This window comes from Panthera onca, chromosome D2, assembly GCF_046562875.1.
Source record: "Panthera onca isolate mPanOnc1 chromosome D2, mPanOnc1 haplotype 2, whole genome shotgun sequence".
Lineage (NCBI taxonomy): Eukaryota > Metazoa > Chordata > Mammalia > Carnivora > Felidae > Panthera > Panthera onca.
Genome location: NC_138349.1, coordinates 37,818,549 through 37,889,705, shown reverse-complemented (window position 1 = coordinate 37,889,705; position 71,157 = coordinate 37,818,549). Strand labels below are relative to the sequence as shown.

General features: G+C 50.6%; 1 long non-coding RNA gene across 3 annotated transcripts; it reads right to left on the bottom strand.

Annotated features, from left to right (window-relative positions):
* Window positions 1–11,246: 11,246 nt before the first annotated feature.
* On the bottom strand, window positions 11,247–33,836 carry LOC132684581 (uncharacterized). Of its 3 annotated transcripts, none has more exons than XR_013550632.2 (4): window positions 33,634–33,836; window positions 26,196–26,341; window positions 24,529–24,670; window positions 11,247–12,201 (listed from the first exon to the last, which is right to left on the bottom strand). It is a non-coding gene; the product is annotated as an uncharacterized LOC132684581 (long non-coding RNA). The 3 variants fall into 3 exon arrangements; XR_013550633.2 differs by lacking the exon at window positions 24,529–24,670 and adding an exon at window positions 17,910–18,021 and having other exon boundaries at window positions 33,634–33,835; XR_013550631.2 differs by lacking the exon at window positions 24,529–24,670 and having other exon boundaries at window positions 11,249–12,201; window positions 33,634–33,823.
* Between the last annotated feature and the right edge of the window lie 37,321 nt (window positions 33,837–71,157).

Sequence of the window (71,157 nt, the reverse complement as noted above, 5' to 3'; positions counted from 1 at the left end):
ACTCCCTGAGCACTCCCGTCCTGTTTGCCCTACCTGTCCTCTTCACCTAGCCTGCTTGTCACAGTCGGGTAGCATCTTCTTCATTGACTTGGTCGCTGCTGCCTCTCCCCCAAGAAAGGCGGAGACTCACCCGTCTGGCACATGCACTGAGTGGTCCTGGCTTAGTCGACTCTGTCCTCCCCCTCAGCAGGCTGTCAGCTCCTCGAGGGTGGAGATCATGTTTCCTGTTGTCCTGAACACTGTTCCCTGTGCCTCCGTGCTGGGCGCACGCCCGGGCTCAGTTCGCTAAGGGTCACGGTGACCCCGTGGAGCAGGCAGGAAACTCTGCCTCAAAGTGTGAAGCCTTGTGCAGCAGGCCGGAGCCCGGGGAGTGGAGAAGCTTGAAGGCCTGTGTTCCGACTGCTCTGCAGAGCCCCGGCCGCGGGCCTGCCCTGGACGAGCTGCACGTGGCCTGGGGCCTGGCTGCCCTCCAGCTGCGTCGGACATCTGCTGCAGCTGGGCCTGGCCAAGGGCTCTGCCACATGTGTTCTGTCTCGAACCATCCGCTGGGGACATCTCCGATGATGTGAGGCTCACACTGAGATTTCCTGTGATGTAATTAGCTCCCGGGGCCTGGGGAGGCCACGGCTGTGGGCGGGCTCGGGGCGGGGCTCCCCTGCAGGTGCGCGTGTGCCTGTGTGTGTGTGTGTGTGTGTGTGTGTGTGTGTGCACGTGCGCGCGTGCGTGTATGCAGCTGTTCCTCGGGGACTGAGGGGTCTGGTGCAGAGAAGCGGCACAGTTTACTCTGTTTTAAAGAGACAGCATCATGGACAGCCTAAGCACTGTGGAAGCTCAAAGGTGCCACTTCTGGTGCCCAACTCTACCGATGATGGCTCAACCTCTCTAGGGTCTTAGTATACTCACCCGGCAAATGGGGAGAACAACTCTACCTCGTTCTCAGGCTCACTGTGAGGATTGAAATGCTTGTCAAGTGCTGAGGGCCGTGTCTGCCCAGAGAAAGTGCTAGAAAGTGTTGCTGCTGAGCAGCCAGTAGCTGGAGCTGAGTGGATTTGGGTGGTGGTTGGGGGAGGGGGGGGCTCAAAGGGGGGCCCTTGGAATCCAGCCATTCAGTGGAGGGACCTCAGGCAAGCTGGTGAGCTAGGAGGTGACCTTGTCTTCCCCAGCTACCTCAGGAAGCAGCTGTGAGCATCCCGTGATATGACGTGGGCCTGAGAAGCCCAACCCGGTGCCAGGAGTTAGAGAAATAGGTACTATCATGGCTGAAATCTGAGCTCTGTTCTGGCCTCGACTGTTGGCTCTGAGCAGATCCAAGGGATCTGCTTTTTTCCTGGAGTCTCCTGAGATTTTCCAGCCTGGGAAGATGGAGCGCACCAGCCCTCAGGAATCCTGTGGGTTTTCCGCGGGCTGAAGAGGAGCAGGAAGCTCGGAAAGCTGCCCACCTGCAGGGAGAGGGTGCACCGAGCCCTGCATCCAGCCTGGGGTGGGCGTGGGGGTCTCTAGGGATGCCCGTGGGGGCAGCTACTATCACACGCCAACCCCTTGGTACCCTCTGGGTAGGCCCCACATCCCCTGCCGCCACCCAAGGGAGCTCAGGACCCACGCGCTCTCCAGGTGTTCCCACTGTGCCCTCAGCAGCCGGCCTGGCATGCAAGAAGGATTAAAAACAAGGGCGGCTGGAAGGAAAGGCTCTCTAGCACCTGGAGCGGGCCCCCTTGGGTCAGGGCAGCCCCCTGCACCCCCCAGGCCTCAGATATCTCCCGGGAGCATCGTCTGCCCCGGGACGTCTGCCTGCTCCTGGGGCCACCCGAGGTCCAAGCTGCAGTGTTATGGGAAAGGATCAAAGTGATAAAAATGATAAAAAAAACAAGCCAGTTCATGTTATTATTTTGCCCTCCATGTCCTTGTTCTAACTCTGCTGGCTCTGGGCTGAGCTGAACACCTTCCGTGTAATAAGATGTTGGCACAGTTTATTCCCTACGTGCAGCTGACCAGAAACCCAGCCTGGGGCTCCACAGTCCTCACCTGGCAGGCGGTCCCCCAAGCCCTCTCTGTGCAACTGTGGACAAGCCTTGCACTCTTTTCCTTGGTTTTCCCTTCTATGAAATCAAGTGCTGGCATGGGGCTGCCTAAGAGCTCTCTTCTGTTCTGAATTGGGTGGTGCTTTTTCCTACATCCCTTGGTGTCTTTCCCAGCTGCCTTTCCCGGAGGCATGGCATGGATTGTTCTAGCTTTCTAGGTACACATGTTGTCTCAGGGGATGGGAGCTGGAAAATGCTGTAACCTGAACCCCGTGTTTCCTATGACCTGGCCACATCCCCCAGAGCATGAGACAACCCAGCTACCAACCTGAGTGTTACCCGGATATGCCCTCTGCTTCGTGGGATTCCTTCAGGACAGGCCTGGACTGCAGACAGGGCACGAGTCTCTGACACCCACCTCGCCCAACACGGCTGCATGCTGGGCAGGTACTGGTGTTCCCACCCCAGCTCAGAGCTCCAGAGCTCCTGCACAGAGAGGCTGAGCCAGCACAGGCAGAACACAGATACTGGAGAGGGATGAGTGTGGAAAAGGTGTCTGGGCCAGTCCAGACCATCCTCCAGCGTGCCCCATGGAAAGCAGAGGCCTGTGCCTCAAGAGGTCTAGGAATGTCATTGCCTGTCCCGCTCTTGGAGACTCATAAGAGAAGTTCTGAGAAGCCCCACACACAAGAGTAAAAGCCTGTGTAGCTCGATAGAACCCAGCGTGTCCCAAACGCCTGGGGCCCCCGAGACTTTTTGGTGGGTGTGATGGTTGATTTTATGTGTCAAACTAACTAGGCTAGGAGGTGTCTAGATGAAACACCATCTCCGAGTGTGTCTGTGAGGGTGTTCCCGGATGAGGTTAGTGTCTGAACTGGTGGGCTTTAGGAGATTGCCCTCCCCAGCGTGAGTATGTGTGTGGGGGGCAATCTGTCAGGGCCCGAATGGAACAAAACATGGAGGAAGCAGGAATTAGCCCCTCTGCCTGCCTGCCATACTGCTTGAGCTGAGATCTCACGTCTTGTCTTGCTCTTGGGGCTCCTGGCTCTCAGGCCTTTGGAGGAGACGGGATCATACCAGCAGCCCCGGGGTCTCCAGCCGGCAGAGGGCGGGTGGTGGGATTTCTCAGCCTCTAAATTTGCATGAGCCAATTCCTTATAATAAACATTTTCCTTTGTATATAATATATATCCTTTTTAGATCCTTTTGGTTTTGTTGCTCTAGAAAACCCTGACTAATCGATACCCCATAAAGCCAACGGTCCTGGAGATCCCCTCGGGCAGCACTGGGCAGAGGTGTTAAGGGTGTTATGAGTGGAGGGGAATCTATGCCCTGCCAGAAGAGAGCCCAGGTGACCAGTGAGGCCCATCGTGGCTCTCCTGATGCCCGGCTGTAGCCTCGGGGACCACTGAGAAACCCTCACTTGAACCTCGTTCCTTTGCTGCTTTCTGTTATCCCTAACACAGCTTCCAAGATTAATAATCAACTCATATTTGGAAACCAGTTATTACAGAGCCAGTCCATCATGAATACTTTAACTTGATGGGCAGCAAGAAATGAAGAACCCCAGACCACCGAGCACTCTCCTTTCAGAAGACAGATACAAAAACCTCAACGAAATCATTAAGAAATAGAAGCCATGGTGCATGAAGGGGATAATTACCCCATGACCGGGAGGACGTCCCTCTGGTGAGTAAGGGTTTACAGTGCTAGGAAAGGTATTAGCAGAATCCACTCATTAATGGATCAGATGGTGGACAGTGATTGGATGGGCGTGAGGGGGCTTCAGGGCCCAGCAAGACTCTGACCTAGGGGGTGCCATGGACTTTGAAAAACTCGTGTTGGTGTACTGTTGGGAGCTATGCAGTCGCTGTGGTGTTCAAAAACAGTTTGAGAAGAAAAGCAACCAACAGGGAGAAGCTGTTTGCCATACATACACCACACGCAGGATCAGCCACGCAAAGACCAATAAGGAAAAATACAAACAACCTATAGGAAATGTGGGCAAAACCAAAAAATGAACAATCCACTGAAGAGGGACCTTGAATGGCCAATGAAAATATGGAATCAGAGACTCGACTCATTATCGAGAAAATACAAATTAATAAAAATGAAATATCACTGTATATCCATCAGCTTAAGCCAAAATCGTGTCTGATAATCCCAAGGGTAGATAAAATGATGAGCAGTGGGAAATTTCACGCCCACGGGCAGGGGTGTAAATGAATCCAACCACTTGGAGGAGTGGAGAGCAAAAACGTGTGAATTTGAAACAATGCATTTCGGAAAGATGCTGAAATCCCACCCTGGGCACATACCCTTGGGTACCACTGGGAGGCTGAAAAAGAATGCTCATTATGGTATCGCTTGTGATGGCACACAATCGGATATAACTTAAATCATGGGGGAAGTGGGTAAACAAAGTGTGAGATATTTGTGAGCTACAATCCTCATGGAGAAGTTCAAATGAACGAATCGGATCTGTATGCATCAATGTGGATAAGCTCAAAAATAGCGGTTTCCACATGCGTGCACGTGTACATGTTTCTGCATGTTCCTGCACGTGCGTGCATGTGTGAGTCTAGATGCCTCACAAATACGAACACGCGGACTGCAGAGAGGCCCCTGAGGCCATGCCAGCATTGGCCAGGAGGGGAGGGAGAGTACCCTGAGTCAGAAGGGAGGGTCATCTGCAATGTTTTTCTGTTCTACGAATTGAAAACTTCGGAACAAAACACGAGCAGGTCTCAACATTTATAAATTCTGACACTGGTGTCTGTTAGTTTCTGTACTTTTCTATGGTAAACTTTAAGCAGGAAAAAAAAAAAAAACCCAAAAAAGAAAACCAAAGGAATTAACTGGGGGAAAAAACCCCATAGGCCTCAAAAAGACCTGCGGAGGGGTGTCTGGGAGGCTCAAGTCAGTTGAGCATCCGACTTTGGCTCAGGTCACGATCTCACTGTTTGTGAGTTCAAGCCCCACAGTGAGTGGATCCCCGCTTTGGATCCTCTGTCCCCCTCTCTCTCTGCCCCTCCCCTCCCCTGTTCTCTCTCCCTCTCTTTCTCTCTGTGTGTCAAAAATAAATAAATCTTTTTTTAAAAAGTCGTGCTGGAGAAGTAGCAGCTGATGCCACTCCCAGAACAGGGCAAGCCTCTGGCAGGACCCAATCTCAGAGGTTCACAGTCACCAACCTGCTCAGCCCATGACTGGCCCTGAGCCCACAAAGCCTCCTCACCGCCCTTGGAGGGCGGCTCCCACGGGCACCTTGGGTCACAGTCCTGGTCCCTGCGTGCTCAGGCCATGCCGGCCCTCACTTCGGGTCCAGCTCTGGCCTCTGGGCGGCCCCTGGGGTCTCCAGCTCCGCCCTCAACCAGGAAGCCGCTCAGGGATCTGGTGGCTCCAGCCCCACCCAGAGGTCACCCCTGTCTGCGCCCACCCGCGTCTGACTCTAGAACCCAGGCCAGCTTGGAGCTGCGTGCAACTCTCCACGCACCCTTCCTGTTTTGGCTGGATGAGGAGGTAGGTTTACACCAGAGCTATGCTTAGACTTTGCCGGCAGGCACCGGCTGCTTTCTGTAATCATCTGCTTTACCCCTCACAACCAACCACCCTCTGTGGGAACAAACACCAGGAGACCTCACAAGGGAAATCCGTGTTCCTTTCAGCCCAGTCAAGACCCAGGAGCAAAGAAAGGGCCCAGTACAGACAGGAAGAGGGGAAAAATCTGGGGGTGCTATTATTTCGACATTTTTTTGGTTTTGTCTCTGTCACACAGACAATAAGATGACCTCATATCTGAGTGGTTTTAAGAATGAGTGAGAGCTGTCAGTTGCGTCCCCAGTGGGCCCCCCTCCCAGGGTTGAGAGCCTCCCTTCTTCCTCTCTGCTGCTTTGGGGGAGGGAGTTGGGGGAGGGAAAGAGTTGCCCTAGGGTCAGGAGGGGCAGGGTCCAGGCCAGGGCTGTGAGGGGCGCCCCTGGATGAGAAATACGAGCCCTGTGCGTGTTCTAGGACGTCGCCTGCTGGTCCCCTTGCCCGCCAGCTCCGGTCTCTCTTCACAGCCCATGGCATGGGCACCCAGAGGCTCCACTTGACCTTGGCCCCCACTTGGCCCGCTCAGGTCTCAGGGGCCAGGGGTAGAGGTGTGTGTGTGCTGCGACAACGGCAGGCAGCAGCTTCACTCTTGGCCTCTAACGTGCATACTGTGTATGAAGAGAAATCCGTTCCAGGCACCCAGCACCATGCCGCGCTCTCTGTGGTCGGGTCTGATTTTTCCTGCTGGAGCCTGTCCATGTTTGCATGTCAGAGTGCAGTGGTAATTGAGATGGGGTTGTCGTTCTGGGGCCTGCATCCCCCACCCCCACCCCAAGAAGCTGGTCATGGTGTCTGCTCACAGTGGACCCCAGGGAGGGAGGCTCCGAACCACTGCGTCTGCCGGGGAAGGGCCTGAAAGGACAGTAATACAATCACCACCGAACAACGGTGTGCAGAGAGCTTTTGCCACAGTATCATGTTCACGCCTTGTGACCCCAGCACGGGGCTGGGCGGGGAGGCCCCGTAGTGGCTGAGGCCCGGCTGGGACTGACTCCATCCATCTGTCCAGCATTGGCTCCCGCTGGGCCCCCGCAACCATTTCTCGGATCACCTGTGCTCATTCCCACCTTCACCCCGGTGCTTGTACAGGTCACCCTTCCCAGTATGCCTGTCCCTGAGCCAGAGGGTCCGCTCAAAGTCCACGTTCCCCAGGATGTCTGCTTGCCTGGTTGCCCCTGCAAGAAGCAGGCTCTCTGATCTCAGACGGCATCTCATCCACATGCCTGCTCTCTCAAAACGAAGTCGTGAGAAGTAAATCTGGTCAATACAAATATGTTAGCAATAGTCTTCATCACCTTTGGGAAAACAAGGTTGCACTACAAAGAAAAAGTAGGCAGGCAGGAAAAACAGGGCAACCGAACGTTGGCAGGTCCTCTGTCAGTAAATGCCGATTGTTTGCAAAATCTGAGCGAGGAGCCACAATTCTAGTCTTGTGTAGGCTTGGAAGTAACCTGGTAACTGTCTGCGTTGTGACCAAGAAAGGCCTGGGAAAAGCGAAGCACAATGGCCCTAGAGTCCCCCAGTGTCAGTGATGTGCCTGACCCTGGGTGGGGCACAGGCTTGTCACACAGAGAAGGCGGCACAGAAGGGCCGCCCCAGAGGTCAGAGTGATGGGGTCTGGGCTTGGTGTCGGGGCCAAGTGTGCACGTCTGAGATCTCTGGAGGCACAGAGGCCTGGCTTCGCCAGTTGACCCAACAGGTCACCTTGAGCACATCACTATGAGTGGACTGGTGCACCTTACTATCGCCGCAGGGGCTGCGTGCAGCCCGTAGGGCTTGAGACTTGCACTGGACAGTGTCACTGGGTTGGACCATGCCCCTAACAGGCACCTTCCCTGTCCTTTCCACTGCCAAGGAAGGTGGCATCCACAGGAAGCCTCTCCTGGTTGCCAAGAGTAGGGGACCTGGGCTTCATGCTGCTGTTTGCCGGGCTGGGCTCTGTGCCCTGGGGCTACTGAGCACGTGGGTCTGGGGCTCCGGCCCTCTTCTGGTCCTTTCACGTGTGGGTGCTCATGGACAGTAGGGGGATCTGCAGAGGAAGGTGTAGTGCTCGCAGGGCCTGGGAACCTCACAAGAAACCCTTCTGCTGGTACAGGAGTTGACTCCTGGACTCGTCTGGCACAAAGGAGAAAGCAGGGCAGATGGCAAAATGCCTGAGTGTCCTGTAGACAGCATGCCCAGTCCGGGTTCTGTGCTCTCAGAAGGGAAGGAAGGGGTGATGGTAATGGTGGTTGCCAAGTTTTACTGAGCACCTAATACATTTCCAGAATGATAGGAAAGGTTTTTTTGAGCATGGGTTAATCTTCCTATAAGATCCTATAAAGAAAGATATTATTCTTTCCATTTTCTAGAGGGGCACAGTTGAGGCTTCCAGAGGCCGGGGAACCTGCCCAAGGTCTTGTGGAGCTGAGACTCACAGAATCATTGGGTTCAAATGCCTCACCCAGGGGTGGAACCTACTGCTCTGTGCCAGCAGCTCCCCACGCCTCCTGCTAAGTCAGGGTTACAGCTACACGCCCCAGACTCACTCCTTCAGTTCTGCCGATGTCTCTGGAGGCAGGGTCGACTCCTGTACCACAGGCTAGCTGGCCCTGAACAAGGCTGGCCTGGAGGAGAATACCCATGGCAGGGATGACTGGGCCCTGACCCAGAGGGAGGCCCCTCAGAGGATCCCTTGACTCAGACTCAGTAGGCCTTATGATGTCAAGGAAGGCAGGGATAGCCCTCCTTCTCTGGAAAAATCTATAAACAAAGCACAGCACATCTACCATAAGGACTGTAATGCAGACATGAGAGGGGAATTAGCTGCCTGAAGGGGTAACATGTGTGAGAAGGTGGCCGACACAGGGCCTGTGTGCAGACCTCAAGACCCCACCCTGGACCAGTGTGTGTGTGTGTGTGTGTGTGTGTGTGTGTGTCAGTGTGTGTGCCTGTGCATGCGCGCACACGTGTGTGTACATATTTGCACATGCATGGGAAGCATGGGGATGAGAACAGAGAAAGGGGCCTGGCGGGATGGCAGGGCTGTGATTCCCTCCTTTCTCTGAAAAGGTCCTTAATGAAAAGACCTGATGAATGAAATGCAGGATCTCTATGTTAGGACAATGGGTAAAGTTTGAATATGGACTGAATATTAGAAAGCAGAGTCGCATCACTGTTCAATTTCCTGGCCTCGATAATTGTGTGGTATTCCTGCAAGAGGGTGTCCTCACCTTGTTAACGATTGTTGAATTTAAGGGTACACGCGAATTCATTGTACTCTCGCAACTTCTCTGTAGATTTGAGATTTTCAAAATAAAAGCGTAAAAAAGGAAAGAAGTCATGGTCTGGGTGTTGATGGCTGAAGGCCTGAGGACTCCCCAGGGGAGGCGAGGGTACCCTGCGACCTGACCTGACCTGACCCGACCCAGGTGCCCAGCTGGTCTTCCCAGGGTGTGAAGGTTTGTTCAGAGAGGTTTCAGGCCGCAGAGGCTCTGAAGCGTAAAGTGGAAGGTGGAGGTCAATTGAAAATCGATAATGTGGGACAAGCAGGTCAGCTCCAAGTCAGGGAGGCCTCCTTCTGGGGACAGGCTGCCCCTCCCCACGACAGGAGCCCCAGGGCAGCAGGGGAGGGCTGGGAGAGAGTTTCCCTGACCCCGGAGGCGCCTGGCCCATCTTAGGTGCCCAACTAATACTCAGTGAGTGGTTGATATGTTCGTTTAACAAATAGTTATTTGTTCGTTATATGTTCGTTTAACAAATAGTGACTGTGTCAGACTCTGGACTGGGGCCAGTGGCCAACCAGACCAACACAGCCTTGCCCCTGGGAGCTTGTGGTCTAGTGGGAGAGCCACACCTATAAACAGCAGCCTGGGTGGCAGGAGGAGCCCCTGAGAGAGGAGGCCCTGGGTCACTGGGAGGGCCTCTACCCCATAAGGTCCCAGCAATGTGGAATCAGAATCAGTCAGCCAAGGGAGAAAGCAAGCGGGCAGCAGGCGCGCTCACAGCGGTACAGGGTCCTGCGCTCAAGAGCCTGTGCTGGGTTCAATGCTCAGCTGTAGCAAACCCGAAAGTCTTAATAATTTTATCTTTGAACTTGTGTCCTCTAAGTGCTGTCCTGGGCTGAGGGAGCATGGGTGATCGGGGAGATATGTGGATATGGGCAGAGCCCTGTTTGCATATGTCTTCAGAAATCTCAGGAGCACAGGGTGCTGGTGGACCGTGCGGGGCTGGGATTCAGGGAGGACAAAGAGCTCGTCCTGTGGACAGCGGATGAGGTGTGTGTGTGTGGGTTGGGGGGAGTGCTCAGCCGCAGAGGCCCTGCTTTTTGTTAGAACCAGCATCGTTGGGCCCTGGTGACACAGGAGAGGAAAAGCGAGTGACTTTCCTTCCTGTCTCTTTCACCTCCTTCCTGAGGTGGAGAGTGTTGGTAGAATGTGCCGTGGTGGCAAGGAGTGAAAGTGAAACAGTTTGTTGTATGACATGTTCACGCCATTAAAATGCACCTGCAAGTTACAGAAGTTTTACTGATTCTGCATATGAATTAAATACTCTTATGCTTGCATTTAAAACTGGCATAGGACAATAGAAAGATGAATGGTAAAGTTCATACCAACAATTAAACATTCTAGTTTTTCTTTACCTAGAAGGACATTAAACATCAAATGAAAACACAGAGAAAAAAAGGAAGACAGAGAAAGGAAGAAGCTTCACAACATTTAACTGCATGTTTCCCTTGCCTCATTCTGCACTGGGTTGGGAGGGCCACGGGCAGGTGGAAAGGGCAGGTGGGAGGATGTGGGGGAGAAGGGAATGGTGGGAGAGGAGGCTGTGAGAAGGGCCGGTGTGGTCTGGGGAGACGGTGGCCGTCTACCAGATCATGGTCACTGTAGGGAAGTAGGGCAGGGTGACAGGGGGCCACTCAAGTGTGCTATTCAGTGTTCTCTTAGGGGCAGCCTGGGAGTGGGGGCGCAGGGCAGAAAGGGAGCAGCCCCTAGGCTGATGTCAAGCAGACAGTTTTATGCATTGGGTCTCCATGTAACGTTTCACTTGAACAAGGCTCTGAGGCCAAGACGTATTTGGAGAACCATGGAGTAGGCAGTCCCAGTTCAGGGCTGGCTTTCTGCCTTGCCAGCCTTATGTCCCAGAGCCATCTGGAGGTGGGGGACACTCCCTCCCCACCTGGGTCTGTGGGAGCTGCGGTTAGGGGGAGTGATTGATTTCATTGCCTCTGGTTGTTGTTCACCATCATGCCCCACCCCCAGCCTAGAGGTGATCTTGGCCCCTCGTGGGGTCTGCCTGCAAAGAAGGTCCAGCGTCTCTCCTCATCAGCCCTGTTCTGCACCCCCAGTTGGAAGATGATGGCCTATCTGGTGTCTGGGGAGCTCTGCCTTCCACTTGAAAGCGTGGATGATTAAAGCCTAGGCTGGTGGTGATGGAAGCGGTTCCATTAGCTCTGGGGCCAAGTGGAACACGGCTGCCTCCCTTGTGCACTTGCTTCAGGTCCTCTGCAGCGGTCCCGGGCAGGCTGGAGTGTGGGGGGGAGGCACCAATCACACACACACACACACACACACACACACACACACATGACCTCCTCTGGGAGATCAGCAAGGTGGGGCTGGGCAGATTGGTTAGGGACGTGCGAATGAAGAGAAATCAGCCTTCCTGTGAGATGATGCAGGACTGGGCTATCTCAGTGTGTTATTTAATCCTCACAGGGGTTCTCATAACTATTATCATAGCAACTGCTGTTTCCAGAGCACTGACTCTGCGTCAGAGCTTTTCACCGTTATATCTCGGATCTTCACGTGAGTTTAACTGGCCAAGAGACAGGGGCACAGCCATGTCATGCACTCGGGCTCTGGAGCCAGACTTTCTGCGGTTCCTGAGCGCTCTCTGGGATCCCAAGCCGTCCTCCTCTGTTGCCTCACTCACTGTGCCTCCCCCAAACACCTGCCAGATAGACACCTTGAAGCAAATCCTTGTCTCGGCATCTGCCTTTGTGGGAACTGAAACTCAGATACCTTCTGATATATACAGAGAAGGTCCCCTCCGGAGTCCTCAGCAGAGCTGGGCCAGACCCCAGACCCCGGAGTCTGGCATCCACTTACCTGCAGGCCCAGTGATGTTGTCAGGACAGAGTTGACAAATGGTTCTTTCAGTGACTTGGCCCATTTCAGGACCACCAGTAGATGCCAGGAGCATTCATTAGGGAGAAATGGGGATTTTTGAGAATGATTCCTGAGAAATGTGGATACTCAGATGCCTTAAAAAATGAGTCCTGGGAGTCCAGAACGTCTGTGGTGTGACAAGCCCAGGGACGGCATGTGTTGGAGCTGGGAGGTAGGCAGTATGGATGCATAGCTCACAGGACGAGTAGGCACTTGGGGTTAAGAGGCAGAGCCAGGGCAGGGCCAGGCCCTTAACTCCTTTGCCCCCTGCTGTTCAGGTTGACTCAGTGGACCTTGGGGGTGATGGTTCTCAGGGACAGGCATTACTCAGGGACATGGCGAGTCTTGCCAAGGCTGCAGAACGGGAGGCCCAGCTTGGGGATCTCCAGACTCCCAGATTTTTTGAAGAGGTTTTTTGGGAAAGTCACCAGTGACCTGGCCTAAACAAGCAAGGGGAAAGAGAGAAACAATGAGTCAGAGGCTAGCAACTTCCACTGGGCTCTAGACCGATTCCAAGAACAAAAATTTTTTTTAAAGCACAGAAATTTTTAAAAATTGTTGAAACACATGGAAATTTAAAATAATGTCTTTATTGAGCTATAATTCACATACCATAGAATTCACCCTCTGAAGGGTGTATAGACTTAGTGGTTTTTAGTATATTTACAGAGTTGTACAACCACCAACACTATCGAATTTCAGAACATTTTGATCACCCCCAAATTAAGTACCAAACCAAATTATCAGCACACCCCATTCCTTCCCCAGTCCCCAGCCCCTGCCAAGCACTAATCTACTTTCTGTCTCTAAAGATTGTCTATCTGGACATTCATGTTAAAGGAAACATACAGTATATAGTCTTTTGTGATTGGCTTTTTTTTTTTTACTTAGCATGTTTTCAAGAGCCATATATATTGTAGCATGTGTCAGTACTTTATTCTTTTAAAAAAAATTTTTAATGTTTATTTGGTTTTTAGAGAGAGAGAGAGAGAAAGAGAGAGAGAGAGAGAGAGAGAGAGAGAGTGGAGGAGGGGCAGACAGAGAGGGAGACACAGAATCTGAAGCAAGCTCCAGACTCTAAGCCCTCAGCACAGAGCTTGATGTGGGGCCTGAACTCACAAGCCATGAGATCATGATCTAAGCTGAAGTTGGATGCTTCACCGACTGAACCACCCAGGCACTTGAGTACTTCATTCTTTTTTATGGCCAAATAATATTCCATTGTATGGATACACCAGATTTGTTTATCCGTTTATCAGTTGAAGGACACTGGGGTAGTTTCCACTTTGGGGTTACTATGAATAATACAGCCAGTGAACATCTCTGTACCTTTTTGTGTGTAATGTATTTCAGTTCTTTTGGGTAGATACTAAGGAGTGGAATTGCTGGGTCCTACAGTAGGTGTATTAACTTTTTGAGGTACTGCCAGAATGCTTCCCAAAGCAGCTGAACCATTGTATGAGGGTTGTGATCTTTCCACATTTTTGTTAACATTTGTTGTTATTTGACTTTTTGATTCTAGCCATCATGGCAGGTATGAAGATGTATCTTAGCATGGTTTTGACTTATTTCCCTGATGATTAATGATGTCAAGCATCCTTTCATGTGTTTATTATTCATTTGTATGGATTCTTTGGAGAAATGTCTATTCAGATCCTTTGCCTATTTAATAATTAGGTTTGTCCTTTTATTATTGTCAGATTTCTTTATATAGTCCAGATTCCTGTCCCTTATCTGATATATGATTTACAACATTTATTCCATCCTTCTCTTTTCACTTTCTTGATGGTGTCTTTTGAAGCCCCAAAGATTATAATTTTGAGGAAATTCTATTCATCTATTTTTTTTTTTGTCACTTGGCTTTAGATGTCATATCTAAAAAAACATTGCCTAATTCAAGGTAATGAACACTTACTCCTGTGGGCTTTTTCCCAAGACTTTTATAGTTTTAGCCCTTACATTTAGGTCTATAATCCATTTGAGTTAAATTTGTACGTGGTGTGAGGTAGAGATCTAGGTTCATTCTTTTGTATGTAGATACACAGTTATACATGTTTTTAATATTTGTTGAAAAGATTACTCTTTCTTCATTGAATGGTCCTGGCACCCTTGTAGAAAATCAATTGACTATAAACGTATGTGCTTACTTCTGGCCTCTCAATTTCACTCCATTGGTTTATATGTCTGTCATTAGCCAGTACCACACTCTCTTGATTATTGGGGTTTTGTAGTAAGTTTTGGAATCAGGAAGTTGTGAGTCTTCCAATTTTATTCTTTTTTCTAAAGTTTTGTGTTTTTGTTTTTTTTCTCTTCTGGGTTCCTTGAATTGCTGTATAAATTTTAAGACTAATTCTGCAAAAAAGCAAAAGCAAAACAAAAACAAAATCTGGGATTAATCTGGGATTAATCTGTAGATTAATTTGAGAAATATTGCCATCTTAGCAATATTGAGTCTACCAATCCATGAACATGGGATGTCTTTCCATTTATTTAGATCCTTTTTAATGCCTTGAAGCAATGTTTTATAGTTTTCAGTGAACAAGTCTTGCACATATTTTATTAAAATTTTTCCTATTTTATTCTTTCCAATGCTATTGTAAATGGAATTTTTCTTAACTTCATTTTCAAATTGTTCATTGCAAGTATATAGAAATACAAAGGATTTTTGTCTACTGATTTTCTATCCTGAAAACTTGCTGAACTCATGTATCAGTTTTAATAGCTTTCTTATGGATTCCTTAAGGTTTTTTTATAGATTATATTACCTATAAATAGAAATCATTTTACTTCTGCCTTTCCAATCTATATGGCTTTTTTTTTCTCATCTAATTGTCCTGGCTCAAACCTCCAGTACAATATCAAATAGAAGTAGTGAAAGCAAACATCCTTGTTTTGTTCCTTAGTGGGAAAACACAAGTCTTTTACCATTAAGTATGATGTGGGCTTTTCATGAATGCCCTTCAGAAACTTGAAGAAGTTCTCTCCTATTCCTAGTCTACTGGTTGTTTGTCACATGAAAATGTGTTGTATTTTATCAAATGCTTGTTCTACATCTATTGAGATAATCATGTGGATTTTCCCCTTTTATTCTATTTAATATGGTGTTTTAGGTTGCTTCACTTTTCAGTGTTACACCAACCTTACATTCCTGGATAAATCTCACTTGCTCATGTATATAATCCTTTTTTTTATATGTTGCTGGATTTGATTTGTTAGTATATTTGTGTCTATATTTATAAGGGATATTGGTCTATTATAGTGTTCTTTTATTGTGGTATCTTCATCAAGTCTTGCAATCATGGAATGGTCTCATGGAAGGAGATGGGAAGTTTTCCCTCCTATTCTATTTTTTCTAAGAGTATGTGAACGATTGGTGGTAATTCATTTTAAAATATTTCGTATACCAGAGCGGCTGCACCAGTTTGCATTCCCACCAACAGTGCAAGAGGGTTCCCGTTTCTCCATATCCTCGCCAGCATCTTTAGTTTCCTGAGTTGTTCATTTTAGCCATTCTGACTGGTGTGAGGTGGTATTTCAGTGTGGTTTTGATTTGTATTTCCATGGTGATGAATGACATTGAGCATCTTTTCATGTGGAAAAAAATTTTTTGGTATAATTCACCAGTGAAGTTCTCTGGGCCTTGGCTTTTCTTTGTGGGTAATAATTGGGATAATAATCAACTTATTTGTTAGAGGTCTACTCAGACATTCTGTTTATTCTTGACTCCATTTCAGTAGTCTTTGTCTCTACAGGAATGTGTTTATGTCATCTAGGCATATAATTTGTTGACATATAATTATTCATATTATTCCTCTTGAACCCTTATATTTCTGTAAGGTTAGTAATAATGTTCCCTATTTCATTGCTTATTTTGTTAATTTTACTCAGGATGACAACCAGGCCTGAAACTTGCCACCCCACCCCTTACCCCCACCCCTCACCCCCACCCATCCTCACACAGAGCCTGAGGTGGAGTTTCACCTCCCTACTGGGGCCAGGCTGAGTGTCAGTCTGAAAAGCTTTCTCCTCCCAGCAGTGACACCATCTCATAGTATGGAAAATATAGAAAGCCAGGGGGTCCTCTCACATCCTGGGCTGGATAGCACCATTATGTCTTCTAGCCCTCATGGGGCCCTGGGAGGTGGGCACGATCCCAAAGTGGAGAATGGGTATCCTGCCCCAGTGCTTTCCTGTCTTTGGGGTGAATGACCATGAGTCTCTGGCAAGGCCCAGCTCTTGCTGGGCAGTCCCTTCCCTGCGTGTCCACCCCCACCTGGCCCTTCTGGGACCAATCTGGCACCATGGCCAAAGGCCCTCTCTGCAGCATGTCCTCTCCTACCAGGACCCCGCAGAATGCACTCCCTAAGGGCATTCCCCCTCCCTGCATTCTAGCACTAAAAATATGCCTTAGCCCATGTCAGGTGCTGCCTACACAGAGAAGGAGCTTCCCAAGGGCAGAACTCCAGCAGCAGACCTGGAGACCCTCACAGGGAGGAAGGTGAGGCCACCAGAGGAAGTCATTAGATCCACTGTGGCGCTGTGTCACCGCCTCTCCTCGCATGGAGCCCAGGCCCAGGCAGAAGGAAGCAAGGGGCATCTCAGCACAAGTCTGACAGCCCTGCTGCCTTCAGAAAACAGGCTCCATTCCATCTTCATGTATTTATAATAGCGCTCCCTTGTTTTTTGTCAAGCGGTGTTCTCTGTTTATCAATAAAATCAATGATCCAAATCCTACACAAGGGGCTGATGTGAAATCTCTGCTGGGAAACTCCTCCTTCTAAAGCCCTCCCTCTTTGAAAGGCTCTTTCTGAAAGGAGGTAATGGTCTGGCTGTGCACAAGACATGGGAGGCACAAAGGGCCATGGCTCTGCAGCCTAGCCAGAGGCCCTCTTGCTTGTCTGCACCCTGTACACCACGGCTGTCCGACCCAAAGGGACGTGATGCTCTGAATACAGAGCATCAGCAAGATGACAGCTCAGTGGCCCAGGAGGGACAGGCTGGTTCTGGACCCACGGCCCTGCTGCCACCCTCAACACCACGTCTCCACTTCAGCTCGGAGCTATAAGCCGGGCTGGCCATGGAGAATGTCCACATTGGGCCAGGCGGCCTGGAGGTCAGTCTAAGGAGGGTTGAGCACTGAGCACTGTTGCTGGGCGAGCCCTCTGGAGTGTCTATGAGAGGCATTTAGTGGACACTGGCAGGTCTTCTAGGCCAGGGGCCTCTGAGCATGCAGCTCTGGGAGCTGGGCTCTTCAGCTACGGGGCACAACCTTTTTGTGGTGGTCAGTTGTCTCTAGTTTTTCTGCCACCAATTAATATTTATCCAGTGTCAGCTATGTGCCAAGCACTGGGCTGGGCATTTAAACTCCTGCAAGGATTTTATTGCTTTTATTTTTACTTTATTATTTATTTTATTTTATTTTATTTTATTTTATTTTATTTTATTTTATTTTATAGAGAGAATATGCAAGCAGGAAAGAGGGGCAGAGAGGGAGAGAATCTTTGTTTATTCTAAGTTTATGTATCTATTTTGAAAGAGACAGAGAGAGGGAAGGGGGAGGGGCAGAGAGACAGAATCCCAAGCAGGTTCTGCACTGTCAGTCCAGAGCCCGTCATGGGACTCGAACTCATGAACTGTGAGATCATGACCTGAGCTGAAATCAAGGGCCAAGTGCTCAACTGACTGAGCCACCCAGGTGCCACCCCAAGGCAAGTGCTTTTAAATCATTATTTCACAGGGAGGGAACTGGGGCTTACAGGGGGTAGGTAGCGTGCCCCAGGCCATAGCTGGTTGAGTTTCTGAGTCAGGCATACACCTCAGCCCACTGAATTTCACAGCCCATGTTGCCTCTCCTCATAGCAGCACAGACCTCGGGGTGGGTTTCCTAAGCCCATGGCTGCTGACCTTACAGACTATAGAAGCTCTGGCTGAGGCATCAGTGTGGTTCTGCTCTCCAGGAGGAGCCCTGCCTGGGAGCATAGGAGGAGTGGATCCTTTCTGGGCACAGTGACCCCAGGGCCACACTTCATCTTTGGGTTTTATACTAGTCAGGGTTCTCCAGAGAAACAGAATCAATAGGATATTCTCTCTCTCTCTCTCTCTCTCTCTCTCTGCCTCTCTCTCTCTCTGACATAAGAAATTGGCTCACATGATTATGGAGGCTGAGAAGTCCCAAGATCCACAGTTGGTAAGCTGGAGATCCAGGAAAGCTGATGGTATAAGTTCTAGTCTGAAGGCCAACTCAGTATTTCAGTTTGAGTCTGAAGGACAGAAAAGACCAATGTCCCAGCTCCTCCAGTCGGGCAGGAGGAGTTGCCCTCTGCTCCGCGTAGTGTCAGGCTTTTGTTGAATGCAGGCCTTCAACTGATTGGATGAGGCTCACCCACATTAGGGAAGAAAATCTGCTTTCCTCAGTCTACAGATTTAAATGTTAATGTCATCCAAAAAACCCCCCATAGAACCACTCAGAATACTGTTTGACCAATTATCCGGGCACCTAGTCAAGGTGACACATAAAATTAACTATCACAGGCTCTTAGAGTCCAGGCCCAGGAGTCCCAAGTGTGTCCCAGCTTCCATTCACACACCTGGTCTGGGACAAGCTTAGGCTGTGTGGCCTGGATGCAGATGACACCACTTAGCAGTGTGTCCCCTGGGCATGCCCTTCACACTCTGAGCCTCCTTCATCTTCTGCACATAGGTGTACTGCCCATAGCCAGTGACCCATGTAGTATACAGACTAGGGCACTGGGGCTCAGAGAGGGCCTGCTGCCAGTCAGAAGCATTGCTGGGATCTGAACCCAGGCTATCTGGCTCCCAGTCCCAGACCACCCTGCCACCTGCCTCCTGCTGGGGGGTTGTGCCGCTTCCCCTGCTCCTGCTGACTGGTAGCTCTTTCTGAAGCTGAGTGGCCTGCCAGCCCAGGGTCCCTGGAGCAATCTTGGATGTGCATGCAGTACGGTGTTGAGGCAGAGTGGGGGGCTTTAAGGGTGATGAGGAAGACCTTCTCCTTCCAAGAGAGGACCACATCTCTCCAGGAACCCCAAGGGGCTGGCCTTGGGGAAGGCATGTCCAGGAAAGGCAGAAGGATGCTGGATGACCTGAAAGGGGCAAAACTCCCCATGCCCTGGTGAGATGGCCCTCACATGGAGACCCCTAGACTTGGCATAAGATTCCAGACAGAATGGTCTTCACATGCAGTTTAAAAGTGGCTTCTTCCAAAAATCAATACAGGCTCTTATAATATTGAAATACATGCTGAGATTTGTGGAACTCAGTCCAAAGTCATCATGTTTGTGTGTGTGTGTGTGTGTGTGTGTGTGTGAAGGAAGGGGATGGTGCAGGGAAGGTGTAGTAAGCTTGGAGAGAGGTTATAGTCTTAAAAGCCCTTGATAAGCCTTCCAGCCCACAGGATGGCCTATGATGTCCTCAAGGGTAGATTCTGATTTCTGCTCATTCTGGAGACAGGGTCTCTGTAGGCCAAGGATGAAGAGATAGAGGCTTCTGGGATCAGGAAGGAACATCCCTAGAAGGGAAAGTCCTGGCCTTGGGCCGCTCACAGTGAGGCCCCACCTCACACAGAATTCATGCTCTCCAGGCTTCAGGGTTCAGCACACCCACCCCCGTCCCTCAGATGAGGCCCTGAGGGAAAGGAGCAGAATCCCACCAGGCCCCCGACGCCAAGACCAGCCAGGCTCTGCTGTGGTCACTGCCCCACAGGGGACCCCAGGAGTCAGCCCTTCTTTCTCCATTTCTGCCATGTGTAAGCCTCACGGTAGTTCTGTCACCACTGGCTGTAAATCAACTCTGTTTCTTACCTAGTGTCATTCTCAGCAACGACAGACTTCATTCAAACCATACATTCAATTACTTGGGTTCGTTTCCCCCTCCACCCACAGTCTCCCCGAAGGTGATCTGGGCAATCCTGGCTTGGAGTTAAGGCACGCTTAATCACTGGGTTGCCTCTAGGCTGTTGAGGTGGCTCCACCCAAGACAGGGTCCAGCTGTTCTCCAGGAGCTAAGCTGGATTGGGATGATCTTGAACACACCCCCACAACCTTCAGGAAAATGCCTTTTTCTTCATAAATCTGGGTCACACGCTCTGACTTATTTGGCCTCACAGGAGTGAGGGTTCAATGCATTCGAGCAGGCTACACTTTCTCCCTTTGGTTCACTCTCTAGAAATGGCCCTCTTTGTCTCCAGTGACACTTGGTGTCTTCGAGTCCATGCTGTCTGCAGATGAACACGGCCACAATTAGTATTTATGTGGCAGGGTTCCCCCGTCTTCTCGCCTCCTATGCTCCAGTGTGAAGTTCGTAAGCAACATGTGGCTGGATTTTGCTTTTGTGTCCAATCTGACAGTCGCTGTTCAGTACACTTGTGGTTGTTGTTTTCATTGATCTATGAGAATTTTATTTCCATCACTTAATTTTTGTCCTGAATTTTTCTAGACCTCTATTTTCCCTCTGCTCTCCTAACATCTACTTGAGAGACTGAGTTTTCTGTATTTCCTTTTCCTCTTCCTGATATTTGGAAGTTGTGGTAGGCTGACAACTGGTTCCCCCAAAGATGTGATTAAATTACCAGTCTCGAGAGGAGGAGCTTATCCTGGGTTATCCAGGTGGGTCTTAAATGCAATCACATGTACCCTTATGTCAGAGAGGCAGAGGGGATTTTGACAAAGACTTGCGGAAGAAAAAGCTTTGTGAAGACAGAGGCAGACATTGCAGTGCTGAGACACAAGCTCTCGCAGCTACCAGAAGCTGAAAGAAGCAGGGAAGGATTCTCCCCTAAAGCCTTAGGAGGGAGCATGGCCCTGCCTTCTTGACACCTTGGTTTCTGTCTTCTGGCCTCTGGGCCAATAACATTTCCGTTGTTGTAATTCACCACATCTGTGGTAACTTGTAATAGCCGCCACAGGAAACGAATGCAGAAGTCATATTTTCTTTTACTTTAATAAATTGCCCTGAAAGTTTTAACCCGTGTACTAGAACATGCAGACTAGTTCTGGACACAGTCAACCTCTCTGCCCCACTCCTTAAATATGCACTGGATTTTGTTCTTAATATATCAGCCTTGTCGTGTTTGTACGGCCACAAATTAATCATTATTGTTTTTCTTTGAACTGTCAATGCTTTATTGGATCTCCCCACAGATTTACCAACTTGTTTGCTCACCATTGTTCCCTTAACATTTTTTATTGTAATAGGACATTTTATTGTAATAGAATATATAGAATATATTTAAGTTTAATGGCTTAAAAATTTTAGCCATTTTTAAGTGTACAGTTTCGTGGCATTAAATACACTCACAAAGTTGTGCAAACCTCACCACTATTTATTTCCAAAACTTTTTCATCATCCCAAACAGAAACTCTATGGTAACTAAGCAATAACTCTCCATGCCCCACCTCCAACTTTCAATAAACTCGAATCTTCTTTCTCTCCATAAATTTGCCTATTTTAGATATCTCATATAATGGAATCATACCATATTGGCCCTTGTATGTCTGGCTTATTTCACTTAGCATAATATTTTCAAGGTTAATCCATGTAATAGCATGTACCAGAACTTCATTCCTTTGTAAGGCTGAATACTATTCCATTGTGTGTACTCACCACATTTTATTTATCCATTCATCTGTTCATAAACATGTGGGTTGTTTCCACTTTTGATTCTTGCAAATAATGCTGCTATGAACATTGACATATAAGTATTTGAGTCCGTTTTCTATTCTTTTGAGTATATATCTAGGAATGGAATTGCTGGGTCACATGGTAATTCTTCTCCAGACGTTGTACCATTTTACATTCCCACAGGCAATGTAAGCAGATTCCAATTTCTCCATACCCTTGCCAACAGTTACTTTCCACTTTTTGTTTATTTGCTTTTAATTATAGCTATCCTAGTAGGTGTGAGGTGGTAACTAATTGAAGTTTTTTTTTTTTGTTCATTTCCCTAATGATTACTGGTGCTGGGCATCTTTTCATGTGCTTATCCGCATCTGTATGTCTTCTTCAGAGAACTATCTGTTCAAGTCCTTTGCTCATTTTTACATTGGTTGTTTTGTCTTTTTGTTGTTGAGTTTTAGACGTTCTTTGTATATTCTGGACATTAAACTCTTATCAGATATATGATTTGCAAATATTTTCTCCCATTCTGTAGGCTGTCTTTTCACTTTCCTGCTAATGTCCTTTGATGCACAAAACATTTAAATTTGATAAAGTCAGAGTTATCTGTTTTTGTTATTGGTGGTGGTGCTCAGGTTTTTGATGTCATAACTAAGAATCCATTGCCATACCTAAGTTAATGAAGATTTACCTATATACTTTCCTGTAGTCTCATGGTTTAAGCTCTTATATTTAGGTTGTTGATTCATTTTGAGTTAATTTTTTGCATATAGTGTGAGGTAAGGGTCCAGTTTCATTCTTTTGCACATATATATCCAGTTGTCCCAGCACATTTGTCGAAGAGACTATTCTTTCCCCATTGAATGGGCCTAGCACCTCTGCTAAAAATCAGTTGACCATAGACTGTACTCTTAATTTTATTCCATTTGTTTGTATGTCTATCCTGATACTAGCTCCATACTGTTTTGATTGTTATAGCTTTGCAATGAGTTTTGCTATAAGTGTGAGTCTTCGACATTTTTTTCTTTTTCAACATTGCTTTGGCTATTCAGGGCCTCTTGAAATTCCATCTGAGTTTGGGTATCTGCTCTTCCATTTCTGCAAACAAGCCTTTTGGAATTTTAATAGGGTTGTGTTGCATCTGGGTAGTGTTTGGGTAGTATTGACATCTTAACAATATTAAGTCTTCCTGCCCAAGAACATGAAGTATTTTTTCACTTATTTAGGTCTTTAATTTTTTCAACAATGTGTTAGAGTTTTCAGGGAACAAGTCTTGTATATCCTTTGTTAAATTTATTCTTAAATAATTTATCCTTTTTGATGCTATTATAAATTGAATGTTTTCTTAATCTCATTTTCCAATTGTTCATTGCAAGAATATACAAATATAACTGATTTCTGTCTATTGATCTTGTATCCTGCAACCTTGCTGAACTCATGTGTCAGTTTTAGTACTTTTCTTGTGGATCCCTTAGGATTTTCTACACATAAGATCATGCCATTTGTAAATAGAGATAGTTTTACTTCTTCCCTTCCAATTTGGATGTCCTTGTTTCTTTTTCTTGCCTAATAACTCTGGCTAGAACCTCCAGTACAGTGCTGAATAGCAGTGGTAAAAGTGGGCATCCTTGTCTGATTCCTAATTTTAGGAGGAAAGCTTCCAGTCTTTCACCATTGGCTATATTACCTGTGGGTTTTTCATAAATGCCCTTTATCATGTTGAAGAAGCTCCTTTCTATTCCTAGTTTTCTGAGTGTTTCTATTGATAAAGACTAATGAATTTTGTCAAATGCCTTTTCTGTGTTAATTGAGATGACCATGTTGGGTATTTCCCCCTTCATTCTACTAATCTGCTTTATTATGTTGATTGATTTATTATATTGAGCTATCTTTGCATTCCTGGCATAAATCTCACTTGTCATGGGATATAATCCTTTTAATATGCTGCTCAAATTGGTTGGCTGATGTTTTATTGAGGATTTTTTTAATGTTTATTTATTTTTGAGAAACAGAGAGACAGAGCATGAGTGAGGAACCTGAGCCGAAGTCAGATGCTTAACCGACTGAGCCACCCAGGTGCCCCTTATTGAGGAGTTTTATATCTATATTCAAAGAGAATATTGGCCTGTAATTTCTTTTCTCATGATGTCTTTATCTGGCTTTGGTGTTAGGGTAATGCTAGCCTCACAGAAAGAGTTAGCATGCATATCTCCTCTTCTGTGTTTTTGAAGAGTCTGAGAAGAACTAATGTTAATTCCTCTCTAAATATTTGGTGGAATTTAGCATTGGAGTCATCACTTCCTGGAATTTGCCTATTCTCTAGGTCTCAATTCCTACTCTCTGCCTCTCATGGGCCCAAGCCCTTGACCCCTCTCTTCTGAGGACCTTTAAAACGAGAAGCAGGCTGACATGTTCACCAAAGTGCCAATTTACTGAAAACCAATTTGCCGAAAGTCAATTTCTCAAAAAATCAATCTGATGAAGACAGAACTTGTCAGATGACCAATTTACAAAATTTGCCAAACTGAGGAATATTTGTTTCTTTGATGATAATAAAGTATGCAGCTATTGGGTGATATAGTTTTATAGTTTTGTGATGTTTTAACTAGATGGTTGTTGTTTTATTTCATGACAGCCCTTCAAGAAAGGTTCATGTAGCTGGATGCTAACATCACACAGTGCAGTCTTTTTGTGAGTATATTCAAGCCTCAGCCCTTCCCCAAGCCACCCCCCTGCCTCCCTCTTGGTCAGTGCAATATCAGGAAGGGAATGGGGCTCTCTCTCTTCATATATGTCCCTGGAAATGTCCCTCACTTTCTCAAAAGCTCAGCCATGTATTTAAATGTTGCTTGTTATATTTTTCCCAGTTTTTCTAAGGCATGTCTGTTTTCTAAGGCAGTTTTTCTAAGGCATGTCTGTTTCTAAGGCATGTCTCCCAGCTGGCAGTGTGTGTGTGTGTGTGTGTGTGTGTGTGTGTGTGTAGAGGATTTCCAGGATCTCCAAGACATAGCATTGCTGAAATGGAGCCTGCTGTGCCCTTTATACAGATCAGGAAGCACAGGTCTACAGCACGAAACCCAACTGATGACTGCAATGCAGCACCTGGGGGCAGAATTGGGATCTGAACTTGGATCTACCTCCTGCCGCCTCCTGAGCTGATGGCGAAGGGTCTTCCTTTGAATACTTGAGTCCTCCTCCTGGTTCACAAAGTAGCTTTGAGGAGGAGGGGATGTGAGTTCTCTAGGTGTTGACTCTACCCATTGCCAGGACCCTGGACATCTAAAACATACACTTCAGTGAATTCACACAGCAGGTGCAACACCACACTATCAGTGCCATTTACAGACAATGTAACTGAGGCTCCAAGGGGCAAAACGGCTCCCTAACTTCCCCTAGTTGGCAAACAGCAGAGCTGGAACACTTATCCATTCCCCTGACTCCTAGTCTGGTGGCCTCCAGAGTGATGTGTCTTTCCATGTCTCAGACTCTGGCATAAGATGGCCCATGAGGCAGAAGGCAGGGGGTGCCCAGGCCTGAAGAGCAACAGCTGTTGGCAGAGACATCTCCATCACTAAGGGTATGAGCAGTGGAGGTACCACCTACAGGCCTGAGGAAAGGGAGGCTGGGAACCTATATGGGAAATCTGAAAGCAGGTCAGGAAGCCGCCTCCAAGTCTGGATTCCCACCATGGGTATCTGGGCAGATTGGCACAACATCGGGCTCTCTCTTGGCCTCAGTCTCCTGGCATATAAAATAGGATCATATTGCCTGCTCTGTGTCTTAAATATAGACTTTCCTGGGTCTGGTTTCCCCAGGAGCTGAGAAGGTGTTAGTGCAGACATTGTGAATGTGCAGGTAGCAGAGGTAGGTGCAGTAACTACCAGGGACCCCCTAGAATTATGGGGCATCAGAGCTCAAAGTGTCAGAATAGCTTCAACCTTGTTGTCCACTCGGGTAGCTTGGTGTGGCTTCCTGGAGCCACAGTGGGAGGGGGATCTGCAAGTGATTACCAACGCACTCCACGGGGAAGGTGGGAGTAACGCTGGTGTGAGTGGAAGCTCCACAGACGGAAGCAAAGGGGGTGCCGAAAGGACAGGGCGTTCAGGTTCTGCCACTGGGTCCAGACCTCCCGTCCCCAGCCTCGCATGCTATGGAACCATCCAGGCCCATTCTTGTGCCTCTTCCTCCAAGTACCAGCAGATTCTGCCATGCTGGCTCAATCCTGGAGTGCAGGTTAATGTGCTGTTACATATTGCATGAGGCAGCCTGCTGATGAAGCACCCGCGATTCTTGCTTACAGGCAACCCCGCCCCTGAACCCGATGCCCAGAGGGTCCCATTAGCTCAGCTGGGCAGGTCGATTGCACCTCAGATGGGCCTAGCTGGGCTGAGGCCGAGCTGCTTCCCTGAACGCTTTGTGCGGGGAGGAACATCTTCCCTCCATCCTGGGCCACAGCTCACGGGCGTGGGCTTGTCTGAGGCCACCTGAGCCACACTATCGGTGAAGCAGAGCACAGCCACTCCCAGCTGGCAGTGCAGAGCCAGATGAATGTGGGACTGGCTCCGAGCTCCATTCTCCGGGAGTGGTGGTCACAGCCCGCCATGACCTCTTCTGACCTGCCTCCCCTGACCTGCTCTTGCCCAGGACTGCACCCACCCCTCTCTACCACCCCTCCAGCCTCCACGTGGCTGCCTCCATCAGCCATTCTTTTAGCCATTGAACCTCACCTCCACCTTGAGAGAGCTCAGATGGCACGTGTGACAGACTGTCCTCATGACTGGGTGGCACACCGGGCTGATCTTACCTGGTGTGGGAGGGTAGCTGTCACAGGTACATTGGCCTGTAGGGTTTATTCTGTCCAGAACTCTCCAGGTGGCCTGCAGAGCAATGCAGGCTCTATCATGCTTCCGATCAACATTTCCCACAGTTACGGCTGCCTTGTTCCTAGACCTGTTTCAAGAGAGACAAGGCAGGGTGCTTACTTCCTGGTGGGAAGACATGGGCAGTTCTGGGGGGTCCCTGGCCAGCTCAAGCCCCTCAGGCCTGCTGTCCGTACATCTCTTTGGAGCCACCCACAGGCTGGATGGGCATGGACATCTCTAGGTACACATCCCATGTAGGCCAGAGAGAGGTCTGCGGTGCTGCAGTATGGACCCCATGGGGACACCCAACCCTCCACTAGCAGATGTTTCCCTACAAGCCAGGTCTGGGCTGGCTAACACGGGAAGCCATGGGGCCATTGAACGGGGTTCCTTTTTCTCATGGACGTGCATGCATCTACCCACCCACGGGGAGCCCCTCTGGGCCTAACCCTGCCCAGAGGTGACATGGGTTTGTTAAAAATCTTTGGTCTGCCCAGGGGTGTTCAGTTTGGGAGTTAAGCTCTCCAGCTGGTATTTCTGAGCTGGTATTTCAGAGGAAGTGATATCGGCCCCCCAAATCACATTGGGGCTCACCTTGTGGCCCAGAAGAGGCAACGGTGTGAGGGGGATGCAGGAAGGAGGTCTGAGGCTCCAGTACCTGCCCTGTGTGGCAGAGATGTGGGGTCCCGCACAAGGGGCTGACTGGAGCCCATGGTCTCTACCCCACAGCGAAGTTCTGAAGAGTAGCAGCCTCACCACCATGCACAGGCCCTCTGGCGCCCTGCCTCTCGGCTCAGCCTGGCCCTCGGTGCCAGGGCACAGCTCCCGCACCTGCCCCTGCACCGGAGCCGCTAGCCAGGCCAGTGCAGGGCTCGGGCTTTCTGGACTCTGGGAACCCAGAGACTGGCGGCTGCCCTCCCCCAACCCCACTCTCAGGAAATGAAAGGAGGCCCACTGGGATAACCACCCAGGCTTCTGTCAACATCCTATGCTTGGGGGTGCCCCAGGGGTCTGTGAAAATGGAATGCCAGCCCAGCAACGTGAGGAAGGTATAGGTAGGCATCACTCTCACCAGTCTCCTGATAGGAGCAGTGTCAATAAAAGTGTTGCCATATTGCATTAAACTGAATTATGAAGGGGATCTGGCTTGGGGCAGCAAAGTGCTAGGAGCTGACAGACATGAACCTTCTGGCCCAGGGGGAGGGAACCGAGGACAAAGGGCTCTGGGCCCCACCGGGCCACCACAGTGTCCAGAGGATGGGGTCATGCCAAGACCCTCACGTCCTGGCAAGGAGACTGACTCCCAGGGAGGGTGGCCTGCTCAAGCCATATAGCCAGCTGGGCCAGGCCAGGCTGGGGACCTCTGAGTCACGAGCCAGCCATCTCTCTGCTACCTGGTCTGGGCTCCACACCCTGGGAGACTCGTCATCCCATGTGCTTGTGTATCTTACAGGGCTTCAAGGGACTTGGGCAGGCACAGTGGCTCTCTAGCTTCACAGGCCTGGAGTTGTACCCATCACATAAGGGAGAGTGGTTAAGGGCCACAGGCCACAGGTCAGAGAGGATGCAGGCCCAGGCCTGGGCTCTCAGTTATACCCATTCTCGAACACTCATGAGGGACACTGTGGGGCATGGCCACCCAATTGAGGGTTATGCAAAGGAGAAGCAGGACATATTTGGGGCCCAGGTGTCAACCCCCTACTCTGTCACCCCATGTCACCTCCACATAGGAGGGCTCTAAAGCATCCTGGAGGGGCCAAGGGAGGGGCAGGACCACGTACAGGACCACAGCACAAGCCCTACCAAATCCCATGCTAGACCTGGGGTGGAAAGGAACCTTCTTGTACTCTCATCCCAACTCTGGAGCCCAGATCTGATGTTCCCACCTCCCGCCTGGCTGCCTCTCCTTCCAGCCCCTCTACTAATCGGGAGAGCTTCCATTAAGGCTGATGACAGGAACTGCCACCCAGGAGACACCCTTTGATCTCAGGGCAGCAGGAAGCAGAGGGGGAGGGGGGAGGGCGGGTTACCCTTCTGACAGCCCACAGCTGGTGTTGACTGGGTCTCTAAGTCTCCTATACCTTGTGCAGGGGGGCAGGCAAGGGGGCAGGAGAGCTGGGCTGTGGTTGGCAGGGAGGGGAAGGCCCCTACCCGGGTGGGGATCTCTGCAGAGGAATGGCATAGCTCCAGGGCCCTCTCGAGGGGGGTGCCCCAGAGGGAGCTCGGTGGGCCCTGGTATGTCCTGACCCAGTATGGGTGTGGTCAGCTCCGGGAGAGTGGGGTCTTTCATTTTCTAGAATCCCTCTGGGGACTGTCCCTGCCCTTGCAACAGTTACAGCCTTTAGGAGCCAAAAGTGAACAAGCTGTACTGAGGCTCCTTAAAATGCTTCCTGCACCGCATCTCTAGGGGGTCACCAATTTGGGAGCATTAACCTCAGGACTGCCCCCACCAGCAGGACCCTTCAGCTGCCCCACCTCAACTTCTTAAAAAATCTGAGGACCTGACCCCACTCTACCCCTTTGTGCTGAGGCCTGAACACCCTCCTGATGCAGCCTGCAATTAAGGAAGATCCTGATGAAGCTTGAGGACACAGACCCTGAGCTGGCAGGGCACTCCAAGGCGTAACACCCCCTCTCCATAGCTGCAGACCCTGAACAGAGCCTGGCATTCAGCCTGCCCCTCCTTGGCTCAGCCTGGTTTGCCCTTATGGGTGCAGGTTACTAAAGCCTGAGTGCCCAGCCCATGGTCCAGTGGAGCCCCTCCTTCCCAGTGCACCAATGGTCCTTAAATGTTCTCTCACCAAGGCATATGCCTTTGGGGACCTGCACTCTACAAAGCTGTCTGAGCTTGAGGACAGCACCTTACCCAGCCAGGCCTGGGCTGGAGGCGAGGAGGCAGTGACCCTCAGCTCCTGGACGGCCCATCCAGAGGCAGGATCCTGGTCAACCCTCTGAGCCTCTCCCTGCCAGTAAGAGCCAGGAGTGGAAGGGGGTGGGGAGGGATGTTGTGAAACACGGCACCCACTGGGTCCTCTGGTTTCCCCAGAATCTTCTTGAGCAGAGCCATCCCCAACCCCCTGACTATGTAGGCCCTACAAAGTACCGTGAAAGGCAGTGGGACCAGTGAGGCCTGCAGGGCAGGAGAGGCGCCATTCTAGCATACATGACGGAAGCTGTGTCCAGTGAGGACCCCGCCAGGTACAGTGAAGCAGGCTAGGGGCCCCAGCTAGCCCCACAACCTCCCAGGAGGAGTGAGGCCCAGCCTCAATGGGCTCTCAGGAGATGCCTTCTCTGAGCCCCTGAGGCATAGGCGCCCACACAGGATGGCCCACCCCTGTTCCAGGTACGTGGCACCCCAGAGCCCAGGGCCTTCCCAAGACTTGGCCATGACCATCACCAATCCAGGTCCAGGGAATTCTGCACATGCGTTGTTGTGGGGACGGGTTAGACAGACAAACCTAATGTCAGAAAGGAAGCAGAGACTGAGAGAAAGGAAAACAGGGACTGGCAGAGAAGAAAACAGAAACAGGGAAATGGGAAGAAGACAAGGCAAAGACTGAAGAAAGACAGACAGAGAGAAGAGTGCAAGGGACCAGAGGGGAGAGAAGCACTGAGGCCCAGGCCAAACTGAGAGAGACAAGGAGCAGGCTGGTAGCTCGCAGAGGATGGGCTGAGGTGGGCACGGCCACAGCCAGTTCCTGGCTGTCAGGGTTGGGCACCTATATGTGCCCCGCATTTCTAAGGGACTTGGGGTCTGTGGTTTGGGGGCTCTCCCACCCCTGCTCTGCTGCTGTGCAGGGGGCTGGAGCTAGCGGGCTCCTAGAGACCAAGGCCAAAGCCCATTTCACAGAGGCAGTTATTGTAGCCAGAGGAGAAGGGGTTCTGGGGCCCCTGAGATTAGGCCTGAGCCAGACCAGACCCACAGACCCTGATTCTACACCTAGGCTCCAAAGCCATAGTTGGGAAGGTAGATGTGAGGCCACGGGACCCAGGCTGCCCTGCTCCAGGGACTGGGCAGCTGAGGGCCCCATGCAGCTGGCACGAGCCAAGAGCACTGCTTTGCAAGGTAGGAATGACCCTCCCACCACTAGCCCCTGCCACTCCCGTTATACAGGACAGGGCCCCCATTTCACGGGCACATGGGTGGGCTGATAGCCTGGGTCAAGAGTGGACAGGAAGGTGTCAAGGGTCAAAGTCATCCTGTGGGAGGCAAGTCTAGTGGGTGCTATGGCTGAGCCTTGCTGCACAACTTGGCCTCATCTGGTGCCTGAAAGAGTCCCCTTCAGGGATGCATTTGGCCTTAGAGCCCATGGTATCCTGGACAGTTGTCCCAATTTGCTCTACTGTGGGCAATGCCAGTCCCTGGCTTACACTTCCAGGAAGGAAGTTGCTCAGGCCATTGGTTTGAATTTGGTGCCTGGCCCTTACTGTCTGTGTGACTCTAGGAGGGTCAGTACACCTCGGGTCTTGGTTTCCTCCTCTGCAAAGTGGAGATGGGGATGCCTGGCCTCGTTGGGAGGTGAACACGTGGGTGAACATTAAGAACTCCAGCTGTGTTACACAGGGGTCCCCCAGGCAGGCTGGTCCTTGGGGTTCTGGGCCCAACATGAGCCTGCAGAATGCGAGCCTGAGAGTACCCACCTGGCGTGCTCTGGAGTCGATACCTTGGACTCCAGGAAAAGGGAGGGTCAGCAAAATCGGGGAGCCAAGCCCTTGCTGAGAAACAGAGGAAACCGTCCCAGGAGAAAGTGCCAGGCCATAAACGTAAAAAGGAGAGTCCGGCAAGACAAACTAATGGTCCTTCAGTGGGAGAGGCAGACAGCTGGGATTCACAGGCGGGCTTCCAGATCAATACTTGTGTGCTGATTTGCTGAAGAGGCTTTTATGAAGTTTAAGCAGAGTTCATTGTTAAATACTCTTATGTACAAAGGATGTGGGCGGCCGTATTAATTTCTTTTCTCTTACAGATCAATAATTACATTGCTGATTTGCTTAAAAGGCTCAGGTCGAGGCAGGGGTGAGGGAAGCGGGCCTCACTGCTCCAGAGCATGGTTGAAGGTCCAGGAAGACCACGCTGTGATTGATGAAAATTGTGAGGGTCTGGGAGAGGCTGGGTGACAAAGGGACATATGGCAAGTCGTATGGCCTCCAAGGCAACCAGTTCAGGATAACTCTCAAGGCTGATCCTCCTTCTATCTTCCTCTCTCCTTCTTGAAGCCTTCTCCTGGAGCTAAGCGGACAGTGAGTTCTTGGCTTTTTCTAGAGGTATCTCTCTTCATCCCACTCTCAGGGACCCTGTCCTGGCCTCCTCTGCTCTTGGTATGGGCTGAGCTCAGAAGAGCTGGGGGAGGAGGCCCTTCCTGGTGAGTCAGAGCAGGGAAGAGGCCTTCCAGGAGAGGAGGGAGGGAATGGACAGGCCCAAAGAGGCCAAGGTTGACAAGAGGCCAGCACAGACACTGTTCTCAAGGTAAACAACCAGGGAGACACCAGGAATCTGTGCCCCAAGCAGGTGTCACATTCAGACCAAAAGCAAGCCCACCTTGCAGGGAAACAAGGCCAGGTGAGGTGGCCATGGGCTTTGATGGTTGGCCTTGATGTTCACTCTTCAATGCCACAAAGCCAGTAGGGTGAGGCTGATAACTCAGTGTGTGTCTTCTAAGGATCGCCTGATCACTGCTGACTGCCAATCCCAGCATTGTCTGGCAAGGTGTTTGCATGCCTGGGTGCTTGGGTGGTCTACACAACAGCCCTGTGAAGTTGGAGGTAAGGAGGCTTGGGGCTACTCTTTCCAGGCCCTGGAATAGGCTTCTAAGCTGGGTGTACTTGAACAACTTGGAGGTTCAGCTGGAGGATCCTGGTCACCTAATTTTATCCATGCTTAGGAGCCACAATGCACTTTTTTTTTTTGAAGGAAGGAAGGAAGGAAGAGAGGGAGGGGGAGAGAGAGAGAAAGAAAGAGAGAGAGAGAAGGGAAGGGAAGGGAAGAGAAGGGAAGGGAAGGAAGAAATAAGGAAAGGAAAGGAAAGGAAAGGAAAGGAAAGGAAAGGAAAGGAGGAAGGAAGGGAGGAGGAAAGAAAAGAAAGGAAAGGAAGGAAAAGGAAGAAAGGAATGTAGATAGAAAGGGAAGGGAAGGGAAGGGAAGGGAAGGGAAGGGAAGGGAAGGGAAGGGAAGGGAAAGGAAGGAAGAACTGAGGCAGTGTGGTAAAAGCTTCTCTTGTCTGGGTGGTTAAGCACTTTCCTAGTCCAGGCTGGGACTGATATCATCTGTTGATGGCTGTATAGGGAAGCCTTGTCTGAATTCAATGGTGAAGAGTGCTTACAATTGATTAATAATGTCTGCCATGGCCATGTCAGGGGAAGTAGTGGCACATAGGCCATATTTTCAGCTTCACATGACCCACAGAATCTGGCACCGAGAGTACCATAAGGTTTGCAGAATCTCTTAATAAAAGTGGTATCCTCAATGAGGAGGCTCCTAGGGTCTCCTGTCTGACCCTGCATATGTACACAGGTGCACAGATGCTGTTGGGAGGCTATTATGAATTCTATTTCATCTAATAGCCTGGTCAGGAAATGGAAAGGTATATTACAGATCATTAAGTGGGTAAAGGAATTTGACAACCTTTGATCCGAGTCGGGAAAATAGATGGCATGAATTAATTTGCCGGCTTGTGGAGAGAAGAAAAGTCATCCTTCAATAGCAGTGACAGGAAGGGAGTTCACCCCTCGGGGGACTGATTCCAGGGAAGGCATGCAGCAGCTCTCCTGAGCCTCCAGGCTGCCCTCCCCCTATTACCATCAAAGGCACAGACATGACCCTTGCTCTATATAGGCCAGTGTGCTGGCTCCCAGGGAACGTCCCCTGAAGCAGGGGCCAGCCCTCGGGGACAATACGTGCACTAGGCACCCCTGTGTGAATGGCGTGTGTATACGGTGCCTAGGACCCATCACAGTTTGCCAAGACCTCTAGGACAGACTCCGGGGGGGGGGGGGCATGTGCCACTTGCTGTCACTGCCTTGATCCTGTGAGGGGGCCAGGGATAAGGGTCCCAGGGTGGGACCACCATGGTAGGCTCATGTCCAATCATAGACATTTCCCTTGGATGTCCAGTGGGTATTCAAAAGTCACCTGTCCTGATCTCCCTCCCCAGTAAGCATCCCTCCTTCCCCTGATCCCAGCTGATGCCACCTCCATCCTTCTGGTTTCTTAGGCTATAAGTGCCGCTGTCTCCTTGGGTGCCTCCTTCTCTCATCACCCACATCCCACCTTCTAGCAGATCCCATGGCCTGCACCTTTCACATAAACCTGGAATCTGACCTCCCAGCCCACCCTATCCAAGCCCCTATTGTCTCTTACTCAGTCCCTGCACCAGCCTATACCTGTTCTTCTGTGCCCGTCTGCCCGACAGTCTATCTTTTTCCCAGAAGCCACAGTGGTGGGCATAAGTCAGGACCTTGCAGTGGCTACCCATCCTTCCCCATGGCAACTTCTGTGACCTCACTCCGCTCTCCCTCAAGCTCCTGCCACTGACCTGCCACTCATCTCTAATCCACCAGGCCTCCCCCAGCCAGGGACTTGGCTCTGATACCCCACCCCCTCACCCCACACCTGGTACCTCAATGATGTCTGTCCTCAGTGAATGCTGCAGCCCTTTGGGCGGGGTTCATGTTTGTTTTGTCACAGCTGTGGCCGGTGCCCAGAGCCAGGCCTGACACAAGGTGGACCCTCAATCCATATGTGTTGAGTGAGTGACGGAGAAGCCTGAACAGGCTGAGTCGGCACAGTGCTGGGCATGAGCTCATGGGCTGCCGGGAGCTGCCCTCTGAGTACTGTACGCCACTCTCTCCTGGCCTGGAGAAGCCCCCAGTGCAGATGAGAAGCACCATCAAAGCAAGAGCTTCTGGGTGAAGTGCCGTTCACAGGCCCAGGGAAAGACATGCCCAGGAGAATCCTTCCCAAAGGATGAGGGGATATTACCTGGGCAGGACATGGGGAAGGCTTTCCAGCCTGACAGAGCAGCAGAGAGCAAGGCTGGGAGGCAAGCAGTGTCTGGGTCTGAAAGGACACCACACAGGACGCACAGTGGCTGGGCTCATGACAGCATGCCAGAAGAGGGCTGGTGGGGGTGGGCCTGGGGTATAGGTGGGGGCTAGGCACAGGGATGCCAGCAAAGATTGCATCAAAGAGCCCCAGCATCTCTTGAAATGCAGTGAAGAATTTTAATGGGGGGGAGGGTGACAGCATCATTTCTGTATTTCATGAGTCAAACTGGTAGGTGTGGGATAGACTGGAGGGGAGACCAAAGTCAGGGAGGACAGTGAGGAGGCAGTGCCACAAGCTAGGCAGAAGTGGGAAACTGAGTCAACAAAAGGAAAGCAGGAGTCGGGGAAGATGTGAGCAATGTTCTGGAGAGATCCCAGCTTCCCTACTTACCAGCTGTGAAGACTCAGACATATTCCTTTATTTTTCCCATCCTCAATTTACTCACCTGTAAATTGGGCTAGCAACGACAATCCTCCAAGGGGAGGCTGAAGTTAGGTATGCAGAGCATCTGTCCAGGGCCCGTGCTTCCTGCAAGCGGACCCATTGCCCCAGTCCCTCCTGGTCCCCCAGAAGGAGCCGAGGGCACATGTCATCTCTGAGCCTTCACCTCCCCTCAATGCTCACGTTCTTTGCCTGCCTGCTGAGAGCTCGGTGAGAGCAGAGCTTTGATGGGTAATGAGACCTTTCTTGAGGAACACCCTGTGTTCAGCTGAAACTCATCCTTAGTATGCAAGGGCGCTGGATCCATTAGCTTTGAGTGCACCGTCATATTGCTGGAGCGATTGTTCCTCAAATAGAATTACTTTCTACAATTATCCTCAGGCCCCGGGATATGGGCGAGAGGTGCCAGGAGGCCAGAGCCAAATCAAATCAGGGACCTGGCTCTTCAGAATGAGTCTGGCACTGGGGTCCATGTGGCACATATGTAAGTGGGGACCATTGGACTGTGCCATCCCAGTCACTCCCCCAGCCCCAAACCGAGGAAACTGGAGCCCTGGCCGACAGAGGTGGGGCAGGCAAGGGCAAGGACACTGCTGAGTAAGGGAGGAAATGGCAGGCAGGCATGAGAAACACCAGAAAGAAGGACTCTGTTTAAGACAGTCCACTTTCTGTGGGGTACCTGGGTGGCTCAGTTGGTTAAGCGTCCATCTCTTTTTTATTTTTTTTAAGCAAAGTGGTTTTTTTTTTTCCTAATGTATGTTTATTTTTAGAGAGAGAGAGAGAGAGACAGAGACAGAGACAGAGCATGAACAGGGGAGGGACAGAGAGAGAGAAGGAGACACAGAATCTGAAGCAGGCTCCAGGCTCTGAGCTGTCAGCACAGACCCCAATGCGGTGCTCGAGCCCACGAACCGTGAGACCATGACCTGAGCTGAAGTCAGACGCTTAACCGACTGAGCCACCCAGGCGCCAAACATCAAACTCTTGATCTCAGCTCAGGTCTTTTTCTCAGGGTCATGAGTTCAAGTTCCGCATCGGGCTCTGCACTGGGTGTGAAGCCTACTTAAAAAAAAAGACAAAAGACACAGCCTGCTCTGAGTAGAGCCAAGTCTATGGTGGCCAGGCGGCTCTGTGCCATCCGCCCTCCCTGCCTTCCCTAACCTCCTCGACCGCATCATCCCAAACAGATTCAGCAGCTCAATGTCAATGACATCAATAAAAGTCACACCCAACGTTGTCCTAAAGACTTAGATGCATCCCTCATTTAATCCTTGGGTCAACCCTGTAAGTGGAGAGAGGGCTCAGGGCGGGGGCTCTGGCTGGGCAGGAGGGAAAGCCCCTGAGGGGTGCTGGCGTGGAGGGAAGGAAGCAACCCACGGGGATATGGGATAAAGGGTACCAAACAGAAGGCACAGCTGAGCAAAGACCCAGCAAGTGGACACCTGTGGTGAGGTTGACAAGGGCAGAAGTGGCCGGAGCATCGGTGGGTGCTGAGGCAGGAGAGGAGATGAAATTGGAGGGTGGCAAGGGGCCAGGAGACGGTCATGTAGAGGGGTGAGGAGGGCGGGCTTGGCCTGGCTGCAGTAGCAGCCGCTGGGAAATAAGGCCAGAACTACAAGATTCCGATGCCCTGGAAAGGGGCAGCTCAGGCTGGTTGAGCCAGTGTGATTGGCAGCTGAGGTGATTAAGGGGCGGAGTCTAGGCGAGAGAGGGGCCAGGTGAGGGAGAGGTCCAGGTGAAAGTGTGTTCTGGTAGTCTGGAGATGGGCGTCCTTAGCTTGGATGTGGGGGGTGAGGGAACGGTGGTGAGGGGACTCACCGGGGTTTTCAGTTCAGGCAGGGAGACCTGGGGTGGATCCTGGTTCACTTCTGGCCCCCTGGGTACCAGATGCTGTAGGCGTCAAGGGGACACAGTGTGGAAGTAGCTGGCGAGCGAGAAAGGAGTTCAGGAGAGGCGGGGTCCAGAAGAGGCGGGGCCAGGAAGAGGAGGGTCCCAGGGAGAGAGGCGGGGCCAGGAAGAGAGGCGGGTCCAGAAAGAGGCTGTGCCAGGGAGAGGCGGGGCCCAGGGAGGCGGGGCCAGAGAGAGTAGGGGCACGGGGCTTGGGTCTGAGTTGCCAGCCCCTCCGAGCTGAGTGGGGGAAGCTTAGAGATGTGCTTCCCCGCCTCAGTCCGAAGTGTGGCAAAGGACAGGGAGGAGCTGAATGAGACCACAGGAGAGGGACGGATTCGGGGTGCTCTACCTCTGCGAGTGAGGGAGAGGAGGGAGCAGTTTGGTGCTGAAGGAGCTGTCTCCTGGCAGAAGGCCTGTCTGCCCCAAGCTCCAGGTCATCAACTCCATCTGGGCTGGGCTAGGACTGGTGCTTCCTCTACGCAGCTACACGCAGCTCTCCCCATCTCACATGCTGCCTTTCCATTCCCTGTCTTGAGTCTGGTCCCCAGCGATCCCCAGGATATTTGTCACCATGCCCCCTCTAAATCCCCACCAGGGCAGGGCCCTGCACCTGCCTGTCAGACAGAAAATCCTGGACTGAATCTCATATGTCTCTGTACCCCCCCATAGCACTTAGCAAATAATAGACGCTCTGAATGCTCGATCCATTAAATTAAATAAACCAGGGCATTTTCTTATCTCATTCCTGTTCAGAAGCGGGCTTGCCTTCCCTTGCATCTGGATCCATCATTCAGTGCACTCTAGCCTGTGGGGCTGAGAGTCCCAAGCATGCCAGATTTGGATCGCAGTTAATATCGGTTTTATTGTCCTTCCACACCAGTACCACACCACATGATCGATTGCCCTCCTGGCTGCTGATAAGGAGCGCTCTCAGCTTGGTCAGACAAGCCCTCAGGCGCCAGGGCTTGAGGACCCTGGCCTCCTGGCCCCCCCCCCCCCATTTCCCCAGCTCCAGAAAGCTCTGCCTTCTACCAGTCCACCCCCTGCCCCGCCCCCTCTGAGATAGCTCTTGGAAGGGAGTGGAGGTGAATGTTCTTGAATATCTGTGGTGGGCAACACAGAGTGGGGACAGAGCAGTTCCTGGCATCTGATCTAGGGACTGGTCTGGGAATGAGGTTGTTCTCCTCACAGGGGAGGATGCTGGGATGGTCACCTCTCGTTGGCTTCCGGAGTGAGAGCTACTTGTTTTCATGTGTGGGGCCCCACACCTGAGCTCACCATCCAGAAACAGCCCACCCTCTGCCCACCAGTCATCCTCTGTGTGCGTGGGGTCACTACCTCAATCACCCTTGTCAGGGCTGCTCCTTGGAGAGTGTCACCTGGCCTGGAGCTGCCAGAGTAGAGCTCCCTGCCCTGGCAGGGTGGGGAGAGGTGTGGCACAGTGTGAAAATGTGGTATCATCCCCCATTTCGAAGTCTGAGCTGTGACTCAGGGCACAGAGGACCAGTCCTCGGGTTGGAAGCCACAGAACCAGGGCAAAGTCTACAAGCACTGTTGTGTGAGGGCCCATGACTGTACCCTGTTTTACATTCTCTAGTTCACTCCCCCCAAAACCTCACCTTCTCCTGCTTGGACAGAACACGGGCCCCTCTCCTGGTGTTCAAGCCCAGATGTTCAGAAGTTTGTGTTCTGCCCTTTCAGAGTCCCCCCACTTTGCCCAGTGATCCTCAGTGCAGACTTAGAGTCTGAGTGGCAGATGGCCCCTGACCCCTCCCCACCAACATACCCACCAGCAGAGCTGTAGAATAGAACACATCGGGCTAGACATGGGGTCCCTGTAGATCCTTAGAGGGACTGAGAGAAAGATACTTTTATTCCCAGCTTGCAGATGAGGAATTAAGAATCAGAACCTCCTGGTTCCTTTCCATGATGCCTCTCCTTTGCTCCACAAGGGGCTTACCTCTTCCAGGAGGACCTGCCCTCATGGTTAGACACTGAGTGAAACCTGCCCTCAGGCCAGTCTGCTCTTTCCAGGCCAGCACCCTAGCTCTCTGGGTGTCCCAGCCACTATTCAGCATATTGAGGCCAGGTATCAGTGCCAGCACCCCTTACCTGGCTGTTGCCACCTCTGGGTTGGGGAAGGGGTGTGGGAGGGTGCAGCTCAGAGTGAGTTTACCCAAAGCTGCCATTGCCCCTCGACGTATCTGCACAACTCAGAGGCAGGGAGGCTCCTCCGGCTTTGCTCCAAGGTAAGCTGCTGCTGTTCTCATCCTCTGCTCCAGGCTGGACAGCCAAGCGCAGACAGCACTGGCCCGCACCGGCATTAGCCACGGCACCTATAGACTCTGGTGGGTCCCACGACGGGGGCACAGACTCTCCAAGCCAAAGAGGATGGCAGCAAAAATGCAAGACGGAATTTCTGAGTTGAAAGACCCCCCTGTGCCTACCAAGAGGTCTGGCCTTTTCACCTCTCGGTTCTGTCCCCTGCAGAAGCCCCTCTTTCACTCCCGTCCGGCCAGACCCGCTGCTTCTCACTAGAACAATCAGGTCCATTAGTTGTCATAGCAACCAAGACAGGGCAAAGTCATTTTCTAGAAGGGGCCCTGCGCAAATTATGGCTTTACACCAACTTATTGCCAATCTTTTTAATTAAAACATTTTGCTTTCAACTCTACTAATGGCAGAGATCAGTAAACAAGGGAGATTGAATTACTGCTATTGAAGCTCCCACATCTCTTAAATGGCTTAATTACTGGTGGGAACACAGTGAGGCCAGAGTGGGGCAGCAAACAAGCAGGTGCATCTAACCTGCGAGGGCCAGCCTCTGCCAAGGTAACCAAATGCAGCCCAGAGCACTGAAAGGATATACCTGTAAGAAAAATTTTAGAACTCCTGAAGGAGGTAAAGAGATGCTAGAGTTATGGTTACAATTCAGTTTCCAGGACCGATGATGTCAACGTTGCTGACTGCTCAATTTCTGTTTAATTAAATTGCCTGGTCTGACACCTGGAGGCAGAAGCGTGTGTCCCTGTGTCCATGGCATGCGGTGGACTGATAAGGGGACCGAAGATCCCACTGGCCACTTGTTCCAAAGACCCCTCCCACCCCTCCTCCCCATTAATGTCCTCTTAACAAAAGCCCCCAGGGAGCACTTCCCCTCCCAGCAGGCCCCTTCAGGGTGGCTAGAAACTGCTCAGCAGGAAATGCCCTCAGATGAGCCTCTAAATCTAGGGAAGGGAAAACAAAGGCGCCAGAAAAGGGCCTCACCCAGTCAGCAAGGGTCACACAAAGAGACTAGAACCCAGCCCTGTCACCAAGCCTCCTTCTGTGTGTAATGAGCCATGCTAATGACAGTCATCTCCTTCATCTTCTCCAGGGTGTATAATACCCAAGTAGGAACGTTTAGCTTTTTTAAACTGAAATTTCCTGTTCATCACACCTGCTTCAAGTGTGTGTGAGGGTGTGTGTATGTGGGTATCAGTATACATGTAGGTGTGTATGTGAGTGTATGGTGTGCACATGCGCATATGTATATAAGAGTATAGAGGCATCTGGGTAGCTCAGTCAGTTAAGCATCCGACTCTTAATTTCAGTTGATGTCATGATCCCAGGGTTGTGGGATCAAGCCCTGGCTTGGGCTTCTCACTGAGTATGGAGCCTGCTCAAGATTTTCTCTCTTTCCCTCTGCCCCTCTCCGGCTCCATTCATCTCTGCCCCCCCTCTCTTTCAAATAAAATAATAAAATAAAATAAAATAAAATAAAATAAAATAAAATAAAATAAAATAAAATAAAAAATAAGATCAAAATAGTACATGTGTGAGTGTGAGAATGTGTGTGTGTGAGGTGTGGGTGTGCAAGTGTAGCACAAACACCACACTGATATTTCTAGGCTCTTTGTTCCTAAGGATTGTTCCTAAGGTCCTATAGGACCAGTTAAGGTCTCTATAACAAAGCAGATCTTGGTTCCTTATGAATGAAACAGATATCACAGATGCACCTAAAACCAGACCATAGAGGAAAGGAAAGGAATAAAAGGTAGATCCAGAAAATCCTAGACCAATATGTGAAAAAAGCTGACACAAGAATAGTAATAGCAGACATACTGATGTGAGGCAGAAAACATTAATGAGCATAAAGGACACTACAGTTAGGTCTGCCAATAAGATTCACCGACCACAAACTGTGTGCACTTAATAACACAATCTTGCACATTCAGTACAATTTGCATAAAACTGACACGTTCTCCAGCCCCTTGGAAGCCTTAGGACACTTTTAAAATCAGAAATGTATAGCTCAAGGAGACAAAAAAATGGTAAGCAAAAGGAAAGGAAGTCTCAGGAAAGTTCAAAGAATGATATCATATAGCCTGCACTCTGACCACAATGCAATAAATTGGAAATGAACAATTAAGAAGTACTCTCTAAAAGCATGCTTGGAAATTTATAAATGTACTCCTAAATGACTGAAGTCAAGATGAAATTTCAATCTTTCGGCATTATAGGGCAAGAAAGTACTATATATCAAAACTTGTGGAATGTAGCTAAAGCAGGATTTGGAGGAAAATGTATAGCCTTGAACACATTAATTGACAGCAACAAAATTTTAAAATTTTTAAATTAAACAGGAAGAGTAAGTAAAGAAGTGCTAGGGGCACCTGGGTGACTCAGTCAGTTGAACGTCCAACTTAGGCTCAGGTTGTGATCTCGCAGTCTGTGAGTTTGAGCCCCAGGTCGGACTCTGGGATGACAGCTCAGAGCCTGGAGCCTGCTTCGGATTCTGTGTCCACCGGCCTCTCTCTGTTTCTCCCCCGCTCGTATTATGTCTCTCTCCGTCTCAAAAATAACTCAACATTAAAAAAAAAAAAAAATTTAAGTGCCAAAAAGCAAACATTCGTGTAAAATTTAAAACGTAACAAGAACATTAATAAGACTGAAAGTTATTTCCAGTGTTTTTAGAGACTGACATGATCGATAAGGAAGGAAGGAACCCTGTTCTGAGGACCTGGGTGCCCCCTCCCAAGACTTGGTCTCTGACCCTGGTGGAACTGCCCCTCCCCACCCAGTTCTCAGGCCAGCTGGATGCTTGCTAAGTCCCTCCAGTTCTGTACAATAGTAGCAGTCATTCCGCCTGTCTTTACCCTGACTTCTGCCTTCTTCCCGGGGATATAGCATAAGCAGAGGAGACTTAGGGACGATCAATCACCTGGTCAACCACAAAGCTCCATGTAACAGGTGAGATTCTATGTGAAGCGGCATGTTAGAAATTTAATGAGCATGAACACTTGCCCAGCGTCTGCAAGCAGCTACACAGCTTGCTGGATGAGCACTGCCACGTGCTATTCCAGGCTTGGGAAAAGGGGAATGGAACTAGGCTTTGCATTCCTGTCCCCCCAAAATGTGAAGAAGAGCCCCCGTCCCACTGGGGAGTGTGTTGCGCCACAAGATAAAGGTCTCAGGGTACAGGGTGATGTCCAGCTGTGGCCTCCAGCCCTGCCCAGAGTCTGTTCAAGGGCTCTGACTCCAGGGGTCACAGGAAGAGGAAATTGCCACCAGAGGATCTGAATCAGAGAGGGGCTGCCCCCAGGCTCAGGCACTTGCCCTCTTGGGGTCTGCTCAGGAGGAAAGCCAAATTCCCCTGGCCTTTCCTCAAGCTCCCTAGTAACAAGAGCTTCCGTGAAATGCCACCCTGCTGCCAGCTCCCCACCAAATACTTTCCCCGGTGAGTGAATTTCCTCCTCAGCCATCCCGGGAAGACACCATCATCATCCCCCTCGCTTCATGGGTCAGGGAGCCAGAGCTCAGAGAGGATAGATAACCTGCCCAGGAGTCCAGCGCGGTAAGGTCGAGTGGGGGTTTGACTAGGGAGGGCACTCAGACTCCCAGTTTCCACCCTCACATGCTGGCCCCATTCTGCCTGGCCCTCCTACCAGATGGAAAGGCAGCCCCTGCCCCCTGGCTCAGCCTCTGCCCCTTGGTAGGGACATGCAGTCACCGGTTACTTCCCTTCAGAGCACCCCTCCCCCCCCCCGCCCCCACTCTGCTTCTCAGGGACGCAGCCCTGTATCAGTCTCATCCACCAGCAGAAGGGAGAGCTGGCGGCTGTGTTACAGAAAAGCATCTCTCCCGGCGGGGTTGGAGATAAGGGGCACTGCATTAACCCCTCATTCAGCCTGCAATCCTCCCTGTGCTCTACGGGCTGGCTCAGGAAGCAGCAACAGCAATAGTCAGGGCCCCCATCAGTCACCCTCCACGGGGGCTGTCGATGTGGAGGCTGCAGGCAGGGGGGCGGTGGGGGAATCCATCTCCTTCCCCTTGATATATAGGGGAATGGGGACCCCGAGCATCGAGCCATCGGGAATTTCTCATCTGTTCATGATGTGTCCCCGAAGTGAATGTTAATCAATAGGTCCAATCTGCGACCGCATCCATATTCGCAGCCTGGTAAAAATGGCCTCATTATGCTCACAGAAGGTGTTGTGTCCCCTGTCCTGGATGCCCAGATCTTTGGACTGCTTTGAAATGACCAGAAAACCTCTGCCCAGGAAACATGCATCCCACAGCCCTGAGCTCCCTCTCAGGCAGTTGCCGGCCTTGGCCTGGTCAGTGCCCCCACCGTGCTCTTGTTGGACCCTGGGCACTGACGTGGCTGCTGGTGGCACTGTGGGTGTCCCCGGGGATGGATGAGCCCTGCCAACTGGCACTGCAGATTGGGGTAGGGGTGTCCTGGCTTCAAATCCTGCTCCAGGGCCTCAGCTAGGCCCCCTGCCTCAGTGTCTGCATGTGTAAATCTATAAAATGAGGTGGAGTCCTAGCCCTCACCACTGCCCTGGGTGAGTCTGCCCCGATCCTGACTTGGTTGTCTCTTCTCTGGACTTCAGAAGGATCTAGGTCTGGCCAGGCTGTCACTTGCTGGCTCTGACAGTCCCAGTCCCCTCCTGGGGTTCCCGGCATGAGGAAGTAGATCATGCAGGTGTCTCTGGGCCCAGGGTGGGCCTGGGAGAAGCCTGTGACCCCTACCACAGGGCAGGGTCCCTCCTCACCTATGCCTCCCTTTGCTCTCTGCCCTCAGAACAATCCCTCTCCCTCCAAGCCCCATACCCGTCTTCCCCAAAGCGGCTCTAAGCTGGTGTGGGTGCGGGTGTTGGAGGCTCTCATAGGCGCAGGGCCTCAGAAAGGAAATGTGGGGTGCCTGGGGCTCTGCAGAGGTGGGGGCTGTCTGTGTGGGAAGACTGGAGGAGGCAGGGGCTCTCAAGGCTCCTGTGAGTGACTGATGGTCTGCTTGATTAGTCTGGGCTGCACTCAGCTCCAGGGCATGCGCTAGTCAGGAAATCTCAGGGGCCCTTTCAAATGGCTCAGGGTCAGCCCAGGGCAGCTTGGAGGGCGAGGCTGGCACCCCTGCCTGGAGAAGCTGGCCCTCCTCTTCCCACACAGGCCCCTGAGTCCTGGGGGAGGTCCAGCTGCCACTGTAGGCTGCCCAGCTGCTGTGCCTGGGACCTACCCCCTTCCACCCAGGCTGCCTGCCTCACCCCCAGGCACTCAGAGTCCAGCAAGGATGAGGGGACCGAGTCCTCTGTGTTTACCTGTTCCTCTCTTTTGCTCGGTCAGGGAGGGGTGCTTAGCCCCAGCCTCCTGGCCTTTCCAGAAACCTGGACAGGGTTTCTGGAAAGTCCTGAGGGAGGCCAATGGGAAGGCCATGGGTTTTGGAAGTTAGAGATGATGGAATGTGAAGACAGAGCCACTGTGAGGCTATCTCCCTCCACTGTGAATTGGGGGAGCAGGGGATTTGGGACATGATTCTCCTAACCCCAAGGGAAAAGCAGGGGTGTCAGAGACAATGGCATGGTCCACAGTGGACAGGACGTTCCATCCTGATCTGGGTCTACTTGGACCAAGCCAGCCTTGGGCCAGTTGCCAACTTGGAGAGCGGCATATGGCTGGATTTCAGCCTCCACCTGTCCCCTGGCAGGGTGTCCTTGGGTGGTCATCAGTGGAGGCCCTGATTCTTGGCCCTGTCAGGAATGCCAAGATCCCAGGTTGGAAGTTCCTGGTGGGCCACAGCTCTGTCAGTCCAAGAGAGGAAGACAAAAAACTTCCCTTCAAGGCAACTGAACCCTCACACTGGGGAGACCTGGAAGTTGGCATCTCACCATGAAGTCAAATTGATGGTGGACAACCTCACTGAGAGCCTTCTGGTCACCACCAAGGAAGCGCCTGCCCATGAGACAGTCCCCCCTAACCAGGGCTAACTCCTAGTTACAGGAAATATAGGGGACAGAGGAACAAGTCTGATGACATGATGAGGTAGATCCTGGACACAGGTCTTCCATGAAATGATCAGGCTGGATTCTTCATGGAAAGGGCTGTTCTCAACTCAAAAGACCATGGAGGGGTGCCTGGGTGGCTCAGTCGGTTAAGCTTTTGACTTCGGCTCAGGTGATGATCTCGCACTCTGTGAGTTTGAGCCCTGCATCGGGCTCTGTGCTGACAGCTCAGAGCCTGGAGCCTACTTCAGATTCTGTGTCTCCCTCTCTTTCTGTCTCTCCCCCACTCATATCTGTCTCTGTCTCTCTCTAAAAAATAAATAAACATTAAAAACATTTTTTAAAAAAAGACCATAGAGGCATAACCAAATGACAGCATGGTCCCAGATTGATTTGAACTTAAAAAAAATTTTTTTAATGTTTTATTTATTTTTGAGAGAGAGAGAGAGAGAGAGAGAGAGAGAGAGAGAGAGACAGCATGAACAGGGGAGGAGCAGAGAGAGGGAGATACAGAATCCCAAGCAGGCTCCAGGCTCTGAACTGTCAGCACAGAACCCCACACAGGGCTCGAACCCATGATGTGAGATCATGACCTGAGTCAAAGTCAGACACTCAACTGACTGAGCCACCCAGACACCCCAATTTGGACTGTTTAAAAGGCCATAGAATAGATTCTTGGGTTGATTTGGGAAATCTGAATATGGAGTGGAGATTCTGTGATATTTTGGAATGATTCTTAGTTTTCTTAGGTAGCACAATGGAATTATGGTATATAAGTAAATGTCCTCACTTTTGTGTGATATAGGCTGAAATATTCAGGGGTAAACTGCCCTGCCCCATCGCCCCCACCCCACCCTTCACCCTTGTAGACATCACTTCACCAAGGAGGCTTTCCCAACCGCCGGGCGGAGCTGGCACGACTTCATTAGGGGGTCTTGTTTTTCTCACCCGATGACCCCTTTATTCTCCACCAGACTGGCAGGGGCTATGTGTCCAGCCATGCCCGCTAAGGGGGCCGCTGGTGCCTGCTGTCTACCAGACCAGGATCTGATGACCCCGGACCACTAATGGCAGCTTCCAGGCCCACGGGAGAGACTGGGGATGCTGGGAGGGACGGCCAACAGCTGTTATGGGGCCATTCCCTCTCAATGGCTTCTGTCCTTTCCCCAGGCTAATGTGATCCCACTGTCCTCGGCATCACCTATTTCCCACCCTGGTCATATTCTTCCAGATGCTGCTCGTGAGACCAACGGCCAGCCTGAAGCTTCCTAGGTGAGTCCTGGAGCCAGCAAAGCCCTGCTCCTCTGGGCTCTGGATGTGCCCAGGTGTGCTGGCTCCTCCCTTAGTGAGGCGGTGGGTGCTCCAGAGGTGAGAGGTGGGCTCTCTGGGGCTGCTGCCCTGACCCCATAAAACACCTGGTTGTGTCCAAGAGCAGTTCCACGTGGCACAGCACCCTATTCAAGGATATTTTTCATTGGGCACAAATTAAATATGTTCTGAAAAGAACTCAACAGAACTGAATTTGATGATGTCCAGTCCTTCCTACTGGGAAACGTGGCAGCTTTCTGATAAAGGAAGCACAGGCTTCCTGATTCTCCTGGTGAGTCAGAAAGGTGCCCCTGGGCCCTCCTTCCTCAGGGTTGGGGGGAGAGCGGCCCGAAGGGGTCCACTTTAAGGGTTTATTGTGCAGTGGTGAGTTAACTCATAAGAGGTTCCTCTCATTCAAAATCATTCTGATTCAGGTTGGATTGAGTCTGCTCAACAGAAGAACCATATTTGAAGTGGTCAGGATTCCGAGCAGGGGCAGGCACTCGGGTGTAGGTCAGAGACCTGGCCCTGGGGTTCTCTGCAAGGGAGCCCCAGCTTATGCTCACCCCAGGAGACCTCCCTGAGCCTCTGTCTCCCGTTTACAAGTGAGGATAACCAGAACAATGACTCTTTTAGGTTTGGGGGAGGGTTGGCTGAGGTGATCCCTGCACAGCACCTGGCCCAGCCCACCCCAGGTAAGCGAGCACCCCAGGGCTATCGCTGGACCATGGCAAGTTCTCACCTAAAAGGCAAAGGCCAAAGGCCCACCCAGACCTGCAGGTACTGCCAGAAAGAGGGTGTGGGCTGAGCTTCTGGAGCACTGGAGGCTTTAGCCTCACCATCTAGATTTCAGTCAAACAGGCCCTGACGTGGCAGCTTGTGGCCCAGGCCCCGCGGCTGCCCACTCAGCTGCCCCTGGAGGACCCGCCAGGCCCAAGCCGCACAGGGCTACCTCCTCACTTTGGGCACACTAGGGGTCCAGCCCCGACCTTGGGCCTGCAGATAACGCTGTGAAATTGCGACATGGCCGGCTCTGTTCTCTCCTCACACACTCCCTGTGGCTGGAGTTAGGCCCAAGCAGCGACAGCGGAGTCAAGGAAAGAATGACGCCGTGTCAGTCCAGGCCCCCGACAGAAGGGAAGAGGCCCACCCTGGCGCCAGCCCTCACCTTGGGGTGGGTTCTTTCTCTCTGGAGAAGCACGTTCCTCCCGTGCTGAAGGCTGGGTGGCATGAGGCTTGGCTGACGAGTGCCTGTCATTCCCTGGGGCATCCTGGAAAGGCGAGCAGGTGAGCACCCGAGGAAATGTCAGCCACACACACGCCCACCTTACTCACACTCATGATGACTTTGGGGCCAAGACAGACCCTTTCCAGTTCGCGGGTGAAGAAACTGGGGCTTGCAGAGTCAGGTCTAAGATGTGCGGCGTCACCCCGGGGGTTCATGTGAGACCCTAAGCCCAGTGTTCCTTCTGCTTGGCCTGGCGTGTTCTTGTGAGGGAGCACGGGGCTCTACAAAGTTCAAAGCCTCTACCTGTGCACTGAGCTGCCCGAGATAGGATGCCTGGGTGCCATTTTCTGGCACCAACTGAGTGAGACCCTTGGGGGCCCCGATGGTCTCTGAGCTGCTCACTTGGATCTAGGCCACAGCCTTGTCTGCCAGCAAAAAGAGTCAGGGCTCCCAAGGAGCCAGCTCTGCCTCGCTCATCTTGGGGTCCTAGAGGGCACAGGGGTGCAGGGAGTGGACCAGTGTGTGAACTGGACTTTTTCGCATCACCTCTGGAATAGGCTTCCACCTCAGGGAAAGACCACTGCCAGGTTCCTACCTACTGCAGGTCCCCCTGGACCCTGATCGTGCCCAGCAACCTCAGCACCCAGGCAGACCCACCCTGGAACACCCTGGGGCCTGTCGGGGACAACTCACCCAAAGTGACATCTCTGGGACTCTCCATGGCCTTCCCCGAGCAGCCCAACCTTCCCACGGTCCACGATGACAATAAGGATCCAGGTTGCAGAGGAGGGAGAGGTGGGCTCCTTGCGTACTGGGGCACCCAGAAGGGCTGCCCCGGCCACACCTGTGATGGCCCTGGGAAGGCTAGACCTTCATAGTGACTATGTTGGAGCTGGAGGTCCCCGGCCACACCTGTGATGGCCCTGGGAAGGCTAGACCTGCATAGTGACTATGTTGGAGCTGGAGGTGGGGCCGAGAGGGTCCCCAACCAGCCCACCCCCAGTCCACCTCAGAGCACAGGGGACAAGGCCAGGGAATCAGTCTCTTGTCCCCGTCACCACTGTCAACTTGCTCAAGACAGCCCTTTGCCCAGGCTTTAGCTTTGCTCTTGGAATGTGTCCAGAGAGAGAAGATTTTTCTTTTCCTGGGGTCCTTCTGGCAGGTAGATGTCAGAGGTGAGAAATCAGAAGCACCGTGGGGACCCAATGCCCACTCTGTGCAGGGGAAGACAGGCTGGCCCCCGTGCCCTCCTACTGGATGCCATTCCAGTAGGCATAGGGCTGCATCAGGCAGAGTCAAGGAGACTTTTCTGCTGTTGTGACTGATGCTCAAGGACGGGCAAATTACAGCCCGTGGGCTTCTTCCACGCACTGGCAGTTTTTATAACTTAAGTTTCACTGGGACATGGCTGTGTCTATTTGTTTGCATGTTGTCTGTTGTTTTTGCTTGAGTAACTGCAGCAAAGACCCGTACGGCCTGCAAAGCTGAACACACTTACTGTCCACCCCTCAAGGGAAAGCTTGTCAGCCCCTATATTAGAAGCACACACTATCACAGGCTCAAAATTCCTGTGGCCTCTGGATCAAACTGTCAATTTGCAGGAAATACACAGGACAGAGGCACACGTCGTATACCACTGTAGGGCCGCAACCAGCCAAATGCAGATGGAGGGACCCCACAGGCAGACGTTTCTTCAGTGACTATTACGAAAGAAAAAAATATGGAGCAGGGGCAACAATGATAGATTGGACAAGTGGGCCTTACTTGGATCCAGTTCAAATACACTGTAAAAAGGGACAAGTGCAAATTGAACGCTGATCGGCTAGTTAATGAAAATAAGGAGTTATGGTTAATTTTGCAGATGTGATACCAGTATTGTGGTGACGTTTTACACGTGTCTATTTTTTCAAGATACACGGTGAAGGGTTTATGGCTGAAATGATGTGATATCTGGTTTTGCTTCAAAATAATAAAAGGGGGAGTAGCCGGGATGTGGGGTTGAGCAGGAAGGGCCGTGGGTTGATGGCTGGGGGCAGGATGATGGTGGGGCGGGGGTCACAATACAATGCTGTCTACTTTTATGTATGTTTGGGATCATCCATAATAGAGAGTTAATAAAATAAAATGAAACCAGACAGACCCCAAACGGACAGTGGGATGTTCCTCAGCAGCCCCTGGCAGCAGCATCTCCAGCCCTGGCTCGGTTCTCACAGCCTTGCTCCCAGGGACCAACCAGGAAACAGCTCACTGGCCTGGACCATGCAGGGGTGGGGTCTGACCAGCCCAGGCAGGAGCAGAGCACACACCGGGCAGCCCTCCTCCTGGGGTCAGAGGCCAGCCGGGCCAGAGACCGTTGCTTCCCAACACAGAAGACAAGGAGGAAACGTGGTTGGCAGTGGGATGAGAAAGGAAAGTAGAAATGAACAAGAGAACAACTGCAAAGGCAAAAGCAATTTAAGAGGACCCGCTTCACAAAATTGCTATGCAAAGTTGAATGCCTACACAAAAAGAATGATTGTCGAGGAATATATCGATGCCCAATGTTAGCCCCTGAGAAAACATAAGCTTTAGTAAATACTACAAAGGCATTTGACACAATTCAACCGCCATCACTCTTCATAAGATAGGGAATAGATGGGGAATCCACGCAGACATGCACCAACCCACAAAGCAACAGAACCAGAGCTCTATGGCAACCAATGTCGAAGAGTGAGGCCAGGACACCCACTGGCGTGTGATACTGTTCCGGAAGTAGCCAATCAAGAGGGACACAGGAAAAGGGAGGGGGCTACAGTGATCCTTAATGCTGATCGAGGACTGACTGCTGAACAAGCCAAAACCAAACAGCTGAAAGTACGAGAATTCTGTAGAGTTGCTACTAACAAAAATAATACACACGTAGCGGGGGCTTTCCAACACCTAAACGGCAACTAAACAAAGATATAATGGAATAAAACATCCCATATGCAAAGTAGTTCATAAAAGCAAAAGCCATCCAGAAAGGGTCGTAACCACAAATACACAGGACTTGCATGAAGAAAACCGAACTGCCGTGGAAAGACAGGAAAAGGATTGTACAAGAAGGGTAACATCCACTCTGCAATTACAGTCATTAGGAGAGATGGGTACTGCATTACGGGTTTACAGGGCAGAGTCCAAAATGTATGGAAATTCAGTAGGAGATAGGGTCACATTAGGCAACAAGGGCAACGAGGGACCCCTCAATAAATACTGATGTGACCACATATTCGCCATTTGGAAGAAATTAAGCTATATTTTAGATAGAGTAAAGTTATTTTACTCTAACTCAATTCCCAACATAAATTTAAGCATAAAACCTAAAACCATAACATTACTGGAAGTAAAGGTAGATTTTTTTAAAAAAAGTAATTAAGGCCTCTCTAAGCATCACCAAACAAAATTGATTTTGGGGCACCTGGGTGGTGCAGTCAGTTAAGGATCCGACTTCTGCTCAGGTCATGATCTCACAGTTTGTGACGTCAAACCCCACATTGGGCTTTCTGCTGACAGCACAGAACCCACTTCGGATCCTCTGTCTCCTTCCCTCTCTGTCCCTTCCCTACTCATTCTCTCTCTTTCAAAAACAAAACATTAAAAATTGATTTTAAAATTATTGATACAGGGGCGCCTGGGTGGCTCAGTCGGTTGAGCGGCCGACTTTGGCTCAGGTCACGATCTCGCAGTCCGTGAGTTTGAGCCCCGCATCGGGCTCTGTGCTGACAGCTCGGAGCCTGGAGCCTGTTTCGGATTCCGTGTCTCCCTCTCTCTGACCCTCCCCCGTTCATGCTCTGTCTCTCTCTGTCTCAAAAATAAACGTTAAAAAATAAAATAAAATAAAATAAAATAAAATTATTGATACATTTTTTCAGAGAAAAATTTTAAAACATTGGTTTGGTAAAGTCAACAGACAAGGGAAAATATTTGCAACACATATGACAACCGAGGGGTTCAATTCCCTAAGCTTACCAGGAGCTCTCATACACCAAAAAGAAAAAAAGACAATCTAATAGAAAAAGGGGCCAAAATATTAAAAAGCACTCAACTTCACTCAGATAAATGCAAAATAGATGAGATGCTCTTTTCATTTGAGAGCATTGATAGTCTGCACCGTTGAAACATAGGCATATTGGTACGGCCCATATCAAATGCAATTTGGCAAGTTTTCTTTACAAATTTATTTGCATGTACTCTTGGGAGCAGGCAGATTATTTTGGGTTGTACTACCATGAATTTATCCTAAGAATACACTTGCAGAATTTGCCAGGTAAAATTTGTATGAGTAAAATATCCTGTTGTGCTGTCGGCAGGGGCCAACGGCTGGGAACAGCCTCAATGTCCATCACGTCATAGGACGTGGATCCAGAAGTGGGGGGGGGGGGGGGTGGTCAATCCACTATGGAACCTTCAAAAGGAAGTTCCATTTGTAACCGGGTTCAGGAGAGCATATAATCTGGGGCACCTGGGGGGGGGGGCAGTCTGTTAAGTGTCTGACGCTTGATTTTGGTTCAGGTCGCGATCTAATGGTTGTGAGATCGAGCCCTGTGTGGAGCCAACGTTGGGTTCCATGCTGGGCATAGAGCCTGCTTAAGATTCTTTCTCTCCCTCTGCCCCTCCCCCACTCGGGCTTTCTCTCTCTCTCTCTTTCTCTCTCTCTCAAAAAACGCCTATAATCCGATGCATAAACCTTTTCTCTGAAAGTAAATACAGTAAGTGATTAACAGCAGTGACTCTGGGAGGGACTGTGGGGAGGGTTGGCTTTTACTTTTAATTTCACCTATTTCACCAATTCAGTTTTATTTGAAATTCATCATGTGCAGGTCTTACTTTTATTAAAAACCAAACCAATATAGCAAAAATAATGAAAACACACAAACAAAGCAAAACAATAAAAACCCCAATTACTTCAACAGAGGGTGCTGAAGGTATGGACCTATTTATCCTAAAAGTCTATGAATAGTAAATCATTTCAGGAGCTTCTGGCCAGGCATGCTGGTCCAGAGACGGAATAGGTGTGCTGGGAGCAGAGAGCCCTAGTTCCCGCGGGGTTGGGGGCATGCTGGGACAGGTGTCGGGGGCACGCTGGACCTCGACTGGGCTGTGTGAGGGAAGAATGGCTCTTCCTTGCACCAGCCTGCTCGCTGGTGAGGGGCATGCTACGCCTTTCTCTCCAGAAGGTGCCCCTGAAATCCAGTGGGATTGAATGAGTTATAGAGAAAACACTCTGATTCAAATGGTTTCTAAAACCCACATTAAGAGGTTAAAATGCATTGCAGTGCCGTATCCTTAAAAGTCATAAATATCTCTTGTCTCCAGGTCTCCTACCCCCGAGCTGGACTCAGTGCTTTTGGTGCCCCGTGGTGGGGCCTTGCTCTTAACGGCATCCCGCGGTGGCGTGGGTGGGACTGGATTGGTGTTCTCTGAAATCCCCACAAGTCCTGAGATGCCAGGCCTCACTGGGTCTAACATGTGAGCCCACGACATCCAGGCTGGGGTTTGAGGGACACGGGGGTTCTGGGACACAGCTCTGGGCTTGAGCCCCAGGAGGAAAGCCACTGGTCCTCTCTCCCATGCCTTCCTTCCCCAGAACTGGCTGGAGCCTGCACCCAGGGGTGCACAGAAATCATCTGTGGGGGGCTTTTGCTGGGCAGGGGTGTGGTTGAAATCGCCCATGATCGAGTTCCTCCTGCCCCTCCACCTGACCTGGGGCAACACTGCTCAGACCAGGGCATTCTAACGAGGACCTCAGCTGTGGACAGGCGTGGGGGGGGGGGGTGCTGTGGCACAGCCGGTGCCCTGTCTGTGGCATTACAAGCCCCTCCCCTCCCAGACACGCAGCCCTGAGCCCCATGCCTGGCAGAAGGGTGCCTGTGGGGTGGAGGTCCGGCTGGTGGCGGCTTGGCCCTAGCATCCCTGGCGGTGGGGGTGGCCCCGGCCTGACTCCGGGGCGAGTCTGGGGCTGAGCGGAAGCTGACATGTTAATGCTGGCGTGCTGGGGCCGCAGAAGCATGGCCTTCATTCGATTTGGGAGGGCCTCTCCGGGCCCAGGCCTCTGGTTTGGCTCCTATTGAATTAGTCAACTGAACAGAGCAGGAAGGAGCTGTTCACCTAATTGCACTTGATGGATCTCTTCGTTCTGTTCAGATGCCAGACACAAGATAGCCGCCCCCTCTTTGCATCTGAGCCCCAAGCTGGTGCTTTGGGGTCAGCAAATAGCTGCTCCACACAGAGGGTTTGGGGGCCCGGCCCCACCCCCTCCCCCGCTTCAGCGGAGAGGCTGGGCCTCCATGGGGAGCACTCTGGGCAGCAGTTACCAAGGGCTGGAGGGCAGGCCAGCGGTGGGGGAGATGACCGCACTGGCGGGACCCTCGGGCACAGCCGCGTGTCTTTGACTGACTCCGCGGGGTTAAGGGCTCCTTGTCTGGGTAATTGTCTCCCCTTTAATTACCGTGACTAAAAGTGCCTCCTAATTTACTTTAGGGCCCTCAGATGACATCTTAAGAAGGATGGCATCCGCTCCCCATCACAAGCGCGGGCCTCCGCAACCATTCAAAGACCCCCAGCTTCTGCCCTCGGCCTCTGTCCTGCATCGGCTCCTTGCTCATCCCCCCTCACCCCGCCCCGCTTCGCACGCGGCTCTGGTGAGGACGCTAGTGAGAAGCAGAACAGGAGCGGAGACAGGCTCCCTGTCCTAGGGGACCCTGGCCGCTGAGAGCCAGGAGACGAGGGCCTGAGCCCTGGTTGCTATGGAGCCGTCACCTAACGTTTCTGTTATGCCCTAGGTGACAAGATCCCTTTGTTTAGGACAAATTCTGTTGTGCAGCGGGAATGCTTGCCAGGCCCGGGAGGAAGAAGGAAACGATTTCAGAACACTTTATGCAGGGGGAAGGAGTCAGCTTCGTGGCTCCTGGTGTCAGAGGAGGATGACCCCCTAATACCCCACAAGGCACCGCGGACCAATTTAAATTATGAGATTAACACAGAAACCATAAACAGCTAAATGGTGAGGGTGGGGAAGGCCTTTCCAACCATAAAAGCCCAGTGAAAACCATTTAAAACATGAAGGATTCAACTCACATCAGAATTGGAAAGCAAAACAAAATGAACACACAAGGCTCCTGAGCCAAGTTCAAAGGCAAACGATGCCGCCCTCAGGGGAAATGTTGTCACATGTATGATAACCAGAGGATTGCTGTCCTTGCTGTCCTTACTGTATAAAGAGCTCTTTTAATTCAATAAGGAGATGATGAACGTGAGTGGGGAACAGAAGCAGTCACGTTGTAGAGGAGACAGGCAAGGCAGCCCCGGGAAACGTGGAGAACCAGGGGATCCTGGCCAGAGTCGCAGGGTGATTTTGGAGTTGCTGCTTGGTGTATGGCTTCTCTGGAATTGCATAGCGCCCAGAGGACAGCCAGTGCCCAAAGAGCTTAAAACCCCGACTGGATAACACTGGGTGTCCTGAGAGGAGCAGACGCAGAGAGTATTGGAGAAGCAGAAAGGAGGCAAGGGTTCCGCAGAAACTGGGAGGGGTGCCGGCTGGGGTCCGGTCGCCTCACCAGCAGAGCAATCCAGGCCCCTGCTCCTGCTTGGAGGAGGGGGCCCTGTGGCTGCGGAGGAGGACTTTAGAGCCAAGGAGAGGAGAAGCAGAGTCTGCAGACCTGCAGTTTTTGGAGTACAGATCTTGCACCTCTTTGGTTAGGTTTATCCCTAGGTATCGAATGGTTTTTGGTGCAATTGTAAATGGGATCAGTTCCTTGATTTCTCTTTCTGCTGCTTCGTTATTGGTGTATAGAAATGCAATGGATTTCTGAACATTGATTTTATATCCTGCGACTTTGCTGAATTCATGTATCAGCGCTAGCAGTTTTTTTGGTGGAGTCTTTTGGGTTTTCCATGTAGAGTATCAGGTCATCTGCGAAGAGTGAAAGTTTGACTTCTTCCTTGCTAAGCGAAATAAGTCAGGCAGAGAAAGAAAAATACCATATGATTTCACCCATATGTGGAATTTAAGAAACACAACGGATGAACATAGGGGAAGGGAAGGAAAAATAAGATAAAAAAAACAGAGACGGAAGCAAACCATAAGAGATTCTTTTTTTTTTTTTTTTTTTAATTTTTTTTTCAACGTTTTTTATTTATTTTGGGACAGAGAGAGACAGAGCATGAACGGGGGAGGGTCAGAGAGAGAGGGAGACACAGAATCGGAAACAGGCTCCAGGCTCCGAGCCATCAGCCCAGAGCCTGATGCAGGGCTCGAACTCACGGACCGCAAGATCGTGACCTGGCTGAAGTCGGAGGCTTAACCGACTGCGCCACCCAGGCGCCCCAAGAGATTCTTAAATATAGAGAACAGGGGCGTCTGGGTGGCTCAGTCGGTTGAGCGTCTGACTTCGGCTCAGGTCATGATCTCACAGCTCATGGGTTCGAGCCCCGCGTCGGACTCTGTGCTGACAGCTCAGAGCCTGGAGCCTGCTTCGGATTCTGTGTCTCCCTCTGTCTCTGCCCCTCCCCTGCTCATGCCCTGTCTCTGTCTCTGTCTCTCTCTCTCTCTCTCTCTCTCTCTGTCAAGAACAAATAAACATTAAAAAAATTTTAATACAGAAAACAAACTGAGGGTTGCTGGAGGCAAGGGGAGTGGGGGATGGGGTAAATGGGTGACAGGCATTAAGGAGGGCACTTTTTGGGATGAGCGCTGGGTGTCCTATTTAAGAAATGAATTCCTGGGTTCTACTCCTGAAGCCATGACAACACTATATGTTAAGTAACTTAAATTTAAATTAAAAAAAAAAAAAAGACTGCAAACCTGAAGGGTCTGTGCGTATACTAGGACCTCGGGTGTCCCAGTGATAACCAGTGCCAACTAGTCACTGAGTCTGGAAAGTCTCCATGAGAGACCCCAGGACCCCAGAGCAGCCCCACACAGAAGTTCCAAGCTTGAAATGAAATCAAGTGGATTTTAAAAGAGAAAAAGATGAGCTTTTGCCTCATACTTGTGAATTACGCATTGAGAGTCAATATTTGCTTTACTCGCAAGGAATGCAAATTAAAACAATAAAGTATAAGATCCCACCTCTAAGAAAGGCAAATGCAGTATTTAAGAAAAATAATTGAACATTCCATGTAGGAGAATGTAGGGCATACTTCTCGGTGAGAGTGGATTTGGGCATAAATATTCTAGAGGGTAATCTTAAAACTGATCATATCCTTTGACACAAAAGTTCCTCTTCTAGAAATTTATCTTGAGGACATAATCAGAAACTCACCCAAAGATTTATGTATGGATTTGTTCACAAGTAGTTCAACTTATAATGGCAAAAATTAGAAACAAATTTAAATGTATACTAATGGGGAATTATAGTATATCCACATATGTTAAAATCATATTTTAAAAAATCTTTAGTAACACAAAGATGTGCTTGAGTTACTACCATAAGTGAAAGAGAATGTGTTTGAAACACATAAACATTTTATAAAAAAAGAAGTTCATATCAGAAAAGTCTGGAGGGACCTAACTGGTAGTCAGGAGTGGTGGAAGGGGCAAGGTTGTTTTTGTTTGTTTTGGTTCTTTTAATCTTTTCTTTTTAATTCTAGAGGCAGAGAAAGAGCACAATCAGGGGGGAGGGGCAGGGGGAGAGAGAGAATCTCGAGCAGCCCCCACAGTCAGTGCAGAGCCAGACGCGGGGCCCGATCCCACAACCCTGGGACCATGACCCAAGAGTCGGATGCTCAACCCACTGAACCACCCAGGTGCCCTGAGCCAAGGTTTTTAAATACCTTGTTTTCACTACAGTTTTTTGTACTTTCCAAATTTGCTCCAATTAAAATGTAATTACTTTATACTCACATAAAATAAAGCTATTTGTGAGTTAATAAAAAAAAAAAAAATCAGCTGTTGGGGCAGGAAGGTTTGCTGAAGATCTGCTCTGTGCAGGAACCACGCTCTGAGACCAGAAGATTTTGTCTTCCCAGAAATCCGTTATGACGAATATATCATCCCCATTTTCTGATGAGCAAACTCTGAGAGCCTCAATCACCACTGTGGCTAACGTGTTACTGAAACCTGACCATCCCACCCAAAGGTGTCCTGAGGCCCTCTGTCCTTCTGGTTGAACGACCGCCCCAGCTTGTGAGGCCCTGCTCCCGACTGGGCCAGCTGAGCCCTCTAGGCCCCATGGCTCCCAACAGTTTCCCCAGCTTTGGTCAGCTCTCCTCGCCGACCCTCAACCTGTCTTGCTCCTTTGTGTGCTGGAGATAGGGTGGATGGACAGGCTGGTGTCTGCCATGTGCCAAAGGCTGGTGTGGGTGGAGAGGCCTCCTCTGGGTCCACAGCCCCATCCGCACAGATGCCCCTGTGCCTCTCTCCCTTGTCCTTCGCTCCTTTCCCTGGGCTGCCCCAGCCGCTTGCTAAAAGGGGCTCCTGGGAGGTGGGCACAGCGGGTGCTGGGCCTCCCAGCCCCTGATGCTCATGGGCCTCTGCAGGTGGTGCTGTGCTCTGGGTCTGGTATCCCTGGGGAACCACACCTTGGTGTGGGGGTGAGTGGCAGCAGGTAGCCTTGCCAGGCCTCCCAGGCCACACAGAAGTCTGACTTTTGCCCTGAAGGAGGAGCCCCAGTGGGGAAGAGGAGGGCTGTGAACCAGCCTTCATTCCACTGGCCCCTCTGACTGGGTGCAATGGGAGGAGTAGAGTCCGGGCATTGATGGCGCGTGGGATGAGCCCTGGCAACCGTGAGCACTCAGAAAAGTTCTCTGTGGGGATCACTGCTGTTTCGTGCAGAGAAGACCAAGGCCGGTCCTGGGACCTCAGGCCAGGGATGGCCAGGAAGGGTGCCCAGAGAGAGAAGAGCTCTTTCCTCCCTGTGATTCTGGGGTGAGCATCCCCCCTCCCCTCCACCTCCCCCCACCATGTGACAGCACGTGCCACAGCAGGCACCTCACCATGGGGGGCCTCTGGGCGGAGGCCAGAGCCCCATTACGTCAGCACTCCCTCGGTCTCCGAGCCTGCGAGCCAGCACAGCTGGCCACCTGGCCGCGGCTGCTGTCCCCGGGAAACCTCGGCTTGAGGATGACGCATCTGCCCAGAGCACGGTAGGAACTGCCTCCTGCCTGGCAGACCTCCCTCACGGGGACTCCTGGTCCCCATCCTGACATAACAGCTGTAGCTGCAGCCCCTCACCCCACTTCTCCCCACCCCTGCCTCAGGCCCAGCCTGCCCCAGGGAGAAAGATGCAGAAGCCCTGAGGCATGGGAAGCCCAGCTTGAGGAGGAGGGAGGGGAGGGCAAAGGGGTCTTGGCAGAGAAAAGGGAGGGGAAGGGGCCCAGCTGGAGGAGGGATTGTGTGCATTAGACTGGCGCTATCAGGGCGACACATAGCCCAAGCGGGGTCCATGCCTGTGAACAAGCACCACACCGGACGGGAGCACAGAAGGCCAGGGCTACGGGAGGCACGCCTGGGGTCCAGAGGATACTCACTGGAGCTGGCGGGGAGCAGCTGGGCTCCCCACACTAGCACAGAGCAGGCTCTGGTTTCAGGCACCCAGGCTGATCCAGTGTTGATCAGTAAATCAGGTCAACATACTGGGCTCGAGGCACAGAGAACTGGCCTGCTCTCCCCCAGCTCCCATTGGCTGAGGTAGGATGTGTGGCCACAGTAAGGCCTGGGCAGGGGCTCCGGTAGTGTGTGGCAGATGGGGGCCCTGGAGAACTCTCTTCCCAGTTCTTCGTGCCCCAGGACGGGAGCACTGGTCCCTGAAGCAGGAACCCCCAGCGGAGAAGCCTGTGGAGACCGGCAGCCCAAGAGTGTGGACATGGGATGGGCCTGCTGGGAGTCGGGGAGGGGGCAGTCTGTGGGAGGCCTCAGACCTAACTGTCTGGGGACATCCTAGAAACAACGATGATATGGCATAAACATTAGACACTCTGTTAAACCATCACACACGCTGAGAGAGGCAGGAATTGTTTCCTCTCATTACAGAGGAGAAAACAGAGGCCCAGAGAGGGCCAGCGTCTTGCCCAAGGTCACACGTGCAGCAGCTAGAACAGGGCAGGACTTGTGTAGGGCCCTCCGAAACTGTTTCATCTTCCTCGGAGAGGGGAACGATGGTCAGGAGGCTGAGCCAGGGTCGGCTCCGAGACACCAGGCAGCATCACCCTCGGAGCCCGGACCACCTCTGAGTGAGGCTACGTTGGAAAAACAATATGTGGGTTTTAATATACCATCAGGATGATCTTTATAAACATCGCAAAGCTAATACTGCATCAACAGAAAGACCTTCTAAAAAGAAGCTTAGGAGGCCCCGGGACAGAAGGCCTGCACTGTGTGGCTTGAGCCTTTGCCTCCGGGGGCCTCGTCCCTCCTGTGTGGGGGGCTGGCTGAGCCCCAAGGACAGCTGAGTGTGCTTTGGAGACAGCCAGCAACCGCTATTAGCCCTGAGAAAATTCTAACAATTGCTTTTTGGAGTATCTTCTGCAGGAGGGGCCGGTGGGCAGGTGGTCAGGGGTGGCTGTTTTCCCAGTGAGTGAGGCACAGCACGGACTGGGTGGGGTGGAGGCTGTCCTGGCCATTCCTGGACTGGCTCTGCAAGGCCTTTCCCTTCACCTGAGCTCATCTGCTCCTCTGGGCCCTGTGGGCACTCAGTCCACCCAAAGTGTTTTCTTTTGCTCCCAGTTGTCTGTCCTGGAGCCCCAGAAATGAAAGCCTCCCTCCCACCATCTGATCTCATCAAGTCCAAAAAGGCTGCCCGGGACAGGAAGGAGTTTCCCACTCTGACAGCTGGACAGAGGCCTCTAGCAAGGTGCTTGGTGCCAGGCACGGCTGCGACATGGACAAGAAAGGTCCTGGCCTGAGAAGCTCCCTCCCAACCAAAGCTTATGTGAGCTGGGAAGGGCCCAGGCTCTGACCCGACCATCTTGCTGCTGCCAAGGACAATGCTCTGCATGGCTCATAGGTCCAGATGTCCGCCGGAGACCTCACTCCTTGGCCAGAATCTCTGTTGAGGCTCTGGCTCCTCCTCTGAGAGGAGCCCCGGAGGAGCTGGGGGCCAGGGCCAGGCCACCTCTGACTCTGCATTAGCAGCCCTTAATCATGGCCTTGGCATGTGACAAAGACACAGCTGGTTCACCCACAGCTGAGCCCCTGCTGCCCTGTTGCCCTGCCAATAGCCATCCCACGGATGTAGGACAGAGGGGTGGAGGCAGTCTTTATCCCAGAATCAGGGGATTCCACTGCACAGGATCCACAAGCCTCCTGAAGTTGTAGCCAACAAAAACTGTCTGCTATGTTGTGGTCTCTATGTCCTTGCCTGGCTTTCATGGATTCTTAAAGGGGCCCATGACCCAAAGAAGGTCAGAAGTGCGATCTAGGACACAGAGGGCTCCAGGACTCCCTGGCCCTGCACAAGCTACAAGCACATGTTATGGGTGGAGTTGGATAGGGTGGGTGGGAGTAGGAAGAAAGGAAGGGATGTCAGGCCCCTTTGTGGATAAAACATCTCTTGCACATATTTCAGAATCTTAGAAGACAAAACGCACTGCATAATTTTCAAATTATAATTTAGAAACTTAAAAATCGGATCATTCTGCACACTTTTTTGATAATATTATTGGCTAAGTACCTAGATCCTCTCTTCCACTAAAAATGTGGATGAAATATAAAAATAATCTAGAATACGTGAAAGAATTAGCCAAAAAGCAAGAACTTCTCAAGTCATAACATTCAGACAATACAAAAAGTCAGACAAGCAAGCCAGCATTTGGCCTGAGGGAATTTGCCAAACAAAGTAAACTCAAACTTTGAGTTTCACGACTTCTTGGTGAGTAGTGGACAGAAGTCAAAACCCATGACTGGCTCAGCTTCCTATAGAATATCCCCATAATGTTGGACCCTAATCAGCTACGTTCTCAGAGGAAGGGTAAACTAGAAATAAACCTTCCTTCTCTCAAGGGAATAACAGTATCAGGTACCTTGATCATCAGTGCTGAGAGGAGACAGGCAAAAAAAACCCCAAAACCAAAACCAAAAACCAACCAACCAACCAACCAACCAACCCTGCTGAGAATCTATAAACATAAGCCAGTGGCTTTCTTGTAGGTTTTCAGTCTTAATTCACAAGATCTTAGTGGTCTGAAACTTTGAGCCGGTAACTCAATTTTCAGTATGCATAGTGGTGGTGTCCACAGGTACAAAGCAAATTCTCCCTGAAGAACCCACAAATCATATATTCCAAGTGCCATAGACTGAATGTTTGCATCCCCCTCCCCCCAAATTCATACATTAAAACCAAATCCCTAAAGTGATAGTATTTGGAAGTGGGGCTTTGGGAGGTAATTAGGTCATAAGGGTGGAGACCTCATAAATGGGATTAGTGCCCTTATAAAAGAGACCCCAGCGAGCTCCCTTTCTCCTTCCATCATGTGAGGTTACAGTGAAAAGATTGCCATCTATGAACTAGGAAGTAGGCACTCACCAGACACTGAATCGTCCAGTGTTTCATCTTGGATTTCCCACCTGCAGAGTTTTGAGAAATAAATTTTGAGAAATAAATAAATAAGCCACCCGGTCTATGGTATTTTTGTTATAGAAGCCCAAACAAACTAATACACTAAGAAAATTAAATGTTCGTGGTCAAAAATAACTAAACACAAACACGAATCAAGGAATAGAATTGAGAGCCCAGAAATAAACTATATAATATGGACACCTGCATATGCTTGAGCTAGTATGGCTGACCAGTGCAAAATGGGCTAGAAATGGTCCTTAGAATGGCCCAATGGTCCTTAGAAAATTGCAAATACATATGGAAAAAAGTAAATTTATATCCCTACTTCACACCATTACAAAAATTTATCCTACATATGAAAGAAATAGAAGACTGTTAGAAGAGAATATGTACAATTGTCTTCATGAATTCAAGCTGGGAAGGATTTCTTAAACAGGAAATAAAAATCATAAACCAGAGAGGCAAATATTGAGAAATTCGATCACAGGAAGATTGAGAACCTTTGTTCATTCAAAGGTATCATTAGGAGAGTAAAACTATAAACTACCAACTAAAAGAAGATAATGTACATTTATAATACATTCAGTGATTTTAAAAATGATCATTCCTGACGTTGCAGATATAGTTCTCTATTTAATAGATTTTTTAAGGCATTTATTTCATGATTTCTTAAAGAGTCTCCTTCCTAGAATGCACATCTGTTTTAGGTACTGAAAGCCACAGTACTGGTCTCATTGCGTAGAATAATAAGGATAACCGCCAGGCCTATCAAACTGGTCCCCCTGTACCATACGGCACCCCATGACTTTCTTCTCAAGACAGCTTTTATTTTTTTTTTTAATTTTTATTTAAATTCCAGTTACTTTACAGTATTATATTAGTTTCACATGTACAATATAGGGATTCAACGGTTCTATACATCACAGATTACAGGTGTTCATCATGACAAAAGTGCATTTCTTAATCCCCATCACCTACTTCATCCATGCCCCACCCCTCATCGCCCCTCTGGCATCCATCAGTTTGTTCATCATAGTCAAGTGTCTGTTTCTTGATTTGTCTCTCTCTCTCTTTCTCTTTGTTTGTTTTCTTTCTTAGATTCCAACATAAGAGGGAAATCATACAGTATTTGTCTTTCTCTAATTTCACTTAACATTATGTTCTCTAGCTCCATCCATGTCATTGCAAATGGCAAGATTTCATTCTTTTTATGACTGTATGATATTCCATCACACACACACACACGCACACACACACCATATACATATATATATATGTATATATATATACCACATATATATATTATATACACACACCATATATATATATATATGTATATATATATACCACATATATATATTATATACACACACCATATATATATATATATATATATATATATATATACACACACACACACACACACACACACACACACCATATATATATATATCTCACATCTTCTTTATCCATTCATCAACTGACGGATACTTGGGCTGCTTCCATATCTTGGCTATTGTAAATAATGCTGCTATAAACATAGAGGGGCATATATTCCTTTGAATTAGTTTTTTTTTTTTTAATTCTTTGGATAAATACCCAGTAGTGCGACTGCTGGATTGTAGAGTAGTTCTATTTTTAACTTTTTGAGAAACCTCCATACTGTTTTCCACAGTGGCTGCCCCAGTATGCATTCCCACCAAAAGTGCATGAGTGTACCTTTTTCCCCACATCCTCGCTAACACCTGTTGTTTCTTGTGTTGTTGAATTCTGACAAGTGTGAGGTAATGTCTCATCATAGTTTTGATTTGTATTTTCCTGATGGTAAGTGATGATGAGCATCTTTCCATGTGTCTATTGGTCATCTGGATGTCTTCTTTGGAGAAATGTCTGTTCATGTCTTCTGCCCATCTCTTCCCTGGATTATTTGGTCTTTTGGATGTTGAGGGTTTTGTTTGTTTGTTTGTTTGTTTTTGAGAGAGAGAGAGAGAGAATGAGCAGGAAAGGGGCAGAGAGAGATGGAGACACAGAATCCGAAGCAGGCTCCAGGCTCTGAGCTGTCAGCACAGAGCCCATCATGGGGCTCAAACTCACGAACCGTGAGATCATGACCTGAGCCGAAGTCAGATGCATAACTGACTGAGCCACCCAGGTGCCCCTGGATGTTGTTTCAGTTCTTTATAGACCTTGGATACTAACTTTTTATCGGATATGTCATTTGCAAATATTTTCTCCCTTTCCATAGTTGCCTTCTAGTTTTGTTGATTGTTTCCTTTGCTGCACGTAAGCTTTTTATTTTGATGTAGTCCCAATATTTATTTTCGCTTTTGTTTCTCTTGCCTTGGGAGACATATCTAGAAAAAGCTGTTATGGCCAAGGTCCCAGGTTTCACATTTAGTCTTTAATCCATTCTGAATTTATTGTTGTGTACGGTGTAAGAAAGGGGCCCAGTTTCATTCTTTTGCATATTACTGTCCAGTTTTCCCAGCACCATTTGTTGAAGAGATGGTCCTTTTCCCATTGGATAGTCTTTCCTGCTTTGTCAAAAATTAAGTGACCGTAGTGTTGTGGGTTTATTTCTGGGTTTTCTATTCTGCTTCATTGATTTACGTGTCAAGACAGCTTTTAAAGGTTTTCTGTTCCCTTTCCTTGCATCTATGGTCACTGCTATCAGCAGTGAGTCTCTTTCTCAGCAAGTTCCTCTAATGGGGCTGGAGTCAAGAATATGAGACTGTAAGAGTAAACTGGCTCATTGAAGAACTCTCCTCCAAATAGAGTCACCTGTCCGACTTGATACAAACATCTGGATGCTCAGATACCTTTTAAAAAGAAAGGCTTTCTTGAGATAAAATTGACATCCAATAAACTGTGTATATTTAAAGTGTACAGTTTGATGTTTTGACAGATGTACGCACCCATGAAACCATCACCACAATCAAGATAATGAACTCAACCATCCCCCATCCAAAACTTCCGTGTGTGACCTCTCCCTCTGGTTCTTGCCTTATGTCATATCTAATAAACCACTGCTGGATCCGAGAACGTGAAAAATCACACCCATGTTCGCTGAGATTTTAACAGTTTGAGCTCTTATACTTACATCTTTGTAAACGTTTGCAGCTGAACCTCCATGGGCATCTCTGGAGAGACGATTTACTCAGGTAATGACTATATAGCACCATGTATCAAAACCTATCAATCACCAGGCATTTTACACATCTTACCAACTGTCAGTTTTATCTTCACACACCCTAAGCAGTGGGCAATATCACTCTTTTCACAGATGGAGAAGATGAGGCTCAATGACTGTCAATAATGTGTCAAAGTTCACACATTGGCCAAGACCAGTGCCCATAGTCAAGCTCAGCTGGGTGTGACCTCTGAGCTACGTGTTCCTTGGCGGGCTACACTCCACACCCATCTCTGTCCCCAACTTGGGCTTGAGAGAGACTCAGCATTGGGTGGGCTACAGAGACCCCCCACCTGCTCTGCTTCCAGGGGGCCCCAGAGCACTCGTAAGCTCGCCAGGGAGAAGGCAGTGCCCACTTTGGCTGGCCCCCACCTCTCCGTGTGGTCAGAAAGGGCATGGTACCAGAGAGGAGGGCCCAGATGTGTATTCAGATGCTCCCCTCAGCCAGAGGAAGGATTGGGGGCACAGAGGGTTAGCCATCCACCTGGGATTAGATGGAGGGCACACGGGCCCTGGACAGGACTGGCGAGTGGGGCCCTGTGCATGGCCCCGCAGCGGAAAGTGGTGACCCAAATTTAAGGAGACCATAAGGGAAGAAGAGAAGGGCAAGAGAGTGAATACCAACCTCCCTTGATACACCCTCCCTGGGAGATGCATATGCCAGAGTGGGGTTGTGGGCGTTTATGCACCGAAGCCCGGAAAACACACGTGTTCAAAGTGTCCCTACTCCTGCCTGTCCCACTGGCCACCAGACATGCAGCCAGTTGGCCAAGTCCCATGTGGGCATAGAGCCAGGCAAGCAGGGGCTTCAGCTGCAGAAGTGCTCCCCCTATGCCCACTCCACCCTCCTTCCCAGGTCCCTGCACAGGTCAGCAGGGACTTCTACCTGTGAACTTGACTGCAACTGTCCCCTCTACCTGGCCTGCAAAGTTACACCAGTCCAGCTTTAGCCCTTTGTGGGCCTTCACTGATGGCTTGGACAGGGTGAGGAAGCCCTTTCCGGATCCCATATCACAGGGCCTGGGTCTCCTTGAAGTTTGGCTTCTGCAAGTTCTGTCTGCGAACAGGAGCCGCTTGGACAGCCTCTAGGCCAAGGTGGGAAGCAGGCATCTGCGAGACCTGGCAATGCCGGGACAGGTTGGACGATCCCAGCTCACCCACCCCTGAAGGAAGTAAGGCCTGGCCAGCTACAGCCTCTGAAGCCCAGACTCTCCAAGAAACTGAGTCACAGCTTGGGGTGGCCCAAGTAGGAGGCATCCCTGGGCAACTGCAGCAGGGATATTTTTAGGTTCTGTTGTGTTTCTCATAAGAAAATATTTTTAGACCAAATTCCCCCTGAGTGGCAACATGTAGCTTCTGGCTAATTATGCAATTAATCAGCAGGGCTGGGAGCGCGTGGGCGAGCCCGTGAAGGGCACACAACGCTACTCCACAGACTGGGACACATGCAGGAAGGCCACAGCCACCAAGGGCAGAGACCACACTGAGTCTGAAGCCCTTACATCACCCTCTCTCAGACCTGCCGGGCCCTGACTCCTGCAGGGAAAGCAAGCACCCTCCCCATGGCCCAGAGCTGCAGCTCCCACAAGAGGAAGCTATATAGTCAGGGTGGACAGACTGCCCTTCTTCTGGGACGTGGGACACTCAGCCGAGCCTGGGCTCTGCAGAAGTCACAGACCTAGGAGCCAGCTTGCTCGGTGAGCCTGTGGACCCCCGGTGCAGCGGTGCTGCACACAGCTGTCTGGGCCATACCCCGAGTGGGGGCACCTGCTGGGAGAACAGGGCTGTGCTCCCACTGGGCCCTGTGCACCCCAACTCAGGTTAGGGCTGCCTCCTCTTCCTAATTCACGCCAAGGCCCTAGAGGTCAGGGAAGCTCCCAGCCATTGCCAATTCGGCCCTGCTGAGTGAACATGTGGCTAGGGGGAAGCTCATGTCTGCACCTTAGAATGCAGGGAGCAGGCTCCTCACCCCAGGATTCTCCCCAGGATCCTTTTGCGCATCTAAAATCAACTGGGCTGCAAAGGCAAGGGAATTAAAAGCAAAAATGAATTACTGGGACCTTATGAAGATAAAAGCTTCTGCACAGTAAAGGAAACAACCAACAAAACTAAAAGGCAACCAATGGAATGGGAAAAGATATTTGCAAATGACATATCGGACAAAGGGCTAGTATCCAAAATCTATAAAGAGCTCACCAAACTCCACACCCGAAAAACAAATAACCCAGTGAAGAAATGGACAGAAAACATGAATAGACACTTCTCTAAAGAAGACATCCGGATGGCCAACAGGCACATGAAAAGATGCTCAACGTCGCTCCTTATCAGGGAAATACAAATCAAAACCACACTCAGATATCACCTCACGCCAGTCAGAGTGGCCAAAATGAACAAATCAGGAGACTATAGATGCTGGAGAGGATGTAGAGAAATGGGAACCCTCTTGCACTGTTGGTGGGAATGCAAATTGGTGCAGCCGCTCTGGAAAGCAGTGTGGAGGTTCCTCAAAAAATTAAAAATAGATCTACCCTATGACCCAGAAATAACACTGCTAGGAATTTGCCCAAGGGATACAGGAGTACTGATGCATAGGGGCACTTGTACCCCAATGTTTATAGCAGCACTCTCAACAATAGCCAAATTATGGAAAGAGCCTAAATGTCCATCAACTGATGAATGGATAAAGAAATTGTGGTTTGTATACACAATGGAGTATTATGTGGCAATGAGAAAGAACGAAATATGGCCCTTTGTAGCAACGTGGATGGAACTGGAGAGTGCGATGCTAAGTGAAATAAGCCATACAGAGAAAGGCAGATACCATATGTTTTCAGTCTTATGTGGATCCTGAGAAACTTAACAGAAACCCATGGGGGAGGGGAAGGAAAAAAAAAAGAGGTTAGAGTGGGAGAGAGCCAAAGCATAAGAGACTGTTAAAAACTGAGAACAAACTGAGGGTTGATGGGGGGTGGGAGGGAGGGGAGGGTGGGTGATGGGTATTGAGGAGGGCACCTTTTGGGATGAGCACTTGGTGTTGTATGGAAACCAATTTGACAATAAATTTCATATATTGAAAAAAATAAAAAATAAAAAAGGAAAAAATCTTCACTAAAAAAATAAATAAAATAAAATAAAATAAAATCAACCGGGCTGCCCTCCAGTACTGACCCCCATGGGGCCCTCCAGGGAGAGGCAGTGAGGAGAGAGAGCTTTGGGATGCTTCACTCAGAGCAGAGAAATCCTCATATTCAGACGCCCACCAGACCTTCATAACACCAACAGAAGCGGGCTGCTGTAGAAGGTGAACCAGACCCAGGGCTGTAGCAGCGGGGGCCCTTCTCAACACTTTCTTTTCTTTCCACTGGGCTTAGAGACCTTGAATCTCCCCTGTGCCTCCTCTTCCCTTCCCTGTGACAGAAGGACAAGGGAGGCTCCCTGGCAGGACCGTCTGGGCATTAGGGGAGGGAACCCGTGTGTTCACCCACATGCACTGGCTCAGCCGGCATGGCAGGTGCAGGGCAAAGCTGGGGATGGTAAAATGGTAAAGCAGGTTTCAGCCTGAGGAAGGGACCTTCTCCCTACAGATATTCTTTCCCCCTGTTTTGTTTTCTTAAGTAAACAGGACCATGTGGTGATTCTGAGTTTTGAGGAGACACGCTTTGGAACAAAATGACCCACGAATCGAAACATGCCCCACCGTGATCAACAGGCCCAGCCCACTCGTTCAAGTGCAGTTGCTCGGTGACGGAGTCCGTCCTCTGCTGAATTCCAGGAGGAGCCCAGCCGCTGGCAGACACATCCCTGCTCTGAGGGACAGCAGCAGGTTCTGTCCCAGTGACCACGGCAAGGGTCAGTCTTCCAACCAGTGCAGCTGTCACCCCCCACGGGTCTCTGAGAGCAGCCCAGGCCGGGGCAGGGGCAGGACGAAGGTGCCGGCTCCTGTCCCTCGGCTGTTAATGCCATCTGGCCTTTGCCCTGGGACTCTGGAGTTTCTGCCATGGGGCAGGGGCGGGAGACTGGAGTCGGTATTAGTATCATTTCTGTCTTTCTCTTTTGCTGCCTGCATCCAAGTGTCGGGGGCTGCATTTTGACTTTTCAGAAGATCCATGTGAAGAGTGCTTCATTCGGTCATCAAGGGTAGTGACTGCTGAGACGGAGAGGGTGGAACTGGCCGGAGACACATTCGGTGGGGCAGAAGGCCACCTCCCAGGTCGCCGTAAGGTTGCATGCAAATAAGAAAAGCACGTGCGCCCATCATGGGAGGCGCCCTGGTTCCTGGCCCCGCCGTATGCCCGCAGCACCGGCCCGTAAGGCTCCCACCTCCCCAGTGGTCCCAGAGCCTCATTCCTTGCCTTTTGCCCTTTACGCAAAACCACCCAGCCTGACAAACTCTTTAGCCTTTAGGGTCTGGTCAGCTGTTGCTTGTAGTGAAGCCTTTCCCCAGGCCCCAGCCCACCCCAGGGCCACAGGTGTGGCCCGCGTGAGTCTGTGCACACCGCATCGGGCCCGGCAGGCGTCTGCTTGGATACCTGTCCCCTCCCCAGACCGAGCACCTCAGAAGACTGTGTTAACCGGGAACTGATTCCCTGCCACGGCCGCTACCCCGGCTCCAAGGGCTTCTCCCTGCTCTCCTCCAGAGGGTGGTGACCCCTCGCCCAGCATGAGCAGGGACCAGCCTGGCCTCGTTCCCAGCCAGCTGGAAGAGGTGGGCGAGCCTGCCGCTCACCACCCACGACGCTGCCGCAGCGGGTCCCTACAGCTTGACCCAAAATAGCCTGGGCTGGGAAACCGGAGCGTGACAAGGACGACACAGCCCAGCTGTTAAAGGAGGCAGCATCCTCACCTCCTCCCTACTCGTTCAAATTCAGCTCGAGCCCATCTCCCCCGAGAAGTCTGTGCCTCTGCCTCTGCCTCAGCCCTCCATGTGGGCTCCCGGGTCTTTGCCGCCCCCACGGCTCCTCGGGCTGGAGCGTGTCCCCCTGGGAGGTATGCAGCAGGAGAGAGCAACTGGGAGCAGGGGAGAGGGGGCACAGAGTTTTGGAAGATGGAAGCCGAGAAAATGGGGGGTACCTGACTCCACAGAGTAGAAGACGCTGGACCTTAGCTGCCGACAAGGGGCGGGATGGGGCGTCGATAAGCGGGAAGCGAGGCCAGCTTCCCAGGAAGAAGGGACCCTGGGGACACGAGGGGGTGCAAGCTGGCTGCCCACTAGCCGTCTGCTATCAGCTCCAGTGTCCCTCTCGCTCCCACGGCTCCAGCACGTTGGCCTGGGGACACACCAAGCTTACTCTCACGCGGGGCCTTTGCACAGGTGTTTCTCCTGCCCAGATGAGCTCCTCTTCTAAAAACCCACGGGGCTCGCCCGCACCTGCCAGGCCTCTAAGTGCGCCCTCCTCACACAGGGAGAGAAGCCCTCCCGTAGCCCATCCTGTTAGTGGCCAGTAAGGCTCTGCAGAGAGACTTGTGCAGGGTTCAAAAGTCGCTGGGATGATTAAGTCTAGAGTCAGCAGCCCTTTATCCGAACCATTACTTCATTCCTGGCACCGATTTGCTTCTGTATCTCAGCTTTTAATATTTCTTAAAGGAAATAACTACACAGATATTAAATTCTACTTCCAGTTTTTTTAATTTTTTTTTCAACGTTTTTTATTTATTTTTGGGACAGAGAGAGACAGAGCATGAACGGGGGAGGGGCAGAGAGAGAGGGAGACACAGAATCGGAAACAGGCTCCAAGCTCCGAGCCATCAGCCCAGAGCCTGACGCGGGGCTCGAACTCACGGACCGCGAGATCGTGACCTGGCTGAAGTCAGACGCTTAACCGACTGCGCCACCCAGGCGCCCCCTACTTCCAGTTTTAAATTCTGTGTCCTTATGTTTGGTTAAAGGCTGACAAGGTGCAAAACACTGTTCCCTTTTTAGCACCTATAGGATATTTTCACCATCTGTTACACACACACACACACACACACACACACACACTGCATGGATCTGAGGGTTGGCAACCCTTAATAGTTGTGAGAAGGGCTGC